Raw genomic sequence first — 72,089 nt, 5'->3', positions numbered from 1 at the left:
GTCCACATGGCAAGGTGTCAAGCAGACACCATGTCTGCAGTACCATGCACCAGTTACCAATTCCAGAGGAGGACTCCAAACACTTCTGCGTATTGCATCTTGGTATCAGAGTCACCAAGAAAAAATGCAGTCAAGCATTGGATGGGACAATGCTTTACTTACAAAGAGAAGAGACAGAGCAGGATCAGCTTCAATAGTGGATGTCAGTCCCCCGTGCTCAGTGGGTCTCTCCTGGCTGCTGACACAAGGCAATTGGCATATGTGCCACACCTCTCTCATGTTGCAGTGGAAAGAACCCTGTCCCCTCTCCTCAGGGGACAAATATAACAGTGGGGTTGGCCAAGTGCCATATGAGGCACGTGCTTTAAACAGAGACAAAAGAGTACTCACTGAGCCTGAAACAAGAAAAGATATTCTCACACATGGTGATAAACCAGGCACAGTCTGTGTGGGCCCTTTAACTCCAGGTAAGGAAGCATTCCAGACCCAAAGCCCATTCTTATGCAGCTGAGTGGGGGCTGAAAGACTGCTTGTATGAGACTGACTTTTCCAACACAAGGTCTTCTGGATTCTCTTTTTTTGTTTTTCTCCTTATATTCTCTCTTTGGAATTTCTCTTTAGATTCTTAGGTTTTCCTCTTGCTTCTTCCTTTTGCTTAATGTACCTGGTGCTGGATGGAACCCAGGGAAAGGAAGCCTATGCAGCGGGAGACATTCTGTCTCACATGTGGTCCTGGCTCTTCACTAGAAATGGGTTCTACACTGAGATTTAGGGGCCAAAACTTCATCAGTAAAACACAAGATTTTATCCACTACCCTTTCTGCATGCCTCCTTTGTTAACCTATAGCATCAATAGAATGTTCAGGATCTCAGTCTCCTCCATTTTTCCACCATAGGGACAGGACTCCCCCATTTATCTCAGGCAAGCAGTTATCCAAGTTGGAAAGCTGGGGGTCCTGTTCCATTCACATTTACCACACATCATTCAGTTGTTGACTCTGTTAAATCTCTTGAATCTGACTTCTGTCACACACAACTAAACAACCTCTTTTATTTAATCAGCAGTGTTCAAACCCAGCCCTGGTGGTCTAGTGGTTAAGATTCAGTGCTCTCACTGCTGCAGCCCCAGGTTCGTTTTTTGGTTAGAGAACCACACCACCTGTCTGTCAGTTGTATGGTCATACTGTTGTGGCTGCATGTTGCTGTGATACTGAAAGCTATGCCGCTGGTATTTCAAATACCGGCAGGGTCACCCATGGTGCACTGGTTTCAGTGGAGCTTCCAGACTAAGACAGACTAGGAACAAGGACCTGGTCACCCACTTCCAAAAAAAATTGACTATGAAAACCCTATGAATAGCAGGGGAGGATTGTCTGATATAGTGCCGGAAGGTGAGAGGATGGTGCAAAAAGACCCAGCAGGGTTCCGCTCTGCTGTACATGGGGTTGCTAGGAGTCAGAATTGACTCCACAGCGCTAACAACAGTGTCCAAAAAGTGTTCCAGTGATCCCTAGGGGTTTTGTAGATGTGCCTCTGAGGACCACTGTAGGGGACAAAAGGGAAAGGAGCATGCAGGCCACCAAGCAACATGTAAGATTTCATGTTATATGTCTTTCTTGGTGCTTTACTATGTGCTCTTGATGTTCATTTTATCTGCATAACAACCCTACTGTTATGTTTATTTGATAGATGAAGAAATTGAGGCACAGAGAGGTTCAGCAAGTAAAGTGATACAGCTAGCAAGTGGCAGAGTTAGGCTTGGAACTATGATATTCTGATTTCTGAGCTAGCCTTCTTGATTTCTAAGTTATGCTTGATTTCTGAGTTGTTGTGTGTTAGGGACTGTGCTAAGTGCTTTACAAGCATTATTTCACTTAGTCCTCATAATGGCCCTGTATGGTGGGTCCTATCTTCATTCTTCAAATGGAGAAGTCTAAGGATAAGGAATTTGTCCACAGTCATGAAGTGGCAGGGGTGGGATTTACATTTGGATCTGCCTGATCCAAGAGCCCACGGTCTTAATCCCTATGCTCTAGACGTCCTCCTGTGTGTGGGATGACCGGCTGCATGTGTGCACTGTCTCTTCTGCTATAGTGTGAACTTCTTGAGGAGACTGTGAGTTCTTCACCTTTGTCTTGCAGCAGCCTTCTCAAAGTGCTTGACACACACTCCATGCTCAATAAATACCAGCTGAATTGAATGGAAGTCAAGGTGTGCAAGAGGTTCTGGGAGTTAAGAAGGCTGAGGAACTCTGAGACCAAGTGACGAAAGGCTGTTCTTGTGGATGTTGAGCTAGGAAGGGCAGCTGAAAACTGTCTGATACCAAAATTATTCAGGAGGGTAGGTAGTGCTGTAGTTGTGGTAACACACTTGGGGAGGCTGACTACTTCCCAGGCAGAGTCACAGAATGGCCATGGCTTGGTGTGGTTACCATATTTCATGGTATAGTCTTCTGTTTTGCTGTTCCAGAAACTTAGTCTTTCCTTTGTTCTCCAGAATGGTTAGGTTTTTATGTTGACACTCTAAAGGCCCAAGAAACTATTCAATAACCAGAATACAAAGTAGTTAAGCCCACTTACCTTGACTGGAATTTTCTTTTTTTGATTGTAATGGTATGGTCATCTGAGAAATGCAGAAGGCAGACTAGAAAAGACAGGCCTTCACTATAGTGTCTTGTTTGGAGAAAATCTGCGTGGCTAGAAGGGGATGGTCATTTCAGAACAACAAAGGAGGCTGGCAGTACCTAAGTCTGCCCAAGGGAAGGAGTTTGATCTAAGCACACTTGTTCAGATGAGCCTTATTGCAAGTGCTCATTAAATGATGATAGCTGTTATTTTTGTTAAGATGGGTGAGAATGCTTCCAGGTACCTTTAACTGAGAAACACTTTTTGATCTTAGGTAAATCCCCACGTTCTGTTTCATGCTTAGCGAACAACCCTCTGATCATTTGACTTCATACAGAGAGCGTATACAGCCAGGAAAGTGCTGATCAGCCTAAGTTGATCTCAGGTTCACTTTATTAGTGTTTCTTCCTGTCAATTAATATTCCCACTATTGACATTCTGAAGTATTGCTTCTGTCTGTTTGTTTAAAGAAACTCTGCCTCCGGGGACAGAATCCTCCCACTAAGTAATACAGAGTAGGGTCTTTAGGAAGCAAACTACCAGGGTTCAATTCCTAGCTTGTACTATCTATATAACCTTGGGCAAGCTATGCAATTTTTTATGCCTCAGTTTCCCTTATTTGTAAAATAGGAAAAATAATAGTACCTACTTCTAAAAGTAGTTGTAGAATAAAATGACATCATGCACAGAGCCTTGTACATAATAAACTCTCAATAAATGTTAGCTTTTAAGTTCAGTTTCCTGAACTTGCCAGGCCAGGACCAAACTTTGGACTGTGGAGAATAATCAAGGTAAATTCTACCTAGTCAATAAGCCTGGCTCCCTAAGATGACATTCTCTGCTTGTCTATGGATCACCTTGACATTTGAAACAAGGCACTAATACTCAGATATTTACATATATTAACTCATTTAACATTTCTGGCAAACCTAAGAGGTAGGTACTCTTATTATCCCCATTTTACAGAGGAGGAAACTGAGGCATAGAGAGGCTAAGTAATTTGCCTGAGTAAATGGTGGCTCTCACTCCTAGAACCATCTTTTATTCACTTATTAAATTACCTTTTTTTTCCTGACAATCATGTCATTAAATTAAAGAATGGGTATTTTGCAGTGAGAGAAGGGTTGAAAACTCATTTTTTCTCTCATCTGTAACAATGTTTTAAAGATGTAGTTCTACTTTCTTAGTGAGCTTTGCAGCCACCCATAAATGCATCATGTAGTTATAAAACATGGTGGGCTGCTTTGTTATTTGCAAATAACAAAATCAAACAAGGTTGTCCACCAGTTATTACATAGCACGCATCACAGAACATGCTATAATTGTGCTTTTTACTTCCGAATTTTCAAGATTGGTTTATCTGTTCTCATTTTTCGACAAACCAGAAGGTAGGAACAACAAATGTATAAAGGTACTTCTTCATAAAATTATTGTTTACAAAATCGACTAAGTATGCATTTATTAAGCCCCCTGGGTGTTCGCACTGCATCTGACGAACATCTAAGGTAGTAAAAACGAACATTTCTGTGGCCTTTTAGAGTTTACAAAGAGCCTTTCAGAAGATGCTTACAGCACACAGTAACTGCAGCGCTGAAAAGACAAGGAAATCGCTTTTTCCCTGCCTTTGCATCGCTTTCCTTAACTCCTGGAAATTACGAACGTTTTGTCTAGTATACTTGGGCAAGCTTCTCATTACCGCAACGGGTTTACTCTTAACTTCGTCGCGGAATCTCTTCTTTCTCTGGTGGAGCCTTTCGGGTTGGCTGGAATCTGAGCATGCGCAGAAGCTCAGCAAACCGAGGGCGGGCTGGCGCGGTGGTGGGCGCCACCTCCCCTTGACAACGGGAAGCGGGTGTGTCAGGGCGCGTGCGCAAACGTGGCCAGGGCGCCGGGGTGGTGGGTTACGCCTGGAGAGCGCATGGGCAGACAAACTGTACGTCCGTTTGTCCGGAGCGGAGGGGAGAGTGGGCGCCATCTTCTAGGCTCACGGAGGGCTCCACCTGTTCAGGGGAGGTTGCTGCGACAAGAAGTGTCCCCCACCCCCGGCGTTGTGTGTCCGAGTCAGCTGCAGTGGTGTGTGTTTACTGCCAAGTGCGAAGCAGTTACCCTTGGGGCGTCGGGGGTGAGGAGGGGCTGGCGACGGGGACGGAAGGACAGGGAAAGGCGGGGCCGGCGGCTGCGCCAGCAGCTAGCGTAGCTTCTGCCGTTAGGGCACTCTCTTTCCTTGCTCTTTCCTTTCTAAACACCGACTCTCCCGTCAGCCTCCATGTGGTGTTTTGTGTGCGCTTCCCAGTCTTCTTGAGTGAAGATCTCGAAGGATTTCATAGGTATATTTTTCTTTGCTATGTCATCGTAGTCAGTGGTGGCAGAAAAGCGCTGAAGGCCCGGCTGGTTAGGCTTGAGAGGGGCCAAAGTGTTTCAGTTAGATTTGAGGGCAGTTCCCCCTCTGACGAATTAGCGTGGAATGTGTGCCCTTGGGACGGCGTAACGGAAAGGCATGGAGGTTGGGCGGTCTAGGTTAATTTGAAGGCTGAATTTGGCTGAAGGTCTGGCGACAGCATCGGATCTCACGTAGCAACTTTGGCCTGGCGCGAAAGAAGGAAGCTCTGAGCCCTGGGAGTGTGGACAAAGGCTTTGGGCTATAGAAGCGCTGCCTTCGGATGATCCCCGTTTGAAAATGATGGATGTGATGGGAAATCCTGTGCCATGTGGATTCGTCTTCGTTTACAGTTCCTGTTGGGGACTATGGCTCTGTCTCGTCATGCCTTTGATTTTTATTTTGACCATCTACGTTTTAAAAGGATGAAAGGCAGATCATCATAAAGAATAATTGTGGACTGGGATAGATCATTTTCTGTAGGGGAAACCCATGCGTTTATAATTTGAATGTGCTTCCTCATAACATTGGGTTTTAAGAAATAGTCGCAGTTGTATCTCCCTAACCATGTCTAGAAAATGACTTAAAATCAAATGGATCTGAGAGAGTACCTATTCAGGTTTAGCCTCCCTCGTGTTTCCTTCTCAATCTTGTTTAGAAGGTGCACATTTCATATTGTTTAGTGATAATGGTGATCAAGTGGGATGAATCGTTGGATAAAATCAGCAAAATTATTTAAAATGAGCTTATTTATTTCAGCGACTTGCCCTTAAATGTGCTTTTAAGGACCCACTTCCTTTTCATAGGTTAGAAGTTGTAACTGATCACTGTCTTTAAATCAACAGAGTCACGAAAATACTTTTGTTGCCTTGCTAGGTAGAAAAATTTTAAGTGGAGAGTACTTTTCCTGTGTTTTGATTTGTGTGTAGTGTTCTTAGAATTTGTGGGGAATTTACTTAAGGAGATAACATGGGAACCACAGGAAAAGTGCTCATTTTGAGAGCTGTTCTCTCTTGGTGATCTCCTAGGTGTGTTATTGTAATGGGAAAAATGGTACATTAACCTACTCAAGGGCAAAAAAGTTTAAGTATTAGTTATATTTAACTGGCAAATTAGAATAATTTTTTTCTATAGTCTGCTTGAATTGGAATTCATGAGATTTGAACTCATGGAATCACTTAGTTAAAATATTTTTAAGTTAGGGAGGATAAATTACTAGAAATTTTTTGACTTTGACTTATAATTATTCCTTTGAAAGGTCCCTGACTTTTTTGGTAGATATGTTTGTGTTCTCAAGGTAAATCCCTTTTCAATTTTTTAAAAAGTTTAGGAGGGACAAAATTATGTGTATCTTACACTGCTTTCTAAAATATTTTAAAAGTAGAAAAGGAACTAAGTCGATTTGCGTAGGAAGGAGTCTTGGAACTGTAGTGTGGACAGCGAGTCCAGAAGTCATTTCTAGTTTTTGGTAAAATGTTGGTGTGGATATTGGTTTGTGGAAGAAACTAAGCTTATACTCTTTTTTTTTTTTGGTACCATACAGATTTTTTTTTTAATTTTCTCTTTTTAGAGCAGTTTTTTCGGTTCAGAGCAATATTGAACAGAAGTTAGAGAGATTTGCCATATGCCCTCTGCCCTGACACATGTGCTGTGCAGATATGTTAATAGTAAACTTCATTAATATTTTTAATACCAATTTGGCATTGATAATTGAGATGTAGACTCTTCCAAATAATTTCTCACCGTTTAGCTTGTAGTTTAGGACGTTTACGGACCCTTTTTAAAGGAAAATAAACCTTGCATACCTAAAGAATATGTTTGCAGACCCCACTTGTGGAAGAGTGGTACTTAAGTGTAAGTACTAAATGAAAGCAACATTTATTTGCACACTAAAAACATACATTTACAATTATTAACTTAGCAAGTGTTAAAAACTTATTTACTAAGACTACGTTATATATTGTTAGTTTGGGTATCTCTGAAAGTATTGGATGTAAATTTCCTTAAAAAAATACTAAGTTGAGGTTTTTTTCAGTAGTTAACTCTGATAATCCCCAAACATTCCAAATTAATCTATTTTTACTATTCTACTTTGTATTTGGATTTCTTCTGTAGAATGCAGGACAGTTTTTTGAAATGGAAAAAACTTATTAGTATAATAAGATTCTTTACTTATTTGAACATTTCTAATTGGCTTCAGATGAATTTTAATAGTAATTGTTTTAGGAGTTTACGATAAGCAGTAGTAGAGATTTTTATTTTTAGGGATGTTTTAGTATTTGCCTTAATTATATTGGAGTCAGGAAGTTTGGTTCTGTGGAAGCATGAACCGTATATATAGAACTTATCATCACCATTGATTTAGGTTTAAAAATTGATTTTTGAATTTGAAACATTATTACTGTGTTCAGTTATTGTATCGTTTTGAATGGTTGCCTTATTAATTTGATTTGATCTTACATTTTGAAAGGGAGGAGAATTGCAAGAGTTGGACATAGTAATGAGCTAGGTGTTTGGTCTTTTCATGAGCGGAAGTGATAGAAAGTTTTTTGGGAATTTTTGATGTTTTTAAATTGTTATTTTACTTGTAGAACAGTTATCTTTTTTAAAAAAATGGATGTAAAATTTATATACAGTGAAATGCACAGAACTTAAGAATAGAATTCATTTAGCCTTGATAAATTTATACATTCACTTAACCAATACTCCAATCAAAATATCTAGCTTTTCCATCACCCCTTTCCTCTTGCCACTTCCAATCAAGGGCAATGGTTTAATTTTCAGAAGGTTTTTTGTTTTTTAATTAATTTGCAGATGTCTGCTTGGAATTTGTGCCTCCTTTTTGCTGAGGGATGATTAATTTTCCTTTGGAACAAAGAAGACCATTTTGTAATGCCCATAGTTGTGGTTCCTTATGTTGCTTCACTTTTAGTAGGTACTTCTGAAGTGAATATCCTAATCTGGCGTTGTTTAAGATCAATTACAGGGTCCAAGGATTAATTATATTTCATTTTCTTTCCACAGTTAAGTTGCTTTTACAGAATTAACAGGTCTTCAAGAAATTTTTAAAAAGGTAAGATATCCAGAGCTTAAGGCTTTTCACAGAGGCTTGACAAAAAAATGTAAAATAGAATAGTACATCTAGGTACACGTGGCTTCTGTACTTTATGTCTGACTAGTGATGCACTAGGGGTAGGCGATTTATTATCATGAACAGAAGTTATATACTGACCATAGATGGCTTTTCTTAATATGTACAATTCATCGTGGTTGGTAAAATTCTTTAATACACAAAGCTCTCTCCCATGTTTCACTAGAAGATATGTTTCTAAGTGAGTCTGAAAATAGTTTGGTCTTGTTGTGAAGCAGCACTTGGCAGACTTACAAAGATTTGATATTTTTGATGCTCATACTGTATAGGATAGGTGATATGAAATGTTTCTTCGAAGTAGTTGGTTTATTTGTATGTTTAGGTGGGAGAAAGTTTACTCATTTTTTTTTTAAGAATTAGAATATTTTTGTGAACTCGTATCTTGTTTTCATTTATAAATGTGGAAGAAGGTAGGAACCATATAATTATTAAGCTTAGTTTGGGATAAGGTACTTAAAAAATAAGACTTGCTATTATGTGTACCTTTTTGTCTGCAGGTCATTATTGCTGTGGTTTGAGCTCAGCATGGCTGTAGTCATCCGTTTACTGGGGCTTCCTTTTATTGCGGGGCCTGTGGATATTCGTCACTTCTTCACGGGATTGACTATTCCTGATGGAGGAGTGCATATAATTGGAGGGGAAATTGGGGAGGCTTTTATTATTTTTGCAACAGATGAAGATGCAAGACGTGCCATAAGTCGTTCAGGAGGGTTTATCAAGGATTCATCTGTAGAGCTCTTTCTTAGTAGTAAGGCAGAAATGCAGAAGACTATAGAAATGAAAAGAACTGATCGCATAGGAAGAGAGCGACCAGGATCTGGGGCATCAGGGGTTGGCAGCTTCTCTGATTTTGTTGAGGCTATTAAAGAAGAAGCAAGTAATTCTGGATATGGCTCTCCGATTAATCAAGGTGCTGGGTTTCATACTAATGGTACAGGACATGGTGATTTAAGGCCAAGAAAGACACGACCGTTGAAGGCCGAGAATCCTTACTTGTTTCTACGAGGTTTGCCTTACTTAGTAAATGAAGATGACGTACGTGTCTTTTTCTCTGGTTTGTGTGTGGATGGAGTAATTTTCTTAAAACATCATGATGGCCGAAATAATGGTGATGCCATAGTAAAATTTGCTTCATGTATTGATGCTTCAGGAGGTCTTAAATGTCATAGAAGTTTTATGGGTTCAAGATTTATAGAAGTAATGCAAGGCTCAGAACAACAGTGGATTGAGTTTGGTGGTAAAGCAGTTAAGGAGAGTGACGTTCCTATGAGAACTGAAAAACATTCTCCACCAAGAGGAATTAATGATAGACATTTTCGAAAACGATCTCATTCAAAATCTCCCAGAAGAACACGTTCTCGTTCCCCTCTTGGATTTTATGTTCACTTAAAAAATCTGTCTCTAAGTATTAACAAAAGAGATTTAAGAAATTTCTTTAGAGATACTGATCTGACTAATGAACAGATTAGGTTTTTATATAAAGATGAAAGAAGAACAAGATATGCCTTTGTGATGTTCAAGACTCTGAAAGACTATAACACTGCTCTGGGTTTACATAAGACTGTTTTACAGTATCGTCCAGTTCATATTGATCCAGTTTCTAGAAAACAAATGCTGAAGTTCATTGAATGTTATGAAAAGAAAAGACCAGTGTCAATAGAGAAAGACAGACTTGGACATGTTTCACAAAAATACTCTCAAGGAGGCTATTCTGGCCAGAAACTGTGCATATATATAAGAAATTTTCCATTTGATGTTACAAAAGTTGAAGTGCAAAAGTTCTTTGCAGACTTTTCTCTTGCTGAGGATGACATTTACTTGCTTTATGATGACAAAGGAGTTGGTCTGGGAGAAGCATTGGTGAAATTCAAATCAGAAGAACAGGCCATGAAAGCTGAACGTTTGAACCGACGAAGATTCTTGGGGACAGAGGTATTGTTAAGACTTATATCTGAGGCACAAATGCAGGAGTTTGGTGTAAATTTTTCCTTGATGTCCAGTGAGAGAATGCAAGACCATTCACAGTCATGTGAGAGAGATGATCATTCCCATTCATTTGATTCAAATGATCCACCAGTATACTTAGTTGGCCCTTCTGAAAACTTCAGGCATCAGGAAGAGGACTTGAGGCAACTGGACAATTTCAGACATCCCCAGGGGGATTTCCGACAGCCTGATAGGCACCCTCCAGAAGACTTTAGGCATTCCCCAGAGGACTTCAGGTGCTCCCCGGAAGACTTCAGGCGCCCTCGCGAGGAGCACTTCAGGCAGCCTCCTGAGGAGGACTTCAGGTGCCCTTGGGAGGAGGACTTCAGATACCCTCAGGAGGAGGACTTGAGGCACCCTAGGGAGGAGGACTGGAGGCGGCCACCTGAGGAGGATTTCAGGCGGCCTCCCAAGGAGGACTTCAGGCGACTCCCTGAGGAGGACTGGAGGCGGCCCCCAGAGGGAGACTTCAGGCAACTACCTGAGGATTGGAGGCGGCCTCCTGAGGGGGACTTCAGGCGGCTTCCCCCAGGGGAATGGAGGAGACCACCTGAGGAGGATTTCAGGTGGCCCCCTGAAGAGGATTTCAGGCGACTTCCAGAGGAAGACTTCAGGCGACCTCCTGAGGAAGACTTCAGGTATTCTCCTGAGGAGGATTTCAGGCGTTCTCCTGAGGAGGACTTCAGGCGGCCACCCCAGGAACACCTCAGGCGGCCACCCCCAGAATACCTCAAGCGGCCACCGCAGGAGCACTTCCGGCGGCCACCACAGGAGCACTTCCGGCGGCCATCCCAGGAGCACTTCAGGCGGCCACCTCAGGAGCATTTCAGGCGGCCACCCCAGGAGCACTTCAGGCGTCCCCGAGAGGAAGATTTCAGGCACCTACCGAATGAAGATTTCAGGGGCCCTCCCGATGAAGACTTTAGACACCCTCCTGATGAGGACTTCAGGAGCCCCCCGGAGGAAGATTTTAGGTGTCCTGATGAGGACTTCAGGCGGCTCCCAGAGGAAGACTTCAGGGAAGGTCCAGAGGAGGACCCTAGACTTCCTGACAATTTTAGACCTCCTGGTGAGGATTTTAGGAGCCCACCTGATCATTTTAGAAGTCATCGCCCTTTTGTGAATTTTGGTCGCCCAGAGGGTGGCAAGTTTGATTTTGCAAAGCGTAATATGGGAAGTTTTCCTGAGGGGAGGTTTATGCCTGATCCAAAATTAAATTGTAGTTCAGGTAGAGTAACGCCTATTAAGATAATGAATCTTCCATTTAAAGCTAATGTTAATGAGATTCTAGACTTTTTCCATGGTTATAGAATCATTCCTGATTCAGTTTCAATACAGTATAATGAGCAAGGATTACCTACAGGGGAAGCCATTGTTGCTATGATAAACTATAATGAAGCTGTGGCTGCTATTAAAGACCTAAATGATAGGCCAGTTGGTCCACGCAAAGTTAAGTTAATTTTGCTCTAAAGAGCATTTCTAAATTCAGAGTTACCTCCCCACAGTATTGATGCAGCAAATGCAGTTATGGTTTTTTTAAAGTGTTTATTTTTAATTATCTAGTGAAAAATATTTTAATTTTGACCTGTGAATAGAACAAATGTAAATAGAGTGTGAATCTGGTTTTCTTTTGCTTGCAAATTGCCGTTCACTTTTTCTAATTTAAAATTATATATGCCTTTTTTTTTTGGGACAGTGGGAGAACTAATTCCCTGAGTGCATTAATTTTTGTTGCTGTCCTGGGTAAACCTCAAGACTTGTATAAAGTAGAGCTGTATTTGGGGAAGATAAATTTTATATTCACTTTTGTTCCCATTCTGTAGTCTACATCTTCTACTCACACTGTATAAGGAAATGGTCAGTGACTGATTGTTCAGGTTTAGCATTTTCATTGCTAACTGCCTGCAAAATTAATGCCCTCTTCTTTGTCTGAGATATTACTGTGTTAAGCCTCCCATTAATAATAAATAGTTCAAAATGGACAGACTGTGAACTTGAAGTTTACGCATGTAAAAACCTTAGGGGATTCTTAAGTTTCCATGTGCATAACTTTGGAAAGTTTTATAAAAATAAAAAAATTGCAACTGAATAGACCAACTAATTAACTTTATTTGTATTTGTATAAAAAGAAAAAAGTTTCTTTTGGGAAGGTTTTCAATAGCTACATTAAGCAATATTTCTGATAGGAGGACCAAACATTCTATAATAGTGTAGAGTGCTATGTGTAGTTTTATGGTTTCTTCAACATTTCATCAACAAAACTGATGAGATTAACTCAAAATACGTAAAAGACAAAAAATAAGAAAGTAATTATAGGTACGAGAAGACTTTCAGGCTTATGCTGGGAAGAATCTGATAAATGGATATAGTTTGTGTTTCTAGGAAGAATTTACTGGTAATTCCTATAACTTGTATTTTTTTTAGGTTCTCATTTTTTAATTTCAAAACTTTGTATAAAAATAAGACTTTTGAGAGACTGAATTTTGACTTCTCTGATAGTCAACCTTTAATGTAGACACTTTGCAAATACTGGATTTGATTTTCTGTACCCATAATAATAACAGCTAACATTTATTGGGCACTTACTATGTGCTGGGCAGTATTAGGTGCTTTACATGCGTAATCTCAATATTCCCCAAGAAGCGTAGAGTGTTCTTTACCTCTGTTTCACAAATAAGATAGTGAAGTTCAGAGTGTTTAAATAACTTGCCTTAAGCCATAGCTAGTAAATCATGGAGCCAATTTCAATGCAGACAGACCAATGACTCCAGTTTATGCTTGTAACACTTTTGCCTACTACCCTTGTTAAATGATATTTTTAATTTTAGACCCTGCTAAAAATATTTTCAAGAGTAAATATTTTCTTACCTCCATTATTGCTTTAAAAATAGCATTAAAAAGATAAAATTTAGTATGTTCATTGTTAAAAATGAAAAGTAACTTAAAATATGTTTCTATATCCAGAGTTTCTCTTAGATACTAATATTATATATTGGCTTCTAATTTAAAATTGTTCATTTTATCAAACATAATTTGACTTTGGTTGGCCTTTTATAGTTTATATAAAGTAAGTTTTTCTCAATTTTATGATTCAGAGACTTCCCACATTGAGCAAAAAAGAAGAAAATTTGAATTTATATACAGTAGTCATTTAATACTAGGATAATGTAGCAGTAGAACACTTTGTCAGTACTTACCCAATTAGTACTATAAATATTTTGGATTAATCTTAAGTGATTTAATGAAGTCCATGAGAAGCCAACTGAAGTTTCTGTGTGTGTGTTTTTTTTTTAATTACAGTGACTATTCTACTTACTAGTAGAACGAATAAGCTGGTAAATTTGGTTCAAAAAGTGCATCAGTATGGCTCTTTAAACTAGTAAACTCATAGCTAGGAGAATGATGAACTGTAATCTCTAAACCAAGCACAATGAACAAAATAGGAAGAAATGATATTTGTAATGCTCAAAGATTATATAGATGGTTCATTTGACAGCCTTCTTGAGGAACGTATGGAAGACTTAACACTTCTCAAATACATATCACTAAAAGCTAAGATGAAGCATAAAGTGAAATATTTAATGTGGAACTGCTTCTCAGACTAGGCTAGGGTGGGATGGTGGTAGTAGATAAAGAGTCCAACGATAGTGAACACACGCTTTGTAGTTTAATTGTAAAATTAATGAATTGACATAAAAAGTAACTTTTACTGCATAATCTATCAGTTTAAGCTTTTTTAAATAAAAAGTTTTTTATAGAAAGCTGGCTTATACTGGTTGAGAGCCATTTTTGTACATCTCTTCTCGACTCTCCCTTCAGTGATATGTTAATAAATTAGCCATGGAAGGAGTATTTTCACCATGGAAATTGGCAAGTCAGGGCATTTTCCACCCGAGGCCAGTTTACCAGCATGCCACCAATTTCAGACACACAGAATAGCATACTAAATCCTCATATAGTCATCACCCAGCTTCAATACCAGTTTTCCTGTTTCCTTTCTCCTACTCCCAGATACATCAGGTACACTAGGGGCATACTGGTTCTCTAGTTTAACACCCAGTGGCATTTTAATTATCTTAAAGCCAAACATGTTTATCTAGAAGGTATCTGAAAAATATAGATGTCTTGAAAGTAAACTCAATCCCATAACCAAGAGACAGGTAAGAATCGTTATATCAGGAGTGCACTTTACCACTTACTGAGAACACTCAAGACCAATGGCTCTTGGTCCATCTATCGCCTCTTAAGCAGTGACCTTGTCACCTTCATCTTTGTAGTAAGTGTTAGCTATCATTTATTGAGCTGCATTAGATACTGTATGTTTATGATCTGTAATATATGAATTAACCATATCATTTAGTTTCAATAATCTTAAACCTATTTTGGAGATAAGAAACAGAGGCCTGTAGGCTAAGTAACTGCTCAGGTTGGTGCCTGTTTTCTTTTACAAGGAAACTAAAAGATTTTACATTTTTAAAGGTGATTATATTTTAAATGGTTATATAATATGTAGTAGCCTTGATTTTTGTCTTATCAGCCCACAAATTATAAAAATATTTACCATCTAGCCCTTTAAGAAGAAGTTTGCCAACCTATGCCTTGTCTAAAAGAAACTTAATTCTACATTGATGAAAGTATTGTCATTTAGAATATTGCTTTTGTCCTTAGAATATTTCTTTGAGGTAAGCAGGGCATATATTTTATATTAGATTATTGTTAATTGCTTCATATATCAGGCACCGTTTTAACTTTACAAATGGGGCAACTGATGCTCAAGAGAAGTGAGTTGCTTTAGTAAACAGCAAGAGAAATAGTATAACCCTGCTTTTTCTCCCATCTACACCACCAAATTTAAATACTGAGAAAATAAAAATGCAATGATAGCCTCAATTTCTTAAGAATATCAGTTTATTTAGGGTTCTAAAATGTTTTGGATATTTTTTTTAAAAAGTACTGAAGTAATTAGGACCATTCTTAGGAAGCAGTACTTTGTTAAGAACAGAACCATAAATAACAAAGTCAAAAAAGCTTTCTAGAAAGTCTGTCTTTTTCTGTTATGAATAACTGCTTTTTGTGGTTATCCCAAATGATTTTATAAATTTGATAATTTTTATATGCCTGACTGGGATCCATGAAATAACAAAAGTATAATTCCCCATCCAAAGAAAAGCATCAGACATACTGAAAGGCTATTAAATTGTTTTATATTTTTAGGAATAAAAGTGACTATAAACTTTCATTAATTACATGGTAGTTTGGTAAAATTTTTATAGAATTTTTAATGATTTATGGTTTTCCATGACAGTTTCTTTTCTTAGGCAACAGTCCACCAAATTACAGCTTTCCAAAAGTTGTAATACCATGGTAAAATGCTTTAGTATGACAGCAGTCTCAGGTTAAAACTGGAATCAGGCTGAATGTGACTTTCCTTTTAAAGCTAAAATTTATGCTTTACACATAGTTGTAAAATACTGATATCCTAGGGTCCCATTAATTTTAATCAAGAGTGATTACACTCTTGTTGAAAAGTAAATTTACGTATCAATGAAACTGTATGTTATTGTAAAAGTGAAAAGAAAAAGGAAAAAAGAAAATGTCTTTTTGATTAAGTCTTTATGGAATAGAATTTGTATTCAATCAGAATGACTATCTAGGACCCTTTTCTGGTGATGAAAGAATGGTATCTTAACCTAAAAGAAAAAAGTGGAATTGTTAGATCTTTTCTTTTGTCATCTGCTTACTATTACAACCTCAACTAGGTATAGTGCATTAATATGAAATAATTTTGAAATATATCATCTTTTTAAAAAAAATGGAACCTGTACAAAAAAGATCACATATGCTAGATAGGATGTTGAAATGAAAGGTGTGTAATATTTTTTAAAACCTTCATTTTGGTCAGCATAAAATTCCTTTAATTATTTTTCCATTTCCAGTAGCGTTTCATTTTGAGGTTTAAGCTATCAGGCCAGTTTTATAACTCAGTAATTCTGGATTCCAGGTTATTTGAGATGAAAATGGAAATGTGACGTTTACTTAAGGAAATTAATTTTCTTCTTCTGTAACATCTAAGTCTTCATCTTCATCATCATCATCTGCTTGTTGATCCTTTCTTAGTCGACAGGTGGACACCTGTTAAAAGTTAACACATTTTAAAAAATACTAAAATATATTTTTACATGCTTAGTATCTTTTTTAATATGCCCTTATAAAGAAATGTCCGTAAGTAATAATTTTTAGTAATGAAAATTTCCTATGAATTACTGTATTTTAAAGTTGAAAGTAGTCTCAGTTTTTTCATTCATTTATCATGTTATTTTTTGAATAAAATGTGAAATTAACCATTTGATTGTAGTTGGATACCAGTACTTCAATAACAAGTACTTTAAGAGAAAGTAGAGTCTCAGTATACTACGAATGTCAAAAATATTTTAGGCTGAACAATTCTTGGGTCAGAAAACAGGTATCTGAGAATCATCAAAGGGATGGGAAAACACAAGGATATTTGAACTAGGCAGTTGAAATTTGGCTTTAAGTCTTGACTGTTGCTACTTGGGTCATCTTGCTTCAAATCTTTCTGAGGGTGTTTCTACCTCCCAGGGGACATTTGGCAATGTTGGAGACAGTGCTGATTGTCACAACTGGGGGTGTGTGTTTGTGTTACTGGCATCTTGTGGGTAGAGGATAGGGATGTCGCTCAACATCTTTACAATGCACAGGACTCCCCTCCTCCACACAGCCTGCCCTGTACCAAATTATCTGGCTCAAAGTCAATAGTGCTGAGGTCGAGGAAACCCTGGAATAATGTATTCCAAAGTGCTACAGAGATGTTAGCTCACTTAGCTCTAAATAGTCAAACAAAACTTTGTATGTACTATAACACTAGATTTATGGAATTTATGTGCAAGGCACTTAATGGTGGAATAATAAAAATAATTTGGTTAGGGGGAGAGATGCATAAATATAAAGTAGTAAATAAATGGTTAGAGGAGAATCAAATGAAAATAGAAGGTATTGGATCAAATTTACCTAAAAGTTATATTTTGAAAATATTTTGCTCAATTTTAAATTTGGAAGGTTAAATACGAAAAAAGGCATCTCTCTAGATCAGGAGTTGGCAAGCTATGGCCCAGTTTGCCTCCTGTTTTTGTAAGTAAAGTTTTATTACAACAGCCATATTGATTTATTAATGTATTGATTATGGCTGCTCTTAGTTGGGACAGAGACCATATGGCCCACAAAACCTGTTATTCTCTTTGTGGCCTCTTAGAGAAGAAGGTTGTTGAGCCCTTCTTGTTCTAGATACTAGGTAACTGTGACTTTCTGGATATAGAAGAAATGAGAAAACTGGCTCTTTACCTAAAAGATCTCTGCTTCTGGATCTATGATAATGTTCGGCAAAAGCCCTTTTTAGGTATAATTTCCAGTAAGTCATGATAGTGAGATTTATACCCTCAGCAGTTTGACCTCAGAATCAGTGCTCTTCATACTATTTGTTGGTAGTACCATTGAGTTGATTCTGACTCCTGGCCACCCTGTGTACAGCAGAGTGGAACCCTGCCTGGTCTTTTTGCACTATCCTCTCACCTTCCGGTGCTACATCAGACAATGCTTTGCTGCTATTCAGAGGGTTTTCATAGCCAATTGTTTTGGAAGTGGGTGGCCAGGTCCTTCCTAATCTGTCTTAGTCTGGAAGCTCTGCTGAAAGCTGTCCACCCTGAGTGACCCTACTGGTATTTGAAATACCAGTTGCCATGCTTTCAGCATCCCAGCAACTCGCAGCTGCCAAAGTATGACAACGGACAGACAGGAGGTGTGGTGTTCTGACCAGGAAATGAACCTGGGCCACAGCAGTGAGAGTGCCAAATCTTAACCACTAGACCACCATGGTTGGTTTTTCATAGTTCAGAGAAATCTAGATTAGAAATCTCGATTAGCATTCTTCTGTCCTTTCCACCTCTGCTCTCAAGTATTCTGCTTTGGAGAGTAATATGTATTACAATATACGAGATTATATAAGAAATAACAGCTGCATCTACTACAGTTTTGTCATTTCACGTAAGGGTAAGAACAGGAGCTGCACCTAATAGAATTTTCTGTCATTTTATGTGAAAGACGGTAAGTTACATGAGGTCATATGACTTAAGGGAAACATTTTTAGTATTGAACAAAGGCAGCAACTCAAATTGCTTTAGATTACTGTTTCTAGCTCACCTGTCCTGTTCCAGATACACACTTAGCTGACAGTGATCTCTGAAGAGGTGACTTCGAATTTGCTCTTACGATATCTAAACGAGATGAATAATCTGGTGGATACAGAGAATTTCGGAAAACCTGTTGCAATGATAAAACAACATTATAGGTAGATGGTAAACAATGGAAATCTAGAAAGCCATGTTAAGTTCCTCTTTAGTTAAGATTTTTTTAAAGCAGCCTCCCTTCCCCGGGGCCAGAATCTCAATTATTTATTGTAAATGTAAAACAAAAATTTAAAAAATACAAAAACATTTTAAGTTGGAAAGATGAAAGCTCAAAAATCCTATTTGAATCATGTAAGATGATGGTGGGTCCTGAAGCAGTCACTTCAGAACTTTTGCTGGGGCAATGTGAAAGTTCTTACCCTCAAAGAATGCAAGCCAGTAGGGAGGTGCAAGTCATAGCTCTGATTCTTTCTGTTCTGCTTATTTTCCACTGACTGATTTAACTTCAGTGCAGTACGTTTATGGTACATCACATACGAGTAAATTGGAGCGACTGTAATTTATTGATTATAGTCTCACTAGGATTTGGAATGTCATCGTCAGTTCTTTTTCCTTAAAGCAGCAGTTCCCAGTCTGACCACTTTCTTAAGCCTCCCTATCTATATCTTATCTTTTCTCCCATTTCTCTAACATACAGACCAACAGGTAAAGTTATCAGATGTTAATTTCTTCAGCTTCCCTCTTTTTCCTCAACTCTTCACCCCACTCTTTTCTTTTTTTAAAGCAAACGTCATTCTCATTCTTCCCAAGATGCATTTTTCCTTCATCCAAAACTTCAAACTAAACCAACAAACAAAAGTTTTCTTTCTCCACAGGTTCTCTCCCCCAGCAAACAAGCTCAAGATCAATGTTTTTTAAAAAAATTACTTCAAGGTTCAACTTCATTCTTTAAAAAACTCAAATATTCTACTTCTCCATTCATCTGTCAACAAACTAGTTAGGCTTTCATCACCTTCCACTGAAATTGCTCTTGCCAAAAATCACCAAAGTAATCTTTTTGTCTTTCTCTTCACTGACCTTGTCCTGAAACTTCTTTTCCACGTATGCCATCACTAAACTCTTTTCATGTGCTACGTGCCCTATTTCTTCACATCTTTTCTATTGCTTACACCTTAAATATTTTTAAAGGGTTTCCCTTAGGCCACTTTTCCTTTTTTGATACCTTCCTTTGAAAGGTCTTATCTACATGGTGTTTAATGGTTACCCTTCAACCAGTACTCCACAGACGGTCTTCTTAGAGGCATATTTATGCTTCCAACTACATTTTGTTCTCTTAGACCAGCATGTCCAACAGGACTTTCTGAGATGATGGAAATACTTGCTGCTCTGTGCTGTCCAAAGAGAACACATATAGCTACTGAGCCCTTGAAATGTGGTTCATATGACTGAGGAACTGAATTTTTATTTTCAATTTAACCTTAAAATGCCACATATGCCTAGTGGCTACTATATTGGACAGTATAGCTCTAGATTCATCTTTACAATGAAAGACATTACCATACACTTAGCAGACCAGGCTAGAAGCCTGGGCATTCTCCCTATATTTCTCACCTGAGGTACTTCTATTTTAATTTATTAACTCTACACATCTTTCCTTATACCTTACTTAGAATTGTCTTACTAAAATATGATTTCTCTATTAAAAAAGTTTGTGGCTCCTGACTACCCAGAGTCCAAATGCCTTAGGTGACATCCAAGGCTTAAGATCACCAGACCTACCCATCACTCTTCACTTCCAGCCTATATACAGAACATGTTATACTCTGTCTTTGGATGCTGATTCCCCAGCCTGGAATTCCAGCAAACTTACTCATTCAAGAGCTGAGTCAAATGCCATCTTTCTTCTGCCTTCCTGTATTCTCTAGTCAGTAGCTCCTGTTCATACCCTCAGTACAGCTGTCATCTCACTGTTGTGCAATTACCTATCTGTCCCCACAACTAGTTTTAAGTTCCTTTGGAGCAAGGAGCCCTGTTTTATCTTTGCAATTCCTCCCAGTTTAAGAGAGTCACTTGGTAAATAAATGATAACGATATGAACTTAATCCCCATGTTTTGGGGAAAAAAGGAGACTCAAAACTAGGGAATGTCTCTACACATTTCTTTAAACCTTAGAGACGTGCAGGACGCAAAAGGAATCAAGGGATGAAACTTAACATGAGAGGGCAATTCAGGCATGCTAATTAGGTTATTTAACGGGTTACTGAGGACCCAATCATATTTTGGTGCCCGACATGGAACACTGGCATCATGGTATGATATAAAAACTAGACGACTTATTCATCCACTGGTATTTTTAAGGGAGGTATTTTTGTCTTTTAACTTTTCCAGCAAAGACGAAGTTAAAAGTGGGAAATGGAAGACAACATACAACCCTTGGGTTGAAAGTCTAAACCAGTTAAATATTAAAATTTATTTCTTACTGCAAAACAACAGATTTACAGAAATATTAGTTTACTGGCAATAATGCATTTTTCAATATGGTCCAAGATCTCTTCTAGGAATGAGTCTCAAGATGTGAATATGCTCTGAAGTGATTACACAGAGGTGATCTTTTGAAGGGGAAAATGGGCCTGGCAATACTTTTTCTGTGAAGAACAAATAAGGTAAGATGGTTTGTGATAATACCTAGATGCCTAACTGCAAAAAAATAGCTGCTGCCAGAATAAGTCTCAGCTGCAAAAAATTAGCTGCTGCCAGAGTAAGTCTCAGCAGTTCTCATAAAGCACAGACTACCTAAGAATAGCAAGTTATTTCTCTACCCCTCTGCATATTTTCTCTACTTCTTTCTAAGAAACCTTGTATTTAAAGGATTCTTCCTCTTCTTGGTACCTAATTGATAAAATTTTACTCCCCTGGTCCCACAACTCTCCCCAGACTGCTCTCCTCTCCACAATTTCTATATGGCATAATAGTAACAGCTTACGTCTATAACTCATTATGCCCCAGGACCTCTCCATATCAATCTGTACCCTCCACCTCAAGTTGTTGCCAGGCATCCTCCTATTCATTCCTCAAGCTTCTAATTAAGAAATCATTCTTTTATTCTCCAGACTAGTATTTAGAATCCTGCATCACATAAACTCACAGCACACTATATTTCTTCTTTATGGGACTGGTCACATTATAAAACTTAAATAGTTCCAAAGTATATTTTTTTAATGTCTGAACTCCCTGGTAGATTTTTAAGTTTCTGCTTTGACAACTCAGACCATTTCTAACTTAGAATGCTAAATTCTCAGCACTCAAAATGGGGCCTGGCAATATAACAGGTGCTCAATAAACAGTTGATGAATGAACATTTTATGAGGTAAGTACTAGAAGTCTCTACATTTTAGAGATGAGGAGGCTCAAGTGTGAAGTTCACTGCTCAATATTGCCCCACTAGAAAGTGGGGAAGTTGATACTCAAAAACATCTACCACACAGCCCTGAGATTTTTAATTTTTTATAAGTCTCTCCTCCCACAAGCTACCTAGCTAGTTGATCAGGAGTAGTAAGAGAAGTTATAAAAGAAATGGTGTGACAAAAACGATACCTAGGATCTCTGGAATGAGAAGGAAAATCCTAGGGCCCAAAGGGCTTGAAGGAACTGTAGTATCAGTTAACAAATGTCATGTCAAGGTTATTGGAAAAAGGAGAATGAAAATACTTGTAAAAGGGACTCCAATCTTGTGGGAAAAGTGGGGGATCAATTTTGAACCTGACACTCAATGCAGGAAATGGTTCATGTCACTCGTCAAGAACCACACTTCTGGCAGTACAGTGCAGAGAGGGTAAAAACAGTGTCTGTAGTCAGACTTTTGGGTTTGGCTCTCAGCTACATTACCTACTAGCTATGGGACCCTCTAGGAAATTTCTTAACCTCACTGTGCCTCAGTTTTCTCATCCATGGAAAAGAGGACAATAAGTTCTTTTATCAAAGTTGATAGAAGGATTAAAATAATAGAATTAAAATGCATAGATCAGTAGTTGGTCCAAAGTAATCACTCTATAAACGTCTGCTATTTTTATTATTTTACAAATGACAGATAAAACCTTAATAATCTATTTTTAAAAAAAGAGGACATGGAAAGGAATGAAAATTAAGAAACATTAGCTTTAGTATTTGGAAGGAATGGACACTTAGGAAGCCATCTATTGACAGAGAGTTAATAGCAATATGATAATGTATGGATAACATGTAAAACTGAGATCAGGTTTTGGCATTGGAAAACAGATATACACATACTAAAACATGTACCTTTCTTCATTTTAGTCAAGCTATAATCTGCTTTTACTGAATTAAGTTTCCTGGAACCAGCAGAGTAGTGGGAAGGCCTAGGGGATCTCTTTATGGATAGCGAAGTTAGTAAAAAAAAAAAAAAAAAAAAATTGAGGTAATTTTCAAAATTGTCAAATGGCAGACATTCCAAAATTCTATCACTTATTAATACAGAATTGTGGTTATATCTTGAGAGTCCATGGGTGTTTTCACTTCTACTGTGGAGATAATATGGACAAAGTATGTCTTGGCTCTTTGATCTATATCAGCAAAAATACTCCTGTGTCTTTTTTCCCTCTTTTGGAAGGTAAGAGGGCAGGACATTTACTCTTCAGATGTGCTTGTTGAAGCTAGGCTTTGATATTTAATTGCTCTAATGTTAGCTGGCCAATCAGATTTATTTGCATTTAACTATCAGTACAAAACAAGCCTTATATATAAACCTACATTTATTTCATAGCTTACTGACTAAGTCACACAAAACTGGTTAGAATCCTGATTTTGCTATTTCCTAGCAAGGTGGCCAGGGGCAAGTTAAGTTACTTAAAGTCTCCAAACCTGTTTCGGTAGTTCTGTACAACTACAGGAAAAATAAATAAATTGCTGTAAAATGAGAATAATAATAGCATCCACCTCACAGGATTGTTTGAGGAGTGAATTAAAAAAATGCATATAAAGCTTTGGGTACTGGGCATGGCATAAACACTCAAATGTTAGTTCAAATCAATATACGTTATTTTTAGCACACTTAAGTGATTATATCACCAGTCAAAATGATACAGTATTTCATGTAATGGCTTTAGATTATATTTTACTAGCTATTAATAAATTAACTCTTGGAACTTTACTGTGGTTAATTTGAAAAGTTAAAAATAAATAGAAAATCGTAAAAGTTCAGCTATTTGGGGCTGCACACAATAACACATCCATCGTAGTGTTCTAATTTAAGATTATTTGACCCACGAAAACTAATGCTCTTTTAAACATTTCCATATTAACAGAAAAACTGAGCTTAGACATAGTCCTACCTCTAAATCTTCTTCTTCATCAATCTTTTGTATATTTTGATAGGCAGCAGTGTAGACTTCTAAAGCTTTGCCATGAAATAACATTTCGATAGTGATAAATTCTGAAAATATAGTCTAAAAAAAATAAAGATTTGAATTTAAACAATCATAAAAATGGCTTTGTGAATTTAGTAAATTTATTCCTTACTATAGTCTTGGCTTTTTACGCAATACCGAGGTGTGTTTTCTACAGGATACATTAAGTACAAAAGACAACTGGAATAAAAATAGCTTCAAAGACCTGTAGCAGCCCTTCAAATTATACAAAGTGTTTCCTATCTCACCATTTACTTCCCTCTTATTGTTCTAGTCAGTTCTTCCATTTATAACTTGTAATTGACATTTGTGATTAAAAAAGATCTGACTTCAGCATATGTCATTATGTACTATTACCACATGCCTTATGTATTAGATAAAGCAGCTCAGTTCAGAAGCTGGTATTTTAGCAACTCCAACTGATGTTTAAAGAATAGAATGCTTTTTAGACAGGAGTTATATCCCATCGTATTTCTCACTATATGTTACTTATCTTCTCTAATCACGAAGGGATTCCTTGGTAATAATGACATTCCTACCACTGATAACAGCACCATACATTAGCATAGAGCATTCCAGTTTACAAACATATGACTTGCCCAGTGTTGTTCACAGCTAGAATGTTGAGACTTGGATCTGATTCTTCAAAGGTTATAGCTCTTGCTCACTGTACTGTGCCGTTCTTGCTGGAATCAATCATTTTCTTCACAAATAAACTGTGCAGGTAAACTCTTATGAGCATGATGACAACTTATGATAAGGAAGATCATGAGCAAGGAGAATGAATGAAGATGTGCATGTTGATCTAAGCAGGGGTGAGATAATGGAAGGCAGGGAAAGGATACAGACCAGGCACGTTTTCAATAAAATAGGATCTTATCCTTTTGTTAATTATTTTGTCCCTTATCAAAAATAAAAAATTAGAGTATTAATATAGAGAGAAGTGGGGAGAATGAGAACAAGGGAGAAAATACTCAAGCACTGTCCTTAAAAGAGAAAGACAGAAGAGATGAGATAGGCTAAAAGGCAACAGTCAAATACCCATTTCCCTTCATTCCTGCTTTCCTGTGGTGACCACCCATATAGGAGCAGTCCGGCACTTTGGATGGTAGCCATACAGATATCCCTCAGTATTCCATGATTTTTTTCCCCTCCATCTCTATTCTTTCTTAAGGATTAGAAAAATATTTAAGGGAGTACTAACAGGTTTTGGATCACTACTCAATGGAAACAGAGCTGTAGTTGACAGTACCCCTTCTGGGCTGCCAAGCACATATGTTGGTTTAACTGTAAAGATGGGGCTCTGGGATAAGAGACTTATAACTATGACTAACAGTGACCCTTACTATCACTTCATATAGGTCACAGAGGGCTCTGATATACTGGCAACTGACTACACTAATAAACAGCATTATGCCAAGATACAATTTTGGATTTCACACCAAGAATCTCCAGATACCAAGGAATACCTGAGAAGTGGAATGGCTTTTGGCTAGGGCTGGGACTTACTCTCTTAACTGTCAGTCTTCCTAAGATAGTTGGCTAGCTAGAAAGGACTCAAGTGAAAATAAAGTTAGATATCTACCTTAAACCATATGCACAAACTATCAGATAAAATATTTAAATATTTTAAAAATCATACAAATATTAGAAGAAAATATAAGCAAATATTTATATAATCTTGAAGAACAAAACAACTTTTCTAAGTGTGATGCCAAGGCAGAAATGAAGACCAATAGATTTGGCAACAAAAATAAAACTTTAAGGTGGCAAAAACATGAGGGCCGGCCCCGTGGCTGAGTGGTTAAGTTCACGGGCTCCGCTTCGGCGGCCCAGGGTTTTGCTGGTTTGGATCCTGGGTGCAGACATGGCACCACTTGTTAGGCCATGTTGAGGTGGCGTCCCGCATGCCACAACTAGATGGACCTACTACTAGAATATACAACTATGTACTGGGGGGATTTGGGGAGAAAAAGAAAAAAGAAAAAAAGAAGATTGGTAACAGTTGTTAGTTGAGGTGCCAATCTTTAAAAAAAAAAAAAAAGTGGCAAAAACACACCTTCAGCAACAAAATGGAAAAATACATTTGCGACATATCTTCTCTTTAATATAAATGGTTAATTTTCTCAATATAAAGAAATTTTACAAATTAGTAAGAAAAATGCCGGGGGCTGGCCCCGTGGCTGAGTGGTTAAGTTCGCGCACTCTGCTTCGGTGGCCTGCTGTTTTGCCCGTTTGGATCCTGGGCGCGGACACAGCGCCGCTCATCAGGCCATGCTGAGGTGGCATCCCACATACTGCAACCAGAAGGACCACAACTAGAATATACAGCTATGTACTGGGGAGCTTCAGGGAGAAGAAGAAAAAAAACGATTGGCAACAGATGTTAGCTCAGGTGCCAATCTAAAAAAAAAAAGAAAAATGCCAACACTCAATATAGGCCAAGAACAAATGTAACTTACTAAAGAATAAAATGTCATTAAATATATGAAAAAATATTCTGCCTCAACAGTAGTAATAATGTACATTAAGATGATACTGATTTTTCACCTATCAGATTGGCTATTATTAACAGTATTCATCGTTACATTGGGATGCTCATGCAGGGTTTTGTAGGAATGTAAACTAGTTCAAGCTTTATGGACAGAAGTTTAAAAATAGGTATCAGAATTGAAAATGTATGCTCTTTGAATAAGAAATGCCACATCTGGTCATTTATCCCAAAAGAATAACTGGGCCAGCAAAAAGTCTGATGTTCAGTGATGCAATGAGATGTAATTGCAAAAATAACCTAGATGTCCACCAATGAGGACTAGTTAAATAATATATCCATATAGCAAAATACTATGAGGACACCAAAAAGGATGATACAGATTTGTTTCTTAGCACAAATAAGTCCATGATACATTAAATTTAAAAAAGGGATGCTGGTCTGGTCCCATTTAAATATAACTATGGAACTAATAATATCACCTTTCTCATAAGGATGTTGTGAGGAGTAAATGAGTTTATCCACATGAAATGCTTAGAATGTGTGACACAGTCAATGCCTAAGAAATGTTGTTATTATCACCATATCTCTTGTGTATAAATGCATAGAAAAAAAAATCTGGAAGGATGTAAACCAAAATGCTGATTATTTCTGAGTAGTGGGATTATTACATTTTTCTCAATAAATTTATGAAAAAAATTATGGTGATTTTATAAAAATAAAGCTATTAAAAATTAAATTTAGAAGATGTTTCTTACCCATGTCAGCTACTTCACCACATACTGAATTCCTGCCCCTATCTGTTCCAAGAGTGACCCCTGGTCAAGATCCTTTTTGTAGGTCTGAAATTCCCTTGACATACCATGTAACATGACTTTTCCTATTACATGGGAAGCTAATGGGATTGCGATTTTTCTTTGACATTCTATAAACTAAGTTTCATACCGACTTTTCTCAAATTTTTTGCAAGGTTCCTGTGAAAAGTCTTTGTCTAGAAATTGTGCTACCTTGCTGATTAATGCTGCTAACAAAAGTCAGATGGACTTGTTGATTAAACCCCATCTCAAACACAGTAATACAGTTATGACTAGTGCCCACTACTGGCAATCATTTCTGGCCCCATGGAGGTTGGAGAAGGAGCCAGAAGCTCTACCCCCATCTGAAGCAGTAGCCTGATAACAGGTAAGAATAAGAATGTTCTAAGTCTGGTTCTTCCAAAATATGAATGGCAGCAACAATATTCACTTTTCCAAGAATTTGTCTCACAAAAACATTTGTGAGACATGCTAAAATTAACATGGCAATATCTGAATATTGCTTTTATTAGAAATAAGGGAGGGGGGCGGCCCAGTGGCACGTTGGTTTAGTTTTCATGTTCTGCTTTGGTGGCCCGGGGTTCGCCGGTTCAGATCCCGGGTGCTGGACATGGCACCATGAGGCAAGCCATGCTGTGGCAGGTGTCCCACATAGAAAGTAGAGGACGATGGGCATGAATGTTAGCTCAGGGCCAGTCTTCTCAGCAAAAAGAGGAGGACTGGCAGCAGATGTTAGCTCAGGGCTAACCTTCCTTGAAAAAAAGAAGGGGGCAGTGATGTAACCCTTTTTGACTAATCTTTGAAGCTTTTGGTATGGGATTTGTGCATCCCTCTTTATCATAAAAGATCTCAAATGAGGCCTCATGTGGAAAAGAAACAATCTGACGGTGAGGAGGAAAGATATACAGGAGATTCAGAACCCTCACAGACTCTGGTATTGATCTCTGGAACTCCCATTTCTGGGAAATTGCTAGAGTCATGGGGGCCTGCATTAAAAGTGTGGGTTGTCACAGATGACATGATCTTGTCTGTAGAAAATCCATGGAAATCTATACTAAAAAACTATCAGAGCTAATGAGTTCTGTAAAGTTGCAGGATATAAGATCAGTGTATAAAAATCAATTGTATTTCTGTACATTTGCAATGAACAATCTAAAAATGAAATTAAGGAAACAATTCCATTTATAATAGCATCAAGAATTATAAAATACTTAGGAAAAAGTTTAAGAAAAGCAGCATAAAATTTATACTATGAAAACTACAAACATTGTTAAAAGAAATTAAGGAAGATTTCAATAAATGGAAAACCAGTCCATGTTCATGGATTGGAAGACTTAATCTTAAGATGGCAATACTCCCCAAATGGATCTATAGATTTGATGCAAACCCTATCAGAATCTCAGCTGACTTTTTGATAGAAACTGATGAGCCAATTCTAAAATTCGTATTGAATTGCAACAGATGATCACAAAAAAAGCAATCCTAAAAAAGAACAAAGCAGAAGAATTCACACACCCTGACTTTAAAATTTATTACACAGCAATGTTAATTAATCAAGACAGGGTAGTACTGGCATGAGGATAGACAGATCAATAAAAGAACAAGAGTCCAGAAACAAAACCATGTCAACTGATTTTCAACAAGGGCACCAAGACTATTTATGGGGAAAGAACAGTTTCTTCAACATGGTGCTGGGACAACTGGATTGTCACATGCAAAAAAATGAAGATTAACTTTTAGCTCACACCATATATAAAAATTAACTCAAATGGGTCAAAGACATACGTAACAACGAAAACTATAAAACCATTAGAAGAAAACATAGGGGTAAATATTCAGGATCTCAGATTCGGCAATGGATTTTTAGATATGATGACAAAATCACAAGCAACAGAAGAAAAAATAGATAAACTAGACTTAATCAAAATTAAAAACTTTTGTGCTTCAAGGGACACCATCAAGACAGTGAAAAGAACCCACAAATGAGAGGAAATAATTGCAAATTATATATCTGGTAGGGACTTGTATCTAGAATATATAAAAACTCAATACAACTCAATAATAAAAAGACAACCCAATTAAATATGGGCAAAGGATCTGAACAGACATTTCTTTAAGGAAGATGTACAAATGGCCAATAAGCATCAGCAGGGAATTGCAAACCAAAACCACAATGAAATAGCACTTAACACCCACTAGGATGGCTATAATGATAAAGTCTGATGAACAGCAAGTATTGGTGAGGATGCAGAGAAACTGGGACTCTCATGTAATACTGATGGAATGTACAGTGGTGCAGCCGCTTTGGAAAACAGTCTGGCAGTTTCTCAAATAATTAAAGACAGAGTTGCCATATCATTCAACAATTCAACTAGGTATATACCCAAAAGAAATGAAAATATATGTCCATACAAAAACTTGTACATGAATATTTATATAATTAATTATAATAACCAAAAGGTAGAAACAACCCAAATGTCCATCAACTGATAAATGGAAAAACAAAATGTGGTAATATCCATATAGTGGAATATTATTCAGCCATAAAAAGGAATGAAGTACTGATGCCTGCTACAATATGTATGAGCCTTGAAAGCATTATGCTAAGTGAAAGAAGCCAGTTAAAAACCATGTATTTTATGATTCCATTCATATGAAATGTTCAGAATAGCCAAATCCATAGAGACATGAGATTAATGGAAGTTGCTTAGGGCTGGGGTGGAGGGGGTCAGGGGAAGCAGGGGCTAAAGTGCACTAGGTCTCACTTTCAGATGATGAAAATGTTTTAAAATTCAGTGGTGATGGTTGCACATATCTGAACACACTAAAAACCACTGAGTTGTACATTTTAAATGGATGAATTGTATGGTATATGAATTATATCTCAATTTTTTAAAAACTAGGTTTCTTCCTGTCTTCCTTTTTTGTGTGATCATCAAGAGACTTCCCTCTTCCAGGGGCAAAGAGAAAAGTTTGGCAGCTCTTTTCTTCTCTGTGCACCCTCCATTATGCAGTCCCTCACTCCATGTCCTGTTGCTTCAGGAAATAGGCAGTAGGAATTGTAGTTGGGAATTTTGCACTCTTTCTGCCCCAGTTTTGTTATTGGTAATGCCAGGGAATTAAAAACACCTGTAGAGGTAGCCAGCATGCAGGTGGAACATTGAAGTGAACCCACCAAAGATCACAGGCACAGACTGCCATAGGTAAAGCAAATTTTGTAGGCATGAGGAACAGTGGTGGAGCAAGGACTCAGACTCCCACCACACTAAAGCAGCCGTCAGGTGGCAATGGAACCAGGCAGACCTCACAAGTCTCCATTCTCATCTTTCAGGTTAAAGCTAATTATTTTAATAACCTTCCTTCCTCTCTCTCTCAATTTAAGGAGGATGTCAGCAATTGTAAAATATTATACCCTGCCTATACTCTCTTACCTCAGTAAAAGGGTTTGTCTCAGGGCAGCTTCCTGAGATGCTCTTCGCGAATAGCAATCTACCATTACACAGCAGGGTGCGGAATGAATTGAGAGGCTTTAAAAAAAGAGTTTTGGTCTTCAGGACCTTTCAGTCTGGCTATCAAAAACATCAAAGTTCTGAAATGCTTTGAAACTATGATAGGAAATTTAAAAAAATAAACGGGGCAAATGAATGTTGTTTCATGGATTGTAGAGAGGAATGATATAATTAAGTAGTAGATAATACTTAGTTTATTGATAAGAACCTAACTTATGAAAGCAGGCCATTTTCTTTGTTAATGGTTGTAAAATGACAAAAATACTTTAAAGCTTGTTCCAGGAAAATTTGCAGTGAGCCAAAAGGGATCCTTAAATGATTTGTTTTAAAAGACATAATATGGTCACAAGCAATCCTCCAAATCTTTCCAAAATGCCTATGAAAAAGTCACTGAAGACCTTCTGAAGCACATGATCCCAAAAGTTTTAAATCTCCTACTTTGTTACAATACAATAAGGCAATTCTTCTTGTGACACCATATCATGGTGGATGCAAGTTTGTTTGGTTGGCTACTCTTAACCTACTTATTTAATAATAGGTAGTTATTAGAAAGCTTTATGGTATAAAAATTAATGATAGTCTATTATAATGGAAAGAACATATTTCTAAAATACATGATTGGTTTACATATCAGATATTTGGCTATGATACTTTGGGTAAGTTGCTGTATTTTTTATACAATATATGGATAACACCACCTTATTCTCATTAGGTTGCTGTAAAGATTAAAAGATAATTTGTGTAAAGTACCTGGAACAGTGCCTGATACATAAAACATACCACATGATAGCTCCTTTGATTAAATAGTATTTGTGATAAAAAGTTGACTATCTGGCCTCTGGTTGGGAATGTAGTCCCTTTACATACCATTGTTTCCATAAGAAAATAACATTTGATATATTTTTATTTATGATATCTTTTTCACACAGACTATGGCCTAAAAAAGTCAGAGTAATTTAAATTTTTCATAAATTTAAATAAAACAAAAACTAAGTTTAGAAAACATGTTTTAAACCTTAATAGCTACTTTATTACCTTTATATCCTTTATTTTCTGCTTTTCAAAATTGTCAATAGTTTCCTCCAGGTGACGAGTTGTTCGGGTAGCATCCATTGTAGCTCTCTGCAATTCGGTTTCTGCCTACAAAAGTATTCCCCAAACAAAGATACAAAAAAATCAAGTCAAAATCCACTCAACTGAGTCTATGTGTAAATGCTACCACTGCAGTACTGGCTTTTTGGCATAACAGTGTAAACTGTTCAATAATGTATTTACCACATGAGATAAAATGATCTATATAATTAGCACATGCAGAATAAAGAACTTTAAATCTACTAAGTGACATGATTCATAATCTCAAATAAAAGAAAACAAAATTTCTTCCCTTTCTTTCTACACAACCATTTTTTCCCTGTATCACCCTTGGATGATTTACTGTAAAACATTTTCTGTATTTTCTACTGCTTTTACCTATTTCGCTGTCTGTGCCACTATCCTTTTACTTCTCACTCTCTCTCCCCTTTAACCCTTTCTCCCCAAAAAAGAAAGAACCTGTGACTTAAGTACTTTCAATTTTCTATTTCTCCAAATGCATTAAATATTTCTAATTCTGTAATATCCCAGGTAGAAAAGAATATACACTAGAAATATTTATTCCAGCATGGGGTTTCTATTTGTATATTCTTATAAGCTAACAATATCATACTGTTACTATTTTGTTAATGCTTATTACAAAAAATATATATATAGTAACTAATAAATTAGCTGGCAAGTCTAATGCTTTGTTTTATATACTCTAATGACAAGTACTCATACTATCTAGATCTGTGTTGTACAGTCAATATGGTGACCGTTAGCCACAGGTGGCTATGTACATTTAAACAAGTTAAAACTAAATGAAAATTTAAAAGCTGGTTCCTCAGTTACTCTAGTTGCATTTCAAGAGCTCAACAGCCATATATAGCTAGTGGCTACAGTTCTATAAAGTGCAGGACATTTCTCGTCTAATGATGCATTTCTCTTAAAAAAGTATCTCATCCAGGGGCCGACCCAGTGGCGCAGCGGTTAAGTGCGCACGTTCCGCTTAAGTGGCCCAGGGTTCGCCGGTTCAGATATGGCACTGCTTGGCAAGCCATGCTGTGGTAGGCATCCCACATATAAAGTAGAGGAAGATGGGCACATATGTTAGCTCAGGGCCAGTCTTCCTCAGCAAAAAGAGGAGGATTGGCAGCAGATGTTAGCTCAGGGCTAATCTCCCTCAAAAAGAAAAAAAGTATCTCATCCTTTAGGACAATAGTTGCCCAAAAATATTTAAAATTTTTTGTTAAACAGTAACATAGAGATTTTAAAAGACGTAGTCCAATTTTCTTATTAAATTCTTTCTAATAAAGTTTCATTTCCTATGCTAGTATTGCATTTACTCAAAAGTATCACACATCATCATTCAATAGTTAATTCATGGGAAAAATCTGCATTTGTCATCAAAGTTTTGTGACATCATATTCTGACATTCAGCCCTGGCTCTCTTTTTCAAGAAAATGTAGAAATTGAAATAAGTAAAAGGGTTTACTATAAGGATCCATCTCTTGACACACCACTTTATTACCCACCTGTGACTGAAATTTTTCATAAAGGAAAAAATACATTTCAAAGAGAACAATTTGTTTCAATAAATTCAAATCATATACTCTTATAGAATTATATACTTTTGCAATTAGATTATACATTAATTACATATTTATATTGTATATACTCTTACAATTAGGTTAATTCAAATATACAATTTCAAGATACTAAGCATTTAAAAATATATTCATTTATACCTGCGTGTATATGTGTGTATATTTGCCATATAGGATGTAAAGTTTTTAAAAAACATACAAACTTTTAATCATAACCAGCAATCAAAACTAATACTCTGTACAGTTATTGGGCTTGGGATTTTTAAAATATAACTTCATCACAGGAAATTCAAAGTAAAATAGAGCTCCTTTAAAGATTTATTAGCATGAAAAAACTTCTCTTATTTGATGCATGTTAACCTTTTACTAATGATAGTATTCAAGCAGACTAATTTCCTAATACTGTCTATTACATGTGACTCACGCAATTCTTTACTTGTTTCTTCTTCCTTTTGACTTTTGTCTTTCCTCTCCCCATTTACTGATAGTTTCATTTTAAACTCTAGAAGGGTAAGTAGCGTTGGCTAAACTAGAAAAGAATGGGGAAGCATAAGCCACAGCTGGGACGTCTGTAACGTAATCTACCATCCTCTGGCAACTACTATCCATTTCTTGAAGTCTGAACTCCTTTTTACTTCAGCACAGCAACTCACCCAAAGTTACACAGCTATTTTTAGCAAAGAGGATACAGATTTCTATATCTTTCTTTTGTTGAAGATTCTTCAAAATCCTATAATGTCCCAATTTGAGTAGGAAATGCTTTTGATTGAAATACTAAGCTATGACTGAATTATCAGTATATTTAATCAAATTAGTCACAAGTGCAAAATGGCTTATAAAAAAGTGAGCCAGATTAGTGTTTTTCAAAATATGTTATAGGAAGCTTGTTCAGAAGCCACCAGGGGCCTTGAGGGCTGAACTGGCAAAGCCCTGGGATGATTCTTTACTCCATCTTCTGGGGCCAGGGCTATTCCATTATATTTTACACATTGAATTTTAATGTGCTTCTTTTGAATAGTCAGCTAAAATTTAAGGGTCTATCCTGGTTAATATTCTATGATGCTATGATTGAATATTTCCATATTTATACTGAATACATTTATATGTAGGGATTGTCTTTTATTTTCTAGTCTCAGGTCATTAAAATCCACTGAAGTCACAGAGCTTTCCCAGTGAGCATAGCAATTCACCGAGAGCAAGAATCTACTCAGTTGTTGCATTTCCCCACATGTGAATCCACAGACCTGCTTCATCTACCATAAGACACCTCCTCCACACCACTGTGTACAGCAGAGCCTCTAAGGCAGACTTAGGAATAGCTTCATTTCTGTGTTGAGTGTCCTTACTAATACTATCTCTGATTCAATCTTGCCAACCACTCAGGAGTCCAGATGTGACATTTTTTTTGCCTTTATACACTCTCCTCCAAACAAAACAACAAAATTTTCAACTCTGGCTTAATTCTTAAAAACTACTGACATTCCCTCACCTCTGCGTTTGTCCCTAGTTGTCAGTCATAACTTCTCCAGCAGTCTCTGGTTTCTCCAACTTGCTTAAAACCTAGACTCTGTAATCTCCAGTTGGTGGATCTTAAGCATCAACTACTGTCTAGCTGTTCCTGTTCCAGCCTCCAATGGGCAATCCCAGCCCTGTGGCTGCCCATTTTTGTTTATTACAAAGTTGGGCGTATGTACCTTTGGTCCAAAGGAAGGAGGACCAGGCAAGTGACGCAGCCCCAAATCACTGCTCAAGGGAATCCCCTCAGGAATGGAGGTGTTCTGGAACCTCAAATGCCCCCAAAGAGCCACTCCTCATGTGGTTTCTGGCTGAGCTGGGCAGTAAAAACCTTAAGGAAGTAGGAAGGAGACATAGGAAGGAATGGGAAAAAGAAGCAGCTGGATAAGTTAGTACTTTGTATACAATTGCACCTATCCCAGAGGCTCGCAATTAGCCAGGCACTATTTTCTCTTCTTTTGTTTAGTAATGAACAAGGCACGTTCTAATTTAAAAAACAGGCATTCTTAACAGAAGAACCTTGTTACAGTAGACACTGCCATATAGATCCTTTGTGTCCAGCTGTGGACCTCAATTATACTCTTCAATCTCCTGAGGGTCTTTGGCTGGAAGTCATATTGTGAGTTTCATGGTGTTTTTTTTTTCTTTTAAAGATGAAGGGAATTATACTGGGGAAAAAATGATTTTTCCTTCCTTTTCTCAAAAGCAGGGCAGAAAGGACATTGATACATTAGAATTAATAACAGACCTTTAAGTTAATTTTATAATTAATAGTCATCATGTGAAAAAAAATCTCAGAATTTTAGAATTTACTTTGTATAAAAACATCTACATTTATAAGTGTTTTATTTTTTGTATATCAATTGTGGAAAACAATAAAGGAGATTGAATTAGGTGGTGTATTCTCTTTAAAATTGGCTAATTTTTATAGTGAGAATTCATAAATGCATGCATTTCTTTTCAATCTTTATATTCAAATTCTGTACACATTTAAAAGTATAAATGCATAATTTCCATATATATATTTCATATTTCATACCTTACAAAACGTCTTTTTAAAGACCAAAATTCAAAGGATACAATAACATGTCGGTCAGATGGGTTTCGCTGACGTGTTCTTTCTAACTGAGTTAACTGTTTAGCTTCTCGATTCCTTGCTGTTAATGTTGCTTTGAGGTCATCCTGCAAATAAGCATTTTTTTGCTAATAAAAATCTGATTTAAGAAATAAAATACACACACACTGTTTTAAGAATGAGAGAACACTCCTTGTTTGATTCAGGCATTACCACAGCAATACTACTGCATAATTAGTGTGTGTCTTTGTGTGTGAGTGTGTGCACACGAGTGTTTAATATCGTCTCAAAATAATGACACAATTTCAACGCAAAACTATAACCATATATATGCGTATATATATATATATATATCTCTCTCTCTCTCTCTCACCACACACAAAATATCTTGATTGTGGTGGTAGTTACATGTGCATACACATTTGTCAAAACTCAATGAACACTTAAAATGAGAGGATTTTAGTGCATATAAATTATACCTCAATAAAGCTGATTTAAAAAATAGAACTTTAGGGATGTAATGTATAGCATGGTGACTATAGTTAATAATATTGTGTTGCATATTTGGAAGTTGCTAAGAGAATAGATCTTTAAACGCCTCATCACAAGAAAAAATAAATTTCTAACTGTATGGTGACAGATGTGAATTAGACTTATTGTGGTGATCACTGGACAATATATACAAATATCAGATCAATATGCTATACACTTAAAACTAATATATGTCAATTATACCTCAATTGAAAAAAATAGAATTTTGTCATACTTATTTTTAGTCATGTTATTGTCTGCTTTCAAACAAAAATACAAACTTATATTCATTTAGTAAAATGATTTCTGTCCATATATTCTTCATGACTATAAATATGACATATTTTAATGTTCCCATAATAAACAAAATAATGCTTTATGTTGCTATAGTAGTTTACTTAGTAAGCTCAATAAAAAATTTCATTCTCAAAGTTCTAAGAAATAATGCTTCAGAGTGTGTAAAAAGAATGAATAAACATTAATTTGTACTTTTTATTAAAAAGACAATTATCGGAAACCTCATACTCTTTGCCAGAATACCTAATAATAGAAGAAACAAATGAATTTACTTACTCGTTTCATTTTTACAATGGTTCCATAAGCTTTCAAAGGTTCAACTACTTTGGCTTCAAGTCGTTCAACCTATTGAAAATTATTATAAAATGTAACTGAAAAGCAACACATACATATCAAAATTTAAATTCTGAAATAAATCCTGTGCTGTTTAACTTGAACATCATTACTACACAGATTAATATTTTAAAATTTTTAGATTAAAATGTCACAGTTATCTTTATAAATAAAAGAATCATGAGAAATTGATAAGACAGAATCTAAACTCAAACACATTAAAAACTGTTACGCTATACAGTAACAATAAAAGCAGAAAAGCAGCTGGTGTGCAATATGACAAGAAAATGTCTCGGGTTTCCAAGGAGCTCATCCTTGCCACACCATCATCTCTGTATTACTTTTCTATCTTAAAGTAGTAGTTTTGGGGTAAGTTTTAAGACATCTCAAATTTTAATACAGCTTCCACTTTCAGTGTGTTTAGCACAGTGTTGGATACTTTACATACTTTATCTCCGAAATACAATATAGCCCAAGTTTCCAAATAAAAAAATCAAAGCTGAAAGAAATAGCTCATTGGAAACATTTAAAGCAACATAACCCTCAAAGGCAAAAAAGCTTAGAGACCACTGTATTAAGTGCAATTTTTTTCTGAGAAGCCATTTGTAGATTAGAAAAGCTTAGAGAACAAGATAAATGGTCTCAGGCTTGCTGAGTTGTCAAACAGTATGGTTGATCTTTCTTTTATTTAGAATTAAACAGTTTTTCTTAAACACTACAATTTTTATCATCACATTTTGAGTAATTCTTCTTTTACTAATAGCACTACTGAAAAGCACTGAAGAAAAGGATTTGCTTTAAAGGCAAGTATATAAATATAGCACACAAAAAATAAGACTTCGACAGTAAAATTTTCTTTTTCAGGATAGGTAATACAAGATGACACATATTTAAGTGTTTAAAATGAACATATATTACTTTTGTAGAAGGAAAAAGGCTTTTTTTGATGATACATGTTTATATAATCAGTGAGTACATTGCATATTGATTTTTCTTTAGTTTCTGTCAACAAAGTGCATATGAATGTTTCATTTTAAAAGATTTTAGGAAAATGAAGAAAATCAATTTCTCATTGAGCATTTAAATATTAGGAATCCTAAAATCAAAACCATGAATATTCAGGATAGTTTACTCTATACCATTTTGAATAATCCACACACTGACTATGCAGTGTGAGATCATCCACGTCTTTTTTCTGTTCTCCTTTTGGTCGCCCACCTTTTGCTAATTGTTCATTAGCACCTCCACTGTTTGGTAAGCAAGGGAAACAAAGAGGAGAACAAGTGTACATGAATTCACTTTGCTATTTGATAATAGCATAAAAGTTTCCTAGAAAGGGACATTGAAATTAGTGGCTAACACAGGATTTTAGGATTATCTGTGAGTATAAATTTTTGAAATAGTAAATCCCCAGTTATGTATAACTGAGAGTTGCTTATTACAGAAAAAACATCATATGACAAGAACCCAACATTTTCCCAAAAAGTACCTCTAAATATAATTACTACTCAAATTTCTGTATGAATAGCTGTAATAGGTTGGAAGATCATTATCCTCATTTTGTTTTTGTGGGGTTTTTAAATCAAATTTCTGTTTCAGGCTTTAAAAAAGGATCAAAAGCACTGATGAGAAAAGCAGCAATGCAGCTCTAACTGGACAACTTCTTACAAATTAACTTGTCTCTTGACATCTAATGTAAATATAAACGAAGTATTTATAAGGTATTAAAGGAAAAAATGGACTTTTAGAAAGAAAACAATTACAAGACCACCTTCTTCCCTCGCCGGCAAAGCAAAAAAACTCCAAAAGTTTCACTGCTGGTTTGAATCGATGATATAAACCAGTTCCTTTTTTTTTCTTCAATGAACATTGGTCAACTTTCCAGAGCAGGGAAGCAGCAAGGATCTCTTGTCCATTTATTACTTATTCACTCACATTACTATTCCCAACATCTTCCATCTCCACACATACTTTAAAATATACTTACAAGACACAAGTCATGCTCCTTTTCTTCCCCATGGGTATACTATGTTTACGCCCCCTGTAAATACTCACCCCTTGGCCAAAAGTTGGCAAAGGACGTGGAGAAATTCAGGACTTCAAGACACCCTAAAGTTTAGTTTGAAAACGGTAACATCACGGGAAGCTTCCCTTTAATAACTCTCTCAGTGTTACAGATTTGAAAATGTACGTTTATCATCAAGTGTGTGTTCGCCACTGCAGTTAGGTAGATTACAAGTGCAAGTCTTCAGGGTTCCCTCATCCACTACTTCAGGGCTCATTCACAACAATGACGCTGTGACCTCACTCCATACCTCTGCTTGTCGATAATCCTGAAGTTTGGCAAACTCATCAGCAAAGTTTTTCAGGCCCTGCTTTAAATTTGGGGTCTCCGTAGAGGCATACACGTTGATTTCATTCACCAGGAGGTCTGCTTTGTCTCGCAGTCTGGCAGTTTTCCGTACATAAGCAGCAAAGATTTGGCACAGCTCCCCAAAATGCTTCTCCACATTTGTCACAGCATCTTGCAGTTGTCTGGTTTGAGCGTCTCTAGAGAAAAAGGTGACACAAAACGCAAATCATTCTCATTAGAGAGGAGATGGCTTCCGTCTTCACGTTAATTTGATACGCAAACATTCCTGGGGCATTTCGCAGCTTCTGAGGCGCAAACCATCAACAATCCCACCATTTCCCGAGGCGAATACCCCTCCTCTAGCCTGGCCTCAATATCCCCACCGTGTAGGCGCACTAAGGGGCCCGGCTCCGGCTGGCCGCGCCGCTGCGAGGCGGTGGCTGCGAGGGCCGCTCCGCGCTGCGCGGCCTGGGCGCCCGGCTGCCCCCCAGGCATCTGCACCGCCCGCGGCCGTGCGGGGACCCGAGCCCGGCAGAGCGGGTGGGTGGAGCCGGCCCGGCCGCGGGCGGCCCCGGGGGCTTGCTGCAGCCCAGGGAGGTAGGCCCCAGATCGCAGCGGGGACGGTCCAGCCCTCGGCCCAGCGTCACGATTCGGCGCGGAAGCCCCACGGAGAAAGGCTCCACTTCTCCCACCCAAGCCCTCTCGTGTGGCGGGCCCTGAGCAGCTGGTGCCCGGAGCTGTTACCGGTTTTCCAAGACGCGCCTCAACATCTTGCCTCGCGCACGGCCAGGGCCCCAGGGCTGGGGCCCAACAACCGAAGCTCCTAGGCGCCCGGGCGTGCGCCAGGGCGCTAGCCGCCGCCGCCGGGAGCCCAAGAGCCCGCCCCGCGCGCCGCCGCGCCGACCCCGGCGTTTCTATGGCAACCCCGCGCGCCCCCGCGGTCAGAGCCGGCGGCGGCGGCGGGAGCGCGGCGGGGGGCTGGGGAGAGCGCGGGCGTGGGTGGGGGGGGAGCCGAGCGCGGGCGGGGGGGGGGCGGCCGAGCGCGGGCGGGGGCGGGCGCGAGCGCGGGCGGGGGGAGAGCGCGGGCGTGGGGGCGGGCGCGAGCGCGGGCGGGGGCGGGGCGGCCGAGCGCGGGCGGGGGCGGGCGCGAGCGCGGGCGGGGGGAGAGCGCGGGCGTGGGGGGCGGGCGCGAGCGCGGGCGTGGGGGGAGCGCGGCCGCGGCAGCGCTGGCGGGGGACCGGCGCGTTCGCCCGCGCGGTCCTGCCCCCCTGGCGTGTGTGGAACGTGGCGGAAGCCGGTGGCCGCTGCTGGGCCTTCCCTCCTCCTGCAGCGCTGCCTTCCCAGCGCCCGTCCCCGGCCCTTTTCGGGCCGGACTGCGAGCAAATGAGGAAAAGAGCCAAACGGTAACCAGGCGGGAAACGTAAAACCACCCCCCAGTGGGGGCTGCTCCGCTTAGGCGACATCGAGTCTTAGGACATGTGCTCAGTTTGTCCGCCTGTCTGTGAGGAATCTGAAAATGTGGTGTCTTGGAAGCTGCCTTTGGAAAGAACAGTGCTTACCGCCTCATCTTTAACTTTTCATTTATTCAGCAAATGTTTTTGAGTTCCTGTTTTGTGGAAAAGCTTGTGTTAGACGCTGGGAATAATGCAAGGGTAAGAAGAAGAGGCCTCTATCCTGAAGGGCCCTAGAGTTTGCTGGGGAGACAGACATTTAAACTGCAACAAAACCCTGAGATAAACAGGAGACTGTTGCCCTTGAACACCCATTCCTTTCCGCCCTCTTGGTCCTCGGCTGTGTGACTCTTCTGAGTAAACTCCCCTGGGGCTAAATTCAAGATTTATCGCTCTTCAGAAGCCTCCCTTGACAACTCCCACCTTTCACTCTTGCAGACCGCGTTAGAGCCCCCTCCCTCTCTAGTATATTCTGTTGGATTTGTACTGTCTCCTGTAGTCTAGACTGAGCTCTTGGAGGCGGAGGAAATGTAATTTTGGTCTTGTGGTCATAAAAGTTCGTTTTGGACAAATGGATGTCCCCAGTCCTTTGTTACTTTTCCTTTTTTTTTTTAGAAAGGTTAGCCCTAGCACCAATCCTCCTTTTTTTTTTTTTTTTTTTTGCTGAGAAAGATTGGCCCTGAGCTAACATCGTGTCCATCTTCCTCTACTTTATATGTGGGATGCCTGCCTCAGCATGGCTTGCCAAGCCATGCCTAGGTCGGCACCCAGAATCTGAACGGTTGAACCCCAGGTGGCCTAAGCAGCGGTGAGAACTTAATGGCTGGGCCAAGCTGGCCCAACAAGCTGGCCCTGCTTTGTTACTTTTCTTATAGAAGTCCTCTTACTCTCTCGTGTTACAATGTATACCCCTCTTCTCCTCTTGCCTTCATTCAGCAGGTTATCTTTTATATGCCTGGTTAATTCCAGATATTATGCTGGGCTCTGAGCGTGGAGTGGTAGCGTAAAATCAGAATAGTCTTTCCTCTTACAGAGCTCACAGTCTGATCGAAGGGATAGACACCAAACAAATACATGTGAAATTGCAGCTGAGATATGTGCTACTGTATCAGCTTTTGCTGTGTAACAAAACACCATGAAACCTAGTGGCTTACAACAATCCTTTAGCTAACTCTGGATTCTGTGAGTGGACTGACTGGTTCTTCTACTTTGGGTCTGCTTGATTGGTCTCTCTCATGCTTTTCTGGTCAGCAGGCAGGTCTGCTGGTGGCTGGAGGAGCTACAATGGCCTCACTCACAAGTCTAATGATGGGAAGGCTGTCAGCAGGGGCAACAGAGGCAACATGTTAGTGGCCACTTTTGCAATTTAACTCAGGTACTAAGAAAAGTACGTGGCACCAAGAGAGCATGTACGTAATACACAATTTTCATTTGAACTAGTTGGGGAAAGAAATTGATTGAGACAGTAACATTTGAGCTGAGATCCAAAGATTGGAAAGGGGTTAACTAGGTGAAGAGGGAGGGAAAAACAGTCCAGAGAGAGGGATAGTGTAGGCAAATTGTCCCCCCGCCCCATTCCCACCTCTACCTAACTTCCATGTCTCAGAAAATGGTACCACCCCCCAGCTGATTGTTTAAGTCAAAAACCTAGGAGTCATTCTTTCTTTTCCCCAGGCACACTGGCAATTTCCATCTGTTCCACCTCCAAAGCATATCCTGCCTCGTTCCTTCTTCATTTTTTCTACATCAGCATAATCCAAGCTACTATCATCACTCACCTTGACTGCAAATCTTTCTCACTGTTCTCTTCACAGCCACAGTTACACATTGCAATGCAAAATCAAAAATGTAGATCAGATTATGCCAACCTTTCAAAGCCTCTGCTAAATGACCTGAATGTTTGTGTCTCCCCAAAATTCATAAGTTTAAATCCTAACTCCTAAGGTGATGGTATTAGGAGATGGGGCCTTTGTGAGGTGCTTAGGTCTTGAGGGTGGAGCCCTCATGAATGGGATTAGTGCTCTTACGAAAGAGACCCCAGAGAGCTCCCTAGTGCCTTCTGCATGTTACACTGAGAAGATGTCTGTCAATGAGACAGAGGCTCTCACCAGGCACTGAATCCGCCAGTGCCATGATCGTGGACTTCCCAGCTTCTAGAACTGTGAGAAATAAATTTCTGTTTTTTCTAAGCTACTCAGTTTATGGTATTTTTTGTTATAGCAGCTCAAATGGACTAAGGCAGACTCACAGTGTGCTTAAAATAAAATTTTGAATCCTTACTCTGCCTCTTAAGGCTGTATCTCATTCTTGCCTATCCATCTACCTTCTCTCACTGCCCCACTGTGCTATAGCTACAATATCTTTCTTTCTGTTTGTAGCATATTTCAAGCCCATTTCAGAGTCAGTTTTGTGTTTGTTATTTTCTCTGCCTAGAACATTCGTTACTCAGATCTTCACATGGTTGGCCCCTTCTTATCATATAGCATTCTGCTTAAAAGGCACCCACAGAGTGAGGCTTTCTCTGATCACCTAGTTATTATCATATTACCCTGTTTTGTTTCCTTTGAAGCAAATGTCATTCTCTAAAATGAACTTGTTTGTTTATATGCTATTTCTGTCTCTCGTGAGTAGAATGTATTCTCCATGAAACTAGTCTATCTTGTTCACATTATATTCCCCATACCACCACAGTTTTTGACTCATAGTAGGAATTCAAGAATTAGTTGAATTTATCAATGAATAGGTGAGTGAGTGAAAACCCCACGACATGGAGCATGGTGTATGTGAGGAAATGGTAGAAAACCAATGAGGCTAGAGTGGAGGAGGTTGTTACCTGATGTGTGATATAGTTGGAGGGGTAGGTATGGGCCAGGTCAGAAGGACATTTTGGCCATGCTAAGGAGTTTGGTCCTTGTATTATTCAGGATTATCCAGAGAAACAGAGCCAATAGAAAGAAAAAAATAGGGGCCGGTCCAGTGGTGCAGGGGTTAAGTTCACACGTTCCGCTTCTCGGCGGCCTGGGGTTCACCGGTTTAGATTCCAGGTGCAGGTATGGCACTGCTTGACAAAAGCCATGCTGTGCTAAGTGTCCCACGTATAAAGTAGAGGAAGGTGGGCATGGATGTTAGAACAGGGCCAGTCTTCCTCAGCAAAAAGAGGAGGATTGGCAGTAGTTAGCTCAGGGCTAATCTTCCTCAAAAAAAAAACAAAATGTATATATGGTTTTATCATAAAGAATTGGCTCATGTGATTATGGAGGCTTAGTCCCAAGGTATGCAGTCAGCAAGGTGGAGACCCAGGAGACCTGATAGTATAAATTCCAATCTGAAAGCTGTCAAGCTTAAGACCCAAGAAAGGCTAATGTTTCTGGCTGAGTCTGAAGGCTGGAAAAAGCCAATATCCCAGATTAAGCAGTCAGGTAGGAGGTGTTCTCTCTTCTTCGACCTTTTTGTTCCAGTCAGGTCTTAAATTGACTGGATGGTTGCCCACCCACATTAGGGAGGGCAATCTGATTTACCAAGTCAAATGTTAATCTCATCCAGAAACACCCTCACAAACACACCCAGAATAATGTTTGGCCAAATGTCTGGGCATGCTGTGGTCAAATCAAGTTGACAAAAACTCACCAACACAGTCCTTGTCTTCATATTGATGTCTTACAGCGAGGACTATCTTAGTTATCATGTAACTCGTAAATATTTTAGCAAGTGTGTCATGTCTAGTATAGTAATTGTTGAACAAATGTATATTGAATTGCACTCTTTCAGTCTCCACTCAATATACGGAATGAATAGGTTCTAGGAACCCTTCTCCTGAGATCTGGGCTCTTTGTCTCCTGTCAACAGACATTTCAAAACATGTATCAGCACAATTGTTCTCAAGTCTTTTCTCTGCTTAGAGGCACTTTTCTTTCTTAAAGGCAACGCTTTCTCATAGGACACATCATCTCACAGAGGGGCTGGGTGCCTGGGGAGGCCTCGTGCCCTTGGCCAAGGTCACTTGATGAGATATTAGGAGAGCTGGAATTAAATCCTTTGTCTTCCCTCTCCAGTGCTCTTTCCCCTATACCAGAACGTATCTATCTTTCTTTTTCTCTCTCATTATGATCTTTTTTTGCAAAGTTCTTAAACAAATGTAAACATAAGTAAATTACTTTAGGTTCAATGAATGCCATTCCATATGTGGAATAAGGAGAGTGTGTGTCAATGATCAATCATTGGGTGCCACGTTCCAAAGTTTCTGGAAATTATCGTTCCAGGTTATAAGCATTATAACATGACTTTGCAGGACTTTTCTTAAGCTAGTACTGACTTTTCTTAAACCATTATATGTTATTTGTATTTATATTGTGAAAACAGCACAATCTTATTTTGTATAATATTGAATGAATTTCAATTTATTTAGGATAGTTTAAGAAAGGTCCGGTGGAGACAAAGAGTTAGATTAACTTCACTCATTTATTCAGCACTACTTACTGAGAGCTTGTCATGTACCAGGTGCTGGATTTACTGTTCTTTAATCCAAGTGCTCTAAGGTGGAAGGAGACAGCAATACACATAGCTGGATCATTTTTTGGATTTTCTTCTAGTCTTATTTCTTTGGAACTTTAGAGGCGATGATGTAGTTTAAATTAGGTTATTTTATTTAAATTATGTTGTTATGTTGTTAATCTTAGCTTTCTCCTTCCCTCTCCCTTTGTCTCATTTTAGAAATGAAGAAAGATGTTAAATGATCAATAGTGATATATTGTATTTATTTGCTATTGTTTATGCCTGAACAATATAACGTCACATGAAGTTGTTTCAGGTTAAGTAGCTTAAGCAAATTGTTTTAATGCTGATACATAGAAATAAAACTTCTCTCCAGCAGAAGATTTAGTTTTTCCTTTGTTTGGTTTTGTTTATTTTTTGCTCTTTCAATATTTGAAGGCATATAGGGACTCCCTCTAGTGGCAAATTTAGTACTTAAAATTATTTGGTCAAGCACCAGAAGCTAAGGGGACAAAAAGAAACTGTCATATCTCTTTTATGACCAGTTTTTAAGCAGAAATCACCTATAACTGATTTTCTTTTTAGTATATTAAGGAGGGAGTATTATTAAGTGATAAAGCACATGGGTTTTGTTGGGCTCTGAGATCTCACACCTGGATTTAAAGTCTGGCTCCATCACTCTCTCAAGGGTCAGCGAGCTTCAGAATCACCTGGAGGGCAGGTTAAAACATAGCTTCCTAGGCCCCAGCCCCAGAGTCTGATTCAGCAAGTCTGGAGCGAGAGCCAAGAATATGCATTTATAACAAATTCTCGAGTGATATTGATGCTGCTGGTCCAGGGACCACACTTTAAGAAGCATTGTCCTTGACTCCTAGAGTGATGAAATTAAGCCTTATATTCCTCAAGGTTAGCCATAAGGTTGTTGTCAGGATTAAATGGAGCAGTAGATGTTAAGTGCTTATCATGGTACTTGACACAGTAAGTTCTCCACAAAGCTTAGCTCCTATTAATGTCATAGATCTGTCAGTGTTTTCTGATTTGGAAAACTCAAAAAATAAGGCAGAACTTTTTAATAATATTGTTGTTGAGCTAGTGTTGTTAGCTAAGTTATATCGGTAATTGTACTTATGATTAAGGTCTTTGTGGTTCACACAGCACTAAGCCCTATTAATATATCTATTAGCATCTATCTTGTTACTAATATATTAGTCTTTTTGCATATTCCTTTGAAAAAGTAATACAGAACAAAACAAAACCAAACCGACACACTGGGGGGTATGTCAAAGGGATCCAGGGGCCAATTGAAAGAGCTCCCGATGGCCAAAGCTGGAACAATGTAGCAAGAAAAGAAAGTAGTAATGGATTATAACCCAAAGTAAAAATTAAATGGCCCTGAGGCCATGCTGAGATGAATCAGTGTGTGAATGAATGAATGAATCAATAAATAAATGGAGAAGACGAGACAAATCTCCCATGCAGGAGAATTCCGAATAACTTATGTAGATACTCTGCCCTCAGAGAGGTGGAGTGTAGCTACCCATTTCTTAAGTGTGAGCAGCACATAGTGACTTCCTTTCAAAGAAAGGGGAAAAAAAGAGTAACTTTACAGTGGAGAAACATGACAAACAGCACCTCAGCCAGGTGATTAACGTCAATATCAACAGTGATAAATCATGTTACCAATATGTACCCTTTATGTGATATAATGAAAACGGCATATTACCCTTTGGTCTTCCTCCTCAAATTCCATAACCCAGTATAGTCATGAGAAACGGACCAGAAAGCCCAGTTCAGGGACATTTTACAAAATACCTGACTAGTACTCCTCAAAACTGTCAAGGTCATCAAAAACAAGGAAAGTCTAAAAAACTGTCGCAGCCAAGAAGAGCTTAAGGAGACATGACAACTAAATGTAGTGCAGTATCCTGGATGGGGTCCTGGGACAGGAAATGGACATTAGGTAAAAACAAAGGAAATCTAAATAAAGTAAGGAAAAAAAATAAAGCAAAGCTCTTTAACTTTTAGAGAAAAATTGATACATATTTATTATAAAAAGTTCCATTGAAACTTGAGGAGCATAATAAAGAAAAACATGCCAAAGCTATATGCTAAAATGTTAATATTAGGTGAATGCCTTTCTAGATTGATCTGTTTTTCTAGATTGATCTATCTGACAGGTAGAGGTAGAGCATATATATATGTATATACACGCATATAGAAATATGCATATATATATATAATAGGCATGAAGACAATCTTATAAAGGTAGGATTTTGTGTGTTTAAAAATTTTATTTTGGGCATTATTTAATTTTTTTTACATTATGAAATATATCAAACACACAGAAAATGATTAACTGAGCCCTGTATATTCACTGGGCAGATTTTACCGTATTTTCTTCAGATATTTTTTTTACAACAAAATATTTTTCATTTTTCAGATAAAGAAAGCTGCTTAATTCAAATGAAAACATGACTAGATTTAAAAGCGGGAAAAAGAAAAGACATTCACAAGAGTGATATGATTTACAATATGTAGGTAGAGCTTTTGGATAAAACAAAGTATTGCTTGAACAATAGAAAATTAGAAATGTGTAACAATTTACTGTTTGTTCTTTTTTATTTTATTGAGGTTATATTGGTTTAAAACGTTGTGTAATTTTAGGTGTATGTTATTATATATCAGTTTCTGTATAGACTGCATTGTGCTCACCACCAATAGTCTAGTTTTTATCCGTCACCATACATATGAGCCCCTTTACCCCTTTCGCCCACCCTCCCCACCCTCTTCCCCTCTGGTAACACTAATCTGTTCTCCTTGTCCATGTGTTTGTTTCTCTTCCTCATATGAGTGAAATCACATGGCGTTTGTCTTTCTCTGTCTGGCTTATTTCGCTTAACATAATACCCTCAAGGTCCATCCATGTTATTGCAAATGGGATGATTTTGTCTTTTTTTAGGCCGAGTAGTACTCCATTGTATATGTATACCACATCTTTATCCATTCATCAGTTGATGGGCACTTGGGTTGCTTCCACATCTTGGTTATTGTGAATAATGCTGCGATGAACATAGGGGTGCATAGATATATTTGTAGTTTTGATTTCATGTTCTTTGGATAAATACCCGGTACTGGGATAGCTGGATCATATGGTATTTCTATTTTTAATTTTTTGAGAAATCTCCATACTGTTTTCCATAGTGGCTGCACCAGTTTGCATTCCACCAGCAGTGTGTGAGGGTTCCCTTTTCTCCACATCCTTCCCAACACTTATTATTTCTCTTCTTGTTAATTATAGCCATTCCAATGGGTGTGAAGTGATATCTCATTGTAGTTTTGATTTGCATTTCTCTAATAATTAGTGACATTGGATATCTTTTTATGTGCCTGTTGGCCATCTGTATATCTTCTTTGGAAAAATGCCTGTTCATATCCTTTGCCTATTTTTTGATAAGGTTGTTTGTCTTTTTGTTGTTGAGTTGTATGAGTTCTTTATATATTTTTGAAATGAACCTCTTGTTGGATACATGATTTGTAAATATTTTCTCCCAGTTGGTGTGCTGTCTTTTCATTTTGTTTATGATTTCGTTTAGCTTGTAGAAAATTTTTAGTCTGATGCAGTCCCATTTGTTTATTTTTTCTTTTGTTCCCTTGCCTGAGTAGACATGGTATTTGAAAAGATGCTGCAAAGACCGATGTCAAAGAGTGTACTGCCTATATTTTCTTCTAGGAATTTTGTTTTATGGTTTCAGGTCTTACATTTAAGTCTTTAATCCATTTTGAGTTAATTTTTGTGTACGCTGTAAGATAATGGTCTACTTTCCTTCTTTTGCATGTGGTTGTCTAGTTTTCCCAACACCATTTATTGAAGAGATTTTCCTTGCTCCATTGTCTGTTCTCGGCTCCTTTGTTGAAGACTAGTCATCCTTAGATGTGTGGTTTAATTTCTGGGCTTTCAGTTCTGTTACATTGATCTGTCTGTCTGTTTTTGTGCCGCTACCACACTGTTTTGACTACTATAGCTTTATAGTATATTTTGAAGTCAGGGATTGTGATACCTACATCTTTGTTCTTTTTTCTCAAGATTGCTTTGGCTATTTGGGGTCTTTTTTGTTCCACAGAAATTTTTGGATTCTTTGTCTTATTTCCATGAAGATTGTCATTGGGATTCTGATTGTTGCACTGAATCTGTAGATTGCTTTAGGTAATATAGATATTTTGACTATGTTTATTTTTCCAATCTGTGAGCATGGAATATCTTTCCATTTCTTTTTCTTTCTTTTTTTTTTCAGGAAGATTAGCCCTGAGATAACTGCTGCCAATCCTCCTCTTTTTGTTGAGGAAGGCTGGCCCTGAGCTAACGTCTGTGATCATCTTCCTCTACTTTATATGTGGGATGCCTACCACAGCATGGCTTGCCAAGCAGTGCCATGTCTGCACCTGGCATCCGAACCAGCGAACCCTGGGCACCGAAGCAGAACATGTGCACTTAACCACTGCGCCACTGGGCCAGCCCCTCTTTCCATTTCTTTATGTTTACTTCAATTTTTTTTCAATAATGTCTTATAGTTTTCAGTATATAGGTCTTTCACCTCATTGGTTAAATTTATTCCTAGATGTTTTGTTCTTTTTGTTGTGATTGTATTCTTGACTTCTCTTTCTGCTAGTTTGTTATTAATGTATAGAAATGCAACTGATTTTTATAAGTTGATTTTGTACCCTGCCACTTGTGCTGTACTTGTTGATTATTTCTAATAGCTTTCTGGTGGATTCTTTAGGGTTTTCTATATATAGACTCATATTGTCCTCAAACACAGAGAGTTTTACTTCTTCCTTTCCAATTTGGATACCTTTTATTTCTTTTTCTTGTCTAATTGCTCTGGCCAAAACCTTCAGTATTATGTTGAATAGGAGTGATGAGAGTGGGCACCCTTGTCTTGTTCCTGTTCTCAGACAGATGCCTTTCAGTTTTTCACTGTTAAGTATGATGTTGGCTGTGGGTTTGTTATATATGACCTTTATTATGTTGAGGTATTTTCCTTCTATACCGATTTTACTGAGAGGTTTTATCATAAGTGGATGTTGGATCTTGTCAAATACTTCTTCTGCATCTATTGAGATGGTCTTGTGATTTTTATTCTTCATTTTGTTAATGTGGTGTATCACACTGATTGACTTGCAGGTTTTGAATCATCCTTGTGTCCCTGGTATAAATTCCATTTGATAATAGTGTATATTCCTTTTAATGTATTGCTGTATTTCATTTGCCAGTGCATTTTGTTGAGGACTTTTGCATCTACATTCATCAACAATATTGGTCTATAATTTTCCTTCTTTGTGTTGTCCTTGTCTGGTGTTGGTATCAGGGTAATGTTGGCCTCATAGAATGAGTTAGGAAGCATTCCATCTTCTTCAATTTTTTGGAATAGTTTGAGAAGGATAGGTATTAAATCTTCTTTGAATGTTTGATAGAATTCTCTAGAGAAGCCATCTGGGCCTGGAGTTTTGTTTTTGGGAGATTTTTGATGACTGTTTCAATCTCTTTTCCTGGGATTGGTCTATTCAGATTCTCTATTTCTTCTTGATTCAGTTTTGGGAGGTTGTATGAGTCTAAGCATTTAGCCATTTCTTCTAGGTTAAACAATTTGTTGGCATATAGTTTTTCATAGTGTTCTCTCATAATCCTTTGTATTTATGTGGTATCCATTGTAATTTCTCCCTTTCATGTTTAATTTCATTAATTTGAGCCTTCTCTCTTTTTTTCTTAGTGAGTCTGGCTAAGGATTTGTCAATTTTGTTTATCTTTTCAAAGAACCAGCTCTGAGTTTCATTGATCCTTTCTACTGTTTTTTTTTTTTTGGTCTTTATGTCATTTATTCCTGCTCTAATTTTTATTATTTCCCTCCTTCTGCTGACTTTGGGCTTTGTTTGTTCTTCTTTTTCTACTTCTGTTAGGTGTAGTTTAAGATTACTTATTTTAGATTTTTCTTCTTTGTTGAGGTAGGCCTGTAATGCTATAAATTTCTCTTTCAGAACCACTTTTGCTGCATCCCATAAGATTTGGTATGTTGTGTTTTCATTTTCATTTTTCCAGGTATTTTTTATTTCTCCTTTGATTTCTTCATTGAGCCAATGGTTGTTCAGTAACATGTTGTTTAGTCTCCACATATTTGTGACTTTCCCAGCATTTTTTTTCTACTTGATTTCTAGTTTCATAGCATTGTGGTCAGAAAAGATGCTTGATATGATTTCAATCTTCTTAAATTTATTGAGGCTTGCCTTGTTTCCCAGCATATGGTCTATCTTTGAGAATGTTGCATGTGCACTTGAGAAGAATGTGTATTCTGCTGTTTTTGGATGGAATGGTCTATATTTATATCTATTAAGTCCATCCAGTCTAGTGTTTTGTTTAAGGCCACTGTTTCCTTGCTGACTTTCTGTCTGTCTATCCATTGATGTAAGTGGGGTGTTGAGGTCCCCTACTATTATTGTGTTTCTATCAATTTCTTCCTTTAGGCCTGTTAATAGTTGCTTTATATACTTTTGTGGTCCTGTGTTAGGTGCATATTTATTCATAAGTGTTATGTCCTTTTGGTGGAATGTCTCTTTTGTCATTATATACTGCCCTTCTTTGTCTCTCATTGTCTCCTTTATCTTGAAGTCAGCTTTGTCTGATATAAGTATGGTAACACCTGCTTTCTTTTGCTTGCCATTTGTTTGGAGTATTGTCTTCCATCCCTTCATGCTGAGCCTATGTTTGTCTTTAAAGCTGAGATGTGTTTCCTGGAGGTAGCATAACGTTGGGTCTTATTTTTTAATTTTATTTTAAAGATTGACACCTGTGCTAACATCTGTTGCCAATCTTTTTTTTTTCATTTCTTCTTCTCCTCCCCAAAGCCTCCCAGTGCATAGTTGTATATTCTAGTTGTAGGTCCTTCTACTTGAGCTATGTGGGATGCCACTTCCGCATGGCTTGGTGAGTGGTGCTAGGTCTATGCCCAGGATCTGAACTGGTGAAACCCTGGCCCACTGAAGCTGAACACACGAACTTAACCACTCAGCCAGGGGCCAGCCTTAGTTGGGTCTTTTTTGAAATCCATCCAGCCACTCTGTGTCTTTTGATTAGAGAATTCAATCCATTTACATTTAGAGTGATTATTGATATATGAGGGCTTAATACTGCCATTGTATCTCTTGTTTTCTGGTTCTTCTATATTTCCATTGTTTCTTTTCCCTTGTTTTTCTGACTGCCATTTCAGTTTGGTGGTTTTCTGTGATGGTTTTCTGTTTATTTACAATTTGTGGATCTGCTCTGATTTTTTGTTTAGTGGTCACCATGAAGTTTGTATAAAAGATCTCACAGATGAGATGGTCCATTTTCTGACAGCCTCTTATCTCCATTAGCCTAAGCAGGTTTCGTCCCTTTGCTCTTCCCCTTTTGAGTTACTGTTATCACAAATTGTTCTTTTCTGTGTTGTGAGTTTGTGGCTAAATTGAAGTGTTTATAGTAATTTAATTCCCTTTGTATTTTATGTTATAATTAAGTGTTTACTGACCTATTCTGATATAGATCTGCAATTTTCTGATTCTGTCTGTCTATTTATCTCCTTGCTCAAGGTTTTGTAAACCTTTGCCTTTTTGTTACAGGTAGGAGGGCTTCCTCCATCATTTCTTGTAAGGGAGGTCTAGTGGCAATGAACTCCCTCATCTTTCGTTTACCTGGGAAAGCATTTATTTCTCCATCGTATCTGAAGGATAGTTTTGCTGGATAGAGTATTCTTGGCTGAAAGTTTTTGTCTTTCAATATTTTGAATATATCATTCCATTCTCTCTTATTCTATAAGGTTTCTGCTAAGAAATCTGCTGAAAGGGGTTTCTTTGCAGGTTATTTTCTTCTGCCTTACTCTCCTTAATATTTCTTCTTTGTCATTGACTTTTGCCAGTTTTAATAGTGTATGCCTTGGAGAAGGTCTTTTTCCACTGATTTAATTAGGAGTTCTATTGGTTTCATGTATTTCTAAGTCCAGTTCTTTTCCTAGGTTTGAGAAGTTCTCAACTGTTATTTCTTTGAACAAGCTCTCTGCTCCTTTCTCCCTCTGTTCTCCCTCTGGAGTACCTATAATCCTTATCCTGCTTTTCCTAATTGCGCTGGATATTTTTAGAGAATTTTTTCATTAAAAAAAAATCTAAGTTCTCTTTCTCCACCTAAAACATTTCTATGTTTCGATCCTCTAAATCACTAATTCTGTCATCCATAATGTGAGCTGTGTTTTTTATGGATTTTAGATTATTTTTTTATCTCATTAATTGTGTTCTTCATATCTAGAATTTCTGGGGTGTTTCTTTCTAGAGTTTCAATCACTTTGATGAAGTATTACTTCTGCTCATTAATTTTATTCCTGGGCTCATTGAACTGTCTTTATGAGTTTTCTTGTAAGTTGTTGAGTTACTTTATGAAAATTATTTTGAATTTGTCATTTAGACTATAAATTTCTGTGACTTCAGTGTTGGTTTCTGGAGACTTGTCCTTTTCCTTCTGCTCCAAAGTGTTAATGTAGTTCTTCATGGTGTTTGATGAAGTGATCCTGTGCCAGCACACTTGTGGTAGTATTAGGTTGCAGACTCCACCTGCCACTGGTGGGGGGATGGCAGGAGTTGTGTTTTCTGATCCTGCTCTGTCTGCTTGAAGTTGTGCAGGTAGGGCTACTCTGTGTTCCACTTGGCCAGCCACAGCTGCTCTGCAGGTTGTGCTTATGTGGGCAGGGCCTCTGCGCTGGGTGGGTGGATTGGGCACCATAGATGAGACCTCTGTGCTTGGCAGGGGACCTGCTGAGCTGCTGCACACTAGGTGGGAGGGGCAACTATGCAGGGGCTGAATTGCCATTCAGTGGGTCTCATGGGCTGCTGTACTCTCTAGTCGGGGGGCGCCTTCTGAATGGGCAAGGTACCTTCTCACTTGCACTGCACCAAGGGTGAGGGGCACCCAGGCAGTGGCTGAGCTACCACTTGGTGGTTCTCCTAGGCTGCTGTGCTCCACTGGCAAGGGAGCCTTCTGAGAAGGTGAGGTGCCTTCTTGCCTGTGCTGTGTTGGGGCGAGGGACACCCATGTGGTGGTTGAGCCACTACCACATAGGTGTAGAGTGTTCATCATGTATGGGGCTGCTGTGGCATGTTGGGCACTCCTGCAGGCTAGGCTGCAGCTCCAAAAGCATTTGCGTAGGCCAGGCCATCCCCATCTCCTCTTACAGTTGCACACAGCTGCTATGTGAGGATCTGTGAACTGGCTCACTGCTGCCAAGGACGGGGAGGGGTGCACTTACTTAGTTCTGCTGCCTCTTGAGGATCCAGTCCACTCACTTTCAGGTGTACAGCTGTGTGGATCTCTCAGAAGTCCTGTTGTGCTGTGCAGGAAGTCCTCTGCTGGTTAGTACATGTCCATTTAGTTGTAACTTAAAGGGGAGAGACTGAGGGAACAACTCACTCTGCCTTAATGCTGATGTCACTCCAGAATTTCTTTTTTTTTTTTTTTTTTTTTTTATTAATGTTATGATAGATTACAACCTTGTGAGATTTCAGTTGTACATTTTTGTTAGTCATGTTGTGGGTACACCACTTCCCCCTCCGTACCCTCCCCCCACCCCCCCTTTTCCCTGGTAACCACCAATCAGATCTCCTTCTCAATATACTAATTTCCACCTATGAGTGGAGTCATATAGAGTTCGTCTTTCTCTGACTGACTTATTTCGCTTAACATAATACCCTCGAGGTCCATCCACATTGTTGTGAATGGGCCAATTTCGTCTTTTTTTATGGCTGAGTAGTATTCCATTGTGTATATATACCACATCTTCTTTATCCAATCATTAGTTTCTGGGCATGTAGGCTGGTTCCACGTCTTGGCTATTGTAAATAATGCTGCAATGAACATAGGGGTGCAACGGACTCTTGAGATATCTGATATCAGGTTCTTAGGATAGATACCCAGTAATGGGATGGCTGGGTCATAGGGTATTTCTATTTTTAACTTTTTGAGAAATCTCCATACTGTTTTCCATAGTGGCTGTACCAGTTTGCATTCCCACCAACAGTGTATGAGGGTTCCTCTTTCTCCACAACCTCTCCAACATTTGTCGTTCTTGGTTTTGGATGTTTTTGCCAATCTAACGGGGGTAAGGTGATATCTTAGTGTAGTTTTGATTTGCATTTCCCTGATGATTAGCGATGATGAACATCTTTTCATGTGTCTATTGGCCATATTCATATCTTCTTTTGAGAAATGTCTGTTCATGTCCTCTGCCCATTTTTTGATCGGGTTGTTTGTTTTTTTGTTGTTAAGTAGTGTGAGTTCTTTGTATATTATGGAGATTAACCCTTTGTCGGATAAGTGGCTTGTAAATATTTTTTCCCAACTAGTGAGCTGTTTTTTTGTTTCAATCCTGTTTTCCCTTGCCTTGAAGAAGCTCTTTAGTCTGATGAAGTCCCATTTGTTTATTCTTTCTATTGTTTCCCTCAACTGAGGAGTTACAGTGTCCGAAAAGATTCTTTTGAAACTGATGTCAAAGAGTGTACTGCCTATATTCTCTTCCAAAAGACTTATTGTCTCAGGCCTAATCTTTAGGTCTTTGATCCATTTTGAGTTTATTTTGGTGTGTGGTGAAAAAGAATGGTCAATTTTCAATCTTTTGCATGTGGCTGTCCAGTTTTCCTAGCACCATTTGTTGAAGAGACTTTCTTTTCTCCATTGTAGGCCCTCTGCTCCTTTGTCGAAGATTAGCTGTCCATAGATGTGTGGTTTTATCTCTGGGCTTTCAATTCTGTTCCATTGATCTGTGGACCTGTTTTTGTACCAGTACCATGCTGTTTTGATCACTGTAGCTTTGTAGTATGTTTTGAAATCGGGGATTGTGATTCCGCCGGCTTTGTTTTTCTTGCTCAGGATTGCTTTAGCAATTCGCGGTCTTTTGTTGCCCCATATGAATTTTAGGATTGTTTGTTCAATTTCTGTGAAGAATGTTCTTGGTATTCTGATTGGGATAGCATTGAATCTGTATATTGCTTTAGGTAGTATGGACATTTTAACTATGTTTATTCTTCCAATCCATGTGCAAGGGATGTCTTTCCATCTCTTTATGTCATCGCCTATTTCTTTCAAGAGAGTCTTGTAGTTTTCATTGTATAGATCCTTCACTTCCTTGGTTAAGTTTATCCCAAGGTATTTTATTCTTTTCGTTGCGATTGTGAATGGGATAGAGTGCTTGAGTTCTTTTTCTGTTAGTTTATTGTTAGTGTATAGAAATGCTACTGATTTATGCACGTTAATTTTATACCCTGCTACTTTGCTGTAGTTGTTGATTATTTCTAATAGTTTTTCTGTGGATTCTTTGGGGTTTTCTATGTATAAGATCATGTCGTCTGCAAACAACGAGAGTTTTACTTCTTCGTTACCTATTTGGATTCCTTTTATTTCTTTTTCCTGCCGAATTGCTCTGGCCAGCACCTCCAGAACTATGTTGAATAGGAGTGGTGAAAGTGGGCACCCTTGTCTTGTTCCTGTCCTCAGAGGGATGGCTTTCAGCTTTTGTCCATTGAGTATGATGTTGGCTGTGGGTCTATCATATATGGCCTTTATTATGTTGAGGTACTTTCCATCTATACCCATTTTACTGAGGGTTTTTATCATAAATGGGTGTTGGATCTTGTCGAATGCTTTCTCTGCATCTATTGAGATGATCATGTGGTTTTTGGTTTTCATTTTGTTAATGTAGTGTATCACGTTGATTGACTTGCGGATGTTGAACCATCCCTGTGTCCCTGGTATAAATCCCACTTGATCATGGTGTATAATCTTTTTGATGTATTGCTGTAATCGGTTTGCCAAAATTTTGTTGAGGATTTTTGCATCTATGTTCATCAGTGATATCGGCCTGTAGTTCTCCTTCTTTGTGTTGTCCTTGTCAGGTTTGGGGATCAGAGTGATGTTGGCTTCATAGAATGTGTTAGGGAGTTCTCCATCTTTCTCAATTTTCTGGAACAGTTTGAGGAGAATAGGTATTAAGTCTTCTTTGAATGTTTGGTAGAATTCTCCAGAGAAGCCGTCTGGTCCTGGACTCTTGTTTTTGGGGAGGTTTTTGATTACCGTTTCTATTTCCTTACTTGTGATTGGTCTATTCAGATTCTCCATTTCTTCCTGATTCAGTTTGGGGAGATTGTAGGAGTCTAGGAATTTGTCCATTTCTTCCAGGTTGTTCAATTTGTTGGCATATAGTTTTTCATAGTATTCTCTTATGATCTCTTGTATTTCATTGGTATCTGTTGTGATTTCTCCTCTGTCATTCCTGATTTTATTAATTTGCGATTTCTCTCTTCTTTTCTTGGTGAGTCTGGCTAGGGGTTTGTCAATTTTGTTAATTCTTTCGAAGAACCAACTCTTTGTTTCATTGATCCTTTCTATTGTCTTTTTTGTTTCAATATCGTTTATTTCTGCTCTTATTTTTATTATTTCCCTCCTTCTACTGACTCTGGGCCTTGTTTGTTCTTCTTTTTCTAGTTCTGTTAGGTGTCGTTTGAGGTTGCTTACGTGAGCTTTTTCTTGTTTAGTGAGGTGAGCCTGTATTGCGATGAATTTCCCTCTTAGGACTGCTTTTGCTGCATCCCAAATGATTTGGTATGTCGTGTTCTCATTTTCATTTGTCTCCAGATAATATTTGATTTCTTCAATGATCCATTGTTTGTTGAGAAGCGTGTTGTTTAGTCTCCACATTTTTGCACCTTTCTCTGCTTTTTTCTTGTAGTTGATTTCTAGTTTAATAGCGTTATGATCAGAAAAGATGCTTGATATTATTTCAACTCTCTTGTATTTATTGATGTTTGCTTTGGTTCCCAAAATATGGTCAATCCTTGAGAATGTTCCATGTGCACTTGAGAAGAATGTGTAACCTGCTGTTTTTGGATGAAGTGTTCTATATATATCTATTAAGTCCATCTGGTCTAATTTTTCATTTAATTCTATTATTTCCTTGTTGATTTTCTGTCTGGATGTTCTGTCCATTGGTGTTAATGGTGTGTTGAGGTCCCCTACTATTATTGTATTGTTGTTGATGTCTTCTTTTAGTTCTATTAAGAGTTGCTTTACAAATTTTGGTGCTCCTGTGTTGGGTGCGTATATATTTATAAGTGTTATGTCTTCTTGGTGGAGAGTCCCTTTTATCATTATATACTGTCCCTCTTTGTCTTTCTTTATCTGTTTTGCTTTGAAATCTACCTTGTCTGATATTAGTATAGCGACACCTGCTTTCTTTTGTTCATTATTAGCTTGGAGTATTGTTCTCCATCCCTTCACTCTGAGTCTGTGTTTGTCTTTGGGGCTGAGGTGTGTTTCCTGGAGGCAGCATATTGTTGGATCTTGTTCTTTGATCCATCCTGCCACTCTGTGTCTTTTGATTGGGGAGTTCAATCCGTTTACATTTAGAGTGATTATTGAGACGTGGGGGCCTACCACTACCATATTGTGTCTTGTTTTCCGGTTTTCTTCAGTTTCCTTTGTTTCTCGTCCCATGGTTTAATCTGTTCTGATGTAGAGCTGCTACTCTCTGTTGTTGTCCTTCTACTTATCTCCTCTGCTCTTGGTTTTGTAGCCCCTTTCCTTTTTTGGATTTTTCAGGAATGAGGGTTTTCCTGAGGATTTCCTGAAGAGGAGGTTTTGTGGCAATGAACTCCCTTAATTTTTGTTTATCTGGGAAAGTTTTTATTTCTCCATCGTATTTGAAGGATATTTTCGCTGGGTAGAGAATTCTCGGCTGTAGGTTTTTGTCCTTCAGATTTTTGAATATATCATTCCACTCTCTTCTAGCCTGTAAAGTTTCTGCTGAGAAATCTGCTGATAGCCTGATGGGGGTTCCTTTGTAGGTTAGTTTCTTTTGCCTGGCTGTCCTTAATATTTTCTCCTTGTCGTTGACTTTTGCTAGCTTCACTACTATATGCCGTGGAGTTGGTCTTCTTGCATTGATAAAGTTTGGAGATCTATTGGCTTCTGTCACCTGAAGATCCATCTCCCTCACCAGATTTGGGAAGTTCTCAGCCATTATTTCTTTGAATAGGTTTTCTGCCCCTTTCTCCTTCTCTTCTCCCTCTGGTATACCTATAATCCTTACGTTGCATCTCCTAATTGTGTCTGATAATTCTCGGAGAGTTTCTTCATTTCTTTTAAGTCTTGCTTCTCTCTCCTCCTCTGCCTGCAACAATTCTATATTGCCATCTTCCAAATTGCTAATTCTTTCCTCCATATTATCGGCCCTACTGTTCAGAGCATCTAGATTTTTCTTAATCTCCTCTATTGTGTTCTTCATTTCCAGTATTTCTGTTTGGTTCTTCTTTATCGTATCAAACTCTTTTGTGACATAGCTCCTGAACTCGTTGAGTTGTCGGTCAGAATTCTCTCTTAACTCAGTGAGTATTTTAATGATGGCTGTTTTGAAGTCATCATCATTTAGGTTATATATCTCATTTTCTTTGGGATTGTTTTCTGTGTATTTGTTACTTTCTTTCTGTTCTGGAGATTTAATGTATTTTTTCATATTGCTTGATGATGTTGATTTGTGCCTCCGCATGGAGATAGAGTTTAGTTGCTCCTTTCACTTGTTTCAGCTGCTGCGGTGGGGGGAGCAGCTGTTTATACTTCACCAACCAGGAACCCTGTCCGCAGTTGCTAACTGGGCCTGGGCCCCTCTTCGTAGCCACAGTGGCCCTTTGGATTCCCTCCTCTGCCGTGGGGGCCGTCACGGGGGGCTTCAGGCTGCAGGTGCCTACTGTTGTTGCCCACCTAGATGCGCTCTCTCCTTGGGGTCTGCAACGGTGTTATGGGCTTTTCCAGCGGCCAGGGGTGGGATCACTTTTATTTGTCGCTCGGTTGCTGTCGGCACCCACCAAATCTCACTTGTCCTCTATGGGTCGCAGGAGAGCTATTGGCATCTTCTACAGTCTGTGGTTAGTACACCTAGCTATGCTGCTTTTGCCCTGGGGTCTTCCAGCCTTGTGGCTGGCGGCTGGGTGCCTTCTACTGGTGCTGTGCAGAGGCTTTCCCTAAGGCTTCTGTGAGCCTGTAGGGTTTCCCCCTAGGCTACTAAGCTGGGTCTCTGGAACTCTCTCCAGCCCCAGTCCTCTCCGAGATCTCCGGCAATCCCTAGCCTCACCGGGTGGGCAACGGCAGCTGGGGGTCGCCCCGCCCTCTGGGCTTCTCTCCGGGCCTCTGCCGGGAGCCCTGAATGCTGGGCGTGGCCCCTCTGCTACCGGCAGACAGAGAGTTTTGTCTGCTGCCTGGCGGAGCTCCGGCACTTCCCCTCCGGGTCGCCGGACCCGCCTTTGAAAGTTCCCCCGCCCCGGTCCTCTCCGAGATCTCCGGCAATCCCTAGTCCCACGGGGCGGGCAACGGCAGCTGGGGGTCGCCCCGCCCTCTGGGCTTCTCTCCGGGCCTCTGCCGGGAGCCCTGAGTGCTCAGCGTGGCCCCTCTGCTACCGGCAGACAGAGAGTTTTGTCTGCTGCCTGGGGGAGCTCCGGCACTTCCCCTCCGGGTCGCCGATCCGGCCTTTGAAAGTTCCCCCGCCCCGGTCCTCTCCGAGATCTCCGGCAATCCCTAGTCCCACGGGGCGGGCAACGGCAGCTGGGGGTCGCCCTGCCCTCTGGGCTTCTGTCCGGGCCTCTGCCGGGAGCCCTGAGTGCTCAGCGTGGCCCCTCTGCTACCGGCAGACAGAGAGTTTTGTCTGCTGCCTGGCAGAGCTCCGGCGCTTCCCCTCCGGGTCGCTGATCCGGCCTTTGAAAGTTCCCCCGCCCCGGTCCTCTCCGAGATCTCCGGCAATCCCTAGTCCCCCGGGGCGGGCAACGGCAGCTGGGGGTCGCCCCGCCCTCTGGGCTTCTCTCCGGGCCTCTGCCGGGAGCCCTGAGTGCTCAGCGTGGCCCCTCTGCTACCGGCAGACAGAGAGTTTTGTCTGCTGCCTGGCGGAGCTCCGGCGCTTCCCCACCGGGTCGCCGGACCCGCCTTTGAAAGTTCCCCCGCCCCGGTCCTCTCCGAGATCTCCGGCAATCCCTAGACCCACGGGGCGGGCAATGGCAGCTGGGAGACCTCCATGCCCTCCGTGTCTCTCTCTGGGACCCTCCGGGCGCCCCGAGCACCAGGCCGGGTCTCCCCGCCAATGGCGGGGAGAGACTCTCCCCGCGGGCTCAGGTGTGCAACTCCAAAGTTTCCCTCTGCGTTTAGGAGTAATTGCGGGGGGTTTAAGTAGGGTTCTGGTCACCTGTTTCCACCGTCGCTCCTCTGTTGTGTTCTCGCTCCTGCCCTAGATGTGTGTGGATCCTCTGGGGGCGTCCGTTGGAAGAAAGCCGCTTGCGGGTACTAGGCTGCCCGTCGGGGTCGGAGAGTTTTCACCTATTTCCACATCCTCCCGGAGGAAAGTCCGTCCGCCTTCCGATGTATAGTCGCGTGGGTGTCTCAGACGTCCTGAGATGCTGTCTGGATATCCTTTGTCAAGCGATAAGTGTCCAAATAATTGTAGACTCGAAGGGCGAGAGACAAAGAGGACTACTCACGGCGCCATCTTGGAATTCCTCTCCAGAATTTCTTAATAAGCAAAAGTTGTAGATAGTTAAAGCCATACCCCTTCATCTTGTTCCCTCTCTGCCTTTTTCTCATGATAATCACTGTCTTCAAGGTGGTGCGCGTTCTTTCCATGCCTGTTTGTATGCTTCTACTTTAGATGTTTGTATCCATTAATGACATAGTATTTTTTATGTTTTTAAATTTTATATAGCTGATATAATGGTTTACATTCAGTTTTGAAGTTTACTTTTTAACACAATGTTGTTTTAGCGATTTATCCATGTTGTTACATTTAATGCTGTATATATTTCTATTGTATGAATAAATCACAGTGTCTGCATTCTTTGGTCGAATATTGGTTGTTTCCAATTTTTCTTGTTACAAAATATGCTGCAATGTTTATGTACTTGAGTGTCTATATAGAAATGGCTTGTCTTTTCATGTAGTTTGTAATAACTTTTGTAGAACAGAAGTTTTTAATATTAGGTCTTTAATCTAGTTGGAATTTATTTTTGTGTATACTATGAAGTAAGGATTTAATTTTATCTTCTTCCATTTGTATAACCACTTGTGCCAGACTGATTTATTGAGTAATTCATTCCCTCCTCTATCCCAAATGATTTTTGTTCCTACTTCTGTCACATACCTAGTTTCCGTACATAGGTTAGCTGTTTCTAGGCATTCTATCCCATTGGCCTATTTGTTTATGGCTGGGCCAATTCTAAGCCATTTTAATTAGGGATATTCTGGATGGATCAAAGTACTTGAAATCAAGAGAAACTTGTTTGTAGATTTGTAAGATAAATCAAGTTGGCCTTAACATGAAAAAAATTTTTAATGGGTGTAACCACAGTTTATTTTCCTAAGTCACCTTTTTTTGGACAGCTTTGTTGAGATGTAATTTACACACCATACAATTCACCAATATAAAGTGTACAATTTAATCATTTTTAGTATATTCACAGAATTGTGCAACCATTACCACAATCAATTTTAGAACATTTTCATCACTTCTACACATTAGCAGTCATTCTCCATTTCTCCTCAATCCTCCCACCCATAGGTAATCAGAAATCTACTTTCTGTCTCTATAGATTTGCCTCTTCTGGACATGTCATATAAATAGAATCATACAATATGTGGTCTTTTGTGATTGACCTCTTTCACTTAGCCTAATATTTTCAAGGTTCATTCATGTTGTAACATGTAACATTTTTATTGCTGAGTAATATTTCACTGTATGGATATACCATTTTGATTTATCCATTCATCAGTTGATAGATGTTTGGAGTATTTCCACTTTTTAGCTATTATGAATAATACTGCTATGAACATTTATGTACAAGTTTTTGTGTGGACATATATTTGCATTTCTCTTGGGTAAATACCTAGGAGTGGAATTGCTAGATCATATGGTAACACTATGTTTAACCTTTTGAGGAACTTCCGGACTGTTTTTCAAAGTGGCAGTGCCATTTTACATTCCCACTAACAGTGTATGAAGGCTCCAACTTCTCTACATCCTTGCCAACACTTGTTATTTTCTGACTTTATTGATTCCAGCCATCCTAGTCTAGGATTCTAGCAATCCTAGTGAGTATTAAGTGGTATCTCATAGTTATTTTGATTTCCATTTCCTTGATGGCTAATAATGTTGAGCATCTTTTCATGTCCTTATTGGCCATTTGTATATCTTCTTTGGAGAAATATCTATTTAGGTCCTTTGCTCATTTTTAAAAATTGGTTCTCTGTCTTTTTATTACTATTATGAGTTCTTTATATATTCTAGATACAAGTCCCTTTTCAGATATATGATTTGCAAGTATTTTTTTTTCATTATGTGGATCGTCTTTTCATGTTTTTGATGGAATCTTTTGAAGTACAAAAGGTTTTAATTTTGATGAAATCCAATTTATTTAATTTTTATTTTGTTGCTTGTGATTTTGGTCTTATGTTTAAAGTAGGCTTTGTCTAACCTGAGGTCATGTAGAATCACTCATGTTTTCTTCTGAGAGTTTTATAGTTTTGGCACTTACATTTGTGTCTATGGTCTATTTTAAGTTAATTTTTGTGTATGATTTAAGGAAGGGGTCGAATTTTACTCTTTTTCGTGTGAATATCCAGTTATCTGAGAACATTCATTGAGGATACTATTTTATTCCTCACTGAATTGTCTTGGCACTGTTGTTGAAAATCAGTTGACCATTAATGTAACGATTTATTTCTGGATCTCAACTGTCTTCCACTGATTTATATGTTGATCCTTATGCCAGTGCTCCATTGTCCTGATTACTGTCATTTGAAGTCAGTTTTAAAATTGGGGGAAGAATAGGATATTTTTAAGATGTTGTTTTTAATTAAAATGTTAACTTTAGTTTTATTGAATTTAATGACAGAGAAAAAGAAAACAAAGTAGAACATAAAGATATCTTGAAATTTAGAAAATAAATGTTTCTAAATAAATTTCCTATTCCACAAGATGTTAGTTCCAAAAAGATCTTGCTAAGATTTTTAAAAAGGGAAGATTACAGAAGTCATTAAGAATTGAAGTTTTTGTAGTTCACTTTCATATTCTGTGCTTAGCTCTCTGCCATGAAAAATAAGGAAATTAGTATCTTCATACTCCCTATCATTTCCCTTTCTCACACATGTTTTTCTTTTTTTGAGGAAGATTAGCCATGAGCTGACATCTGCCACCAATCCTCCTCTTTTTTGCTGAGGAAGATTGGCCCTGAGCTAACATCCATGCCCAAATTCCTCTGCTTTATATGTGGGATGCCTGCCATAGCATGGCTTGACAAGCAGTGTCTAGGTCTACACCCGGCATCTGAACTGGCGAACCCTGGGATGCCAAAGAGGGACATGAGAACTGAACTAGTGCACCACTGGGCTGGCCCCTCACACATTTTGTTTTTATTAGTAATACTATTATTTTATATTATCAATGTTACTAACAATATATTTGAAACTATAAAGCATATAGTGGTTAGTCTTAGTTGTACATTTACGATACTTCCTACCAGTCTATTTCATCTAAGTTGTTGACTGTATAAAGTCAGAGTTGTGTGTAGTGTTCTCTTATTAGTATTTTAATGTCTGTGGAGCCTGTGGTGATGTTCCCTCTTTCATTTATGGGATTGATAATTTGTGTCTTCTCTCTTTCTTTCTTGATGAGTCTGGCTGGAGATTTATTAATTTTATTGATCTTTTCAAAGAGCTAGCTTTTGATTTCATTTGTTCTCTCTCTCTCTATCTCTCTCTCTTCCTTCCTTCCCTCCCTTCCTCCCTCCTTTCCTTTCTTTCTTTCTTTTCTTCCTTCCTTCCTTCCTTCCATCCTTCCTTCCTTCCTTCCTTCCTTCCTTCCTTCCTTCCTTCCCTCCTTCCTTCCTTTCTTCCATTCTTCCTTTCTTTCACCTCCTGCTTGCTATAGGGTTACTTTACTCTTCTTTTTTTTTTCTTTCTGGTTTCTTAAGATAGAAGGTTAGATCATGGTATTTAGACTTCTCTTCTTTTCTAATATATGCATTTAATGCTATACAATGCTATGTACTTTTTCTCTAAGCACTGCTTTTGCTGCATCCCACAAATTTTAATGTGTTTTTATTTTCATTCAATTCAAAATATTTTCTAATTTCTCTTTGGCTCCCTTTTTGACTCATAGGTTATTTAGAAGTATGTTGCTTAATTTCAAAAATTTGGGGGGATTTTACAGATATATTTCTGTTACTGATTTTCAGTTTAATTCTGTTATGATCAGAGAATATACGTTTTAAGATTTCAATTCTTTTAAATTTGTTCAAAAAAATTTTTAATGGCCCAGAATATTGTCTCTCTTGTTCCGTATGTTCTTGACAAGAATTTATACTCTGCTTTTGTTGGGTTGAATGTTCTATAAATGTTAATTAGGTCAAGTAGTTGATAGCATTGTACTACAGATTTTCTATAACCTTACTGAATTTCTTTCTGCTTGCTCTGCTCATTACTGAAATAGGAGTGTTGAAGTCTCCAACTGTAATTATAGATTTGTCTATTTCTCCTTTCAGTTCCATCAGATTTTGTTTCATTCATTTGAATGGGTGTTGTTAGGTCCATAGGTATTTAGGATATGTAGCATAATGTTATGTCTTCTTGGTGAAATGACCCTTTGATCGTTATGTAATATTGCTCTTTATCCCTGGTACTTTTCCTTAATCCAAAGACTATTTTTTCTGATATTAATATATCTCTCAGCTTTCTTTTTATTAGTGTTAGCATGCTATAACTTTTCTCTTTCTTTCTCCTTAACTTATCTATGTCTTTATATTTAAAATGAATTTCTTATACTGGCATATAATTAGGTATTGCTTCTTTATCCGACCTGACATCTCTGCCATTAATTGGTTTGTTTAGACCATTTACCTTTAATGTAAATATTGATATAGTAATATTAAAATATACCATTTTGCTGGTTGTTTTCTATATATTCCATATTTCCTTTTTTGGAAGACCTGGGTCCTACTGTTTCTTTATGTCTTTGTTAATGTCCTGTGTCAGGGCTTACTCCATGTAGTTGGAGTATATTTTATGCCTATGATGGGGAATATCTTGAATGCAGGCTGACAATTGATAATTTTAAGAACTTCCCGGATGATTCTAATGTGCAGCCAGGTTCCAGCCTCTGGGAAGATCCTGAACTAGAAGTAGCAAATTCTACTTTCACTGGTTTTTCATGATATTTCTCTAAGCTGCCTATTTATTCTCACCTAGTTTCTCTAAAAATTTAGGGATAAAAGGGGGAATTCCCAGGATTTAGTTGAACTCAATATTTTCCTTCATAACCATTCCTTGGATGAAAGCATGGGATTATGATCCAGTCTTGGCTGAAACTTTTCAAGGTTTATGACATGATTCAGTATCCTTTACTATGTTTTGCTTTTGCTTGTAAGCATTTAGCAAGTTTTTACAACTTTGTTTGTTTGCTTATTTTGTCAAATATTGGAGGGAAGGGATTCTGTGATCCAACTCCATTCTATCATTTTTGCCTGGAAGTATTTATACTTTTTATTGTATTATCCTATTTTCTCTAATCCTCACAATAACTCTGTGAATTAGTTGTTGCAACAACAACTACTACTGTAGTTATAGATTTCCTTGTTTTACAGATTTCTAGGTTTCCTCATTCACAAAAAGAAGACAATAATAATGCCCACCTCATATGTTGCTATGAAGATTAAATGAAAGATTGTATGTAAGACATTTTGCACAATATCTAGAAAATAATAAGTGCCCCATGAATGTTAACTAATAATAATTGTTGCATATTAAATATTATGACCCATGAATATGAGGACAATAGTTATATTCTCCTCAAGTCCCATTAATTTCATTTCTTGGGCATATTAACTTTTTATAAGGATAAGATTAGATATAAATTATCATTTTTTTCAATAGAAATTTAAAAATATTCAAACTGCTATATTTTGGGCTTACTTCATAACTTTTTTTTGTCCTTTATACTGGAAGATTATCTTTCTCAATTGAAAAAGCCTATGTTAGCAACCAATCTTATTTCACATTTTACCTTCATAGTTCTGTCCCGATGAATTTTTTTCTTTATTGATTTTCAGTATTTGTATGAGTTTTTCTGAGTCTTCACAGATACTTTTAGTGAGCAGTTGGATTTTTACTTAGTCAATGTATTACAAGTGATTGCAGCCATTATTCTTTCAGATGCTCCAATTATCTAAGAGTTGGCCAGTGAGAACCCCTGCAGCTGGCTCCTGTGTTTGATGTGTTCCTACTTTTCTTAAATGTGTCCTAGGTTCTAGCATAAGATGTTCCAGGCTCACTTTGTACTTTCTCCTCTCAAGACTTGGAATTAGCCAGTTTTCCAAGGAACAGCTAGACATCACTTTAAACTGAAAACTTCAAATTCCTTATTGAAGCATTCTCTCGAGATTGTTTTGGAATAGCTGGCCTGCTGAGTAAGGAGTTGAAAGCACTTATTTTGATTGTTAGCTGTAATTGTCCTTAAAACAATATGTTTATCTTTTTAACAATATAATATCACAGGCAAAAACTGGGTTAAATCATAGCTCCTTGTGCTCTTATACTTTTGACATAAATTAGCAAAATTCTAAAATAGCCTCTTTGAGATAATACACTATTCTTGTACTAGAGACACTTCTATTCCATGTAACATACTCACAGGCTTAGCCTAATGGGAAGAAAAAGTAATGTTTCTTCAGATCACTGCTTTTTGGAACTACCTCTCATTCTGATAGTTAGCAGAATCTAATAAATGCAGTGTTTATATGACAAATACCAAGGAGTGAAAAGTTGACTCATTTATCAGAATGTGTCCAGATCTATATTCTGGAAGTAACTGAAGCATTTAAAGAATTTTCAGAAACATTTACTTTCTATCTAGATGATGCTATAATATCACAGAAAAATAAATGACTATTTTCATTATTAAAAAAGAGTTTACCTCAAACTTTTATTTTCTTTAAAAATTATCATGTATTTTTTGCTTTGTTATTACTGAAAAGGTTATAATACCTCTTTTTGATAGCCTGGAAAATGCAGATCCATGTTAATTACTCTCTATCTGATACCTTATACTTCTCGTCTGTAGCGTTGCTCACGATTCTAAGTAAATTCTTGACTGTATAATGAGTACTATTTGTGTCTGTCTGTCCTGCTAGCACATAGACTGTATGTGTGCAGATGCCATGCTGCATCATTCACCACTGCATGCCCAGGAACTAGTGTCTTACATGTAATAGATGGTCAATAAATTTTTGTTGAACAAATCATATTTGCTAAAAATATTTTTCTCAAAGTTTTAATTTTGCCTCTTAAGTTCTTGGTTTCAAACAAACAGATAATTACATTTGTGTGGTCCATTTTAGTGATATCTACCATTGTAATTTGCTTTTACATTTTGAAAGCCCTTTCCCAACTTGTGATCAATCAAATATTCACCTTTTCTCCCCCATAGCTTTTATAAGGTTTCATATTATGTAATTAATTTCTTAATCCTTCTAACATTTATTTCATTCTAAGTTGTGAGGGAACAGTGTTGTGGGGCCAGTATGGCATATGTCTAATTAGTCATTTTCCCCAGTATCATTGATTTAATAATATATGCCTTCCTTGATAATTTGGGGCCCCATGTATTTCTTTTCCTCTTATTGCTCTCAAGGAAGCTTCTCTAACATATGCACCTAGAAATGGGACCAGAATCCTAAATCACAAAAGTGTTCTTGACCCCATCCCTGCTCTTCATTTTGGCATATTTTGCTCCAGGAATGTTGAATTTGCCTGGAATGGTGATAATAATCACCAAGTTTTTGGCCAAGTTTGAACTCTCAGCTGGTGGTGTGTTGCCAAGTGTCCCCTAAGAAAACAGCTTCCATGTTTTTAAATAGATAATATTCTGGCCTTGTGCTTTGGGAATTGCATTAAACAGCAGGCAACAGGGGCGAGAGTGGCTTAGACAAGATAGAAATTTATTTTTCTCCCTCAAGGTAAGCAGTCCCTGGCTTGTATGGAGGCTCCACAAAGTTATCTGGAATGCAGACTTCTTCCTTTGCACCAAGATACCAGTGTAGATATTATGCATAGATGTTTGGCTTCCAACAATTTTTGGAATGGCTGAAGGGCAAAACAGTCTTTCCCTAAAGATCTGTCCCCCCGTAAGGAACTTTTTAAAAGTCCCACACAACAACTTTGGCTTACATATCATTGGCCAAAAGTCAACCACAGGACTATACCTGGCTGAAGGAAAGCCAGAAAATGTGATCTTTTAGCAGGAAACATTGCTTATCTGGATAAAATTGGGGTTCTGTTAATAAAGAAGAAGGGAGGAATGAATCTAGTGTGGACAATGGCAGTTTCTGCCATGGCTACTCTTTGGATAGGCTCTGCTTCATAGACTGCTCCATTGTGTAGGGATTTTGCATTTACCTAGAAATCTTCCCAAAACATCAGGAGTTTCTACAAATTGTTTATAATGGCTCCTACGACTTTGGTCTCTCCCCTCCTTTCCAGGTAAGATAAGCTCATGGGAACATGGCTAGGTTCAGGCCTCTGAGCTCTAGGTACTGTTCCAGAATTAAGCTTCTGGCTTTACCCCAAGCTTAGACATCTTAGTCTGGGGCAGTCTACAGAGGCATGGCTAGTTGACTATTCTAAGCCAATATCTCCCTTGATTCAGTTTTGACTCTTCTATTGCTATCTTCAATGAGGTTAGAGAAGTTCTAGTTTCTTCTCTCCTCCCATAGCTGAGCAAACCCTTGGGGAAAACTTCTCCCTCCTGAGTTTCAGCCAGTGACTAAATTCTCACTTATGTCCTTGAGTTTTAGAAGTGAGATTTGTTTTCTCTTCCCCATGTTTCTGGGCATCTCTGCCTGTATCCCCTCTGTTACCCTGGGAGCATTGGCTTACATTCACCTTGTCCCCTAGAATTGCGTTGATTTGTCCAGAGTACCCACACTCATATGCATCTCCTAGAGTGTTCTGGGGATTCTCTCCTAAAGCTAGGCTGCCGATGCACCACTGTCTATATCAGTTCTCCTAACCTGCAGTGTCAGCTGAGTAGATGCCAACTATAGCTTTTGGGTTGCTGTTCCAACTCCCTTTAAAAATGGACTCTCTCCGTTCTCCTTTAAGGGTTATCTGACTCTTGGAAAGATGAGTATTGAGATTCTTCTAGATGAATATTGAAATTCTTCTTGGTTAGCCAAGGATCTGAGTAAATTGGACCTCTCTGCGGGTGCCTAGCCATTCGGATCTTGAGTATCCCTAGAGTTGACTAGTTGTACTCTTCTTCTAGTATTTATTCACTCATTCAACAAATATTTATTGAAGACCTAATGCCCTATGCATTGAGTTGAGCACTGGAGATGCACAATGATGACAAGACAAATATGTTAGCTCCTCTCATACAGTTTCCAGATTAGTGGAGCTACAAACAAGTAAACAGGCAATTGCACAGAAATGTGGTAAGTGCCTTGATGAGGGCACATATCATGTGCTATGGGGGCACAAAAAGGTAAAGAAAATCAGCAAATCCACTCTCAGCTAACAGGTTGTTAGATTCTTTATACCCTTCCTTTTGGGCAAAATATCGAAGGGTCTTCCTTTATGTAGACATAGACTCGGCCACTCTGGAATGGAGTCTGGCTCTATCACTATTGTTACATGATAGAGCTGATGATAGAATACATCTAGGGAACTGGTACACCTTCCCATTTCTATGTTAGACATTGGTGGATTCTGAACTCACATACCTATGAACTCTTCTTGGACACAAACTACACTGGTCAACAAAGAGCTTGGTAGGGGCCTACAAGGACATTTTGGAGATCAGCAGGCAGTGAATTCTCCCACCATCACATCCCCTTTCCACAATGTTAGGGAAGTCTCTTCTGGTTGGCTCCCTCAAAGTTTCTGTCCAAGCTTCACCCTGACCTTCTGGACTTCACAGCCCTGATAACATCACTGTCAATCATTTTACTGATCATTGCTATGTGGCTTACCAGCTCTGGTCTGCCCTGTTAAGTCTTTCTTCTGTAGAATTTCCTGGCTCCTCAAACAACTGTCTGCCCACTGGACAACTTGGCTACTCTCTCAGCAACCGTGTTATGGTCATTTTTCTCATTTGTTCTCAAACTTTCTTTTGGTAAATATTTCCTTTCTCTTGGCTAAGTTTTAGATAGAATAATTATATACATGTGAATATATATATATCCTTATGTGTGTATATATATATATGTGTATATATATATGTGTATATATATAGGGCTGTGGTAATTATTCCATCTAAAACTCTAGCTAATAGAAAAGAAATATATACATTTGGCCTTCTATATCTGCAGGTTTCACACAGTGGATTCAACTAATCGTGGATCGAAATTTTGTCTCTCGGTAACTGTGGTTGGAACCAATCCCCCGTGGATACTGAGGGATGACTGTATATACTTTTTCTATTAATGTGAAAACACATGACATAAGCCTATTTTTTTAATGGGATTGTACTACGTAGGCTGTTTTGTAAGTTGTTTTAAAAAGTATTCACAATGTACCTTGGAAATTTTTCTGTAACAGAATACCAATATCTATCTCATTCTATTTAATGGCTATGTGGTACTCCATAGTATGAATGTTCCATTATGAATTAACCATTAACCTATTGTTGGATATTTAGGTCAC

At 38.5% G+C, this 72,089-nt stretch overlaps 2 protein-coding genes across 9 annotated transcripts; one reads left to right on the top strand and one right to left on the bottom strand.

Moving 5' to 3' along the window:
* The first annotated feature begins 4,458 nt into the window (after window positions 1-4,458).
* Window positions 4,459-12,227, top strand: RBM12B (RNA binding motif protein 12B). 7 transcript variants are annotated; one of them, XM_023648286.2, is made up of 4 exons: window positions 4,491-4,697; window positions 4,886-4,951; window positions 8,026-8,074; window positions 8,650-12,227. In XM_023648286.2, the coding sequence occupies exon 4, from the start codon at window positions 8,678-8,680 to the stop codon at window positions 11,606-11,608; it is 2,931 nt and encodes a 976-aa protein (XP_023504054.2). In that variant the 5' UTR covers window positions 4,491-4,697; window positions 4,886-4,951; window positions 8,026-8,074; window positions 8,650-8,677; the 3' UTR covers window positions 11,609-12,227.
* Window positions 12,228-15,028: 2,801 nt separating this feature from the next.
* On the bottom strand, window positions 15,029-40,381 carry CIBAR1 (CBY1 interacting BAR domain containing 1). Of its 2 annotated transcripts, XM_023648687.2 has the most exons (9): window positions 40,107-40,265; window positions 39,325-39,559; window positions 36,953-37,021; window positions 35,854-35,955; window positions 33,187-33,192; window positions 31,613-31,717; window positions 23,688-23,801; window positions 18,353-18,472; window positions 15,029-16,270 (listed from the first exon to the last, which is right to left on the bottom strand). In XM_023648687.2, exons 1-9 carry the CDS (start codon window positions 40,130-40,132, stop codon window positions 16,184-16,186), a joined length of 864 nt encoding a protein of 287 aa, XP_023504455.1. In that variant the 5' UTR covers window positions 40,133-40,265; the 3' UTR covers window positions 15,029-16,183. The 2 variants fall into 2 exon arrangements, with proteins under 2 accessions (XP_023504455.1, XP_023504456.1); XM_023648688.2 differs by lacking the exon at window positions 23,688-23,801 and having other exon boundaries at window positions 40,107-40,381.
* Window positions 40,382-72,089: the final 31,708 nt, after the last annotated feature.

The sequence above is a fragment of the Equus caballus genome, chromosome 9, assembly GCF_041296265.1.
Source record: "Equus caballus isolate H_3958 breed thoroughbred chromosome 9, TB-T2T, whole genome shotgun sequence".
Taxonomy (NCBI): Eukaryota; Metazoa; Chordata; class Mammalia; order Perissodactyla; family Equidae; genus Equus; species Equus caballus.
Note: the sequence above shows the minus strand (reverse complement) of the source record. Positions and strands in the feature narration are given on the sequence as shown.

Excerpts from the sequence above, each read along its gene's own strand:
- RBM12B (XM_005613186.4), top strand. The coding sequence starts at position 8,678 with ATGGCTGTAGTCATCCGTTTACTGGGGCTTCCTTTTATTGCGGGGCCT.
- CIBAR1 (XM_023648687.2), bottom strand. The coding sequence starts at position 40,132 with ATGTTGAGGCGCGTCTTGGAAAACCG. Across the intron at positions 39,560-40,106 it reads AGGCGCGTCTTGGAAAACCG|AGACGCTCAAACCAGACAAC; the intron begins GTAACAGCTCCG and ends CTTTTTCTCTAG. Across the intron at positions 18,473-23,687 it reads ATGAAGAAGAAGATTTAGAG|GTTTTCCGAAATTCTCTGTA; the intron begins GTAGGACTATGT and ends TCATTGCAACAG.